At 43.0% G+C, this 71,405-nt stretch overlaps 4 protein-coding genes across 5 annotated transcripts in view; 1 reads left to right on the top strand and 3 right to left on the bottom strand.

The window, feature by feature from the left end:
* DTD1 (D-aminoacyl-tRNA deacylase 1) overlaps positions 1-11,937 on the bottom strand; it is a 161,785-nt gene extending 149,848 nt beyond the window's left edge. Inside the window, exons 1-3 of the mRNA XM_032419241.1 lie at positions 11,766-11,937; positions 5,145-5,235; positions 3,265-3,500 (exon numbers count right to left, since the gene is read on the bottom strand). Coding sequence (XP_032275132.1) covers positions 3,265-3,500; positions 5,145-5,235; positions 11,766-11,808 — 370 coding nt within the window. The 5' untranslated portion in view covers positions 11,809-11,937. The remainder of the gene's footprint in view (positions 1-3,264; positions 3,501-5,144; positions 5,236-11,765) is intronic.
* Positions 11,938-27,576: 15,639 nt separating this feature from the next.
* Positions 27,577-29,143, bottom strand: SMIM26 (small integral membrane protein 26). The gene is made up of 2 exons (XM_032419792.1): positions 28,966-29,143; positions 27,577-27,923 (listed from the first exon to the last, which is right to left on the bottom strand). The coding sequence occupies exons 1-2, from the start codon at positions 29,081-29,083 to the stop codon at positions 27,757-27,759; spliced, it is 285 nt and encodes a 94-aa protein (XP_032275683.1). The 5' UTR covers positions 29,084-29,143; the 3' UTR covers positions 27,577-27,756.
* A 4,736-nt stretch (positions 29,144-33,879) lies between these two features.
* On the bottom strand, positions 33,880-70,737 carry SEC23B (SEC23 homolog B, COPII coat complex component). 2 transcript variants are annotated; one of them, XM_032419644.1, is made up of 20 exons: positions 70,635-70,737; positions 68,392-68,615; positions 67,157-67,214; positions 63,507-63,593; positions 62,050-62,286; positions 61,860-61,945; positions 60,730-60,874; positions 60,142-60,300; positions 59,223-59,338; positions 55,693-55,816; positions 54,382-54,462; positions 50,955-51,044; positions 48,409-48,515; positions 46,849-47,002; positions 44,856-44,933; positions 41,793-41,954; positions 40,370-40,456; positions 37,979-38,134; positions 37,542-37,607; positions 33,880-34,313 (listed from the first exon to the last, which is right to left on the bottom strand). In XM_032419644.1, exons 2-20 carry the CDS (start codon positions 68,610-68,612, stop codon positions 34,224-34,226), a joined length of 2,304 nt encoding a protein of 767 aa, XP_032275535.1. In that variant the 5' UTR covers positions 68,613-68,615; positions 70,635-70,737; the 3' UTR covers positions 33,880-34,223. The 2 variants fall into 2 exon arrangements, with proteins under 2 accessions (XP_032275535.1, XP_032275536.1); XM_032419645.1 differs by having other exon boundaries at positions 68,392-68,626; positions 70,635-70,736.
* Positions 48,523-49,667, top strand: LOC116641733 (proteasome assembly chaperone 2-like). The gene has a single exon (XM_032419646.1). The coding sequence runs from the start codon at positions 48,647-48,649 to the stop codon at positions 49,535-49,537; it is 891 nt and encodes a 296-aa protein (XP_032275537.1). The 5' UTR covers positions 48,523-48,646; the 3' UTR covers positions 49,538-49,667.
* Positions 70,738-71,405: the final 668 nt, after the last annotated feature.

Below are 71,405 nucleotides of genomic sequence, written 5' to 3'. Positions count from 1 at the left end.
GCTCTCCTTCTTGGGATGGTGAACTGTGAAGACTGCAACCATCATGACCATCCTGCAGAAGGCCTGCCTGAGGACAAGGCTGACATGCACGGGGGGAAAGCAGGGCTCAGAGAATCCCAGAGAACAGTCACAGCGGTGATGACAGAGGGCACCTAGCCCAAGCTGAACCTGAACTCATCATACCTCCACATGCTTCAGTCATAAAGCAATAAGCTCTATTTCAATGAAGACAGTTGAGGTGGGCGGGGCCTAAGGGGAGGAGCTGCAGCTAGTGAGGAAAAGCCTGAAAGGTGAGGCGGGTAGGGAACAGAACAGGAAATAAAGGGGACAATCCTCCTGCTATTCAATCCTTAACAACAAGTTAAGAGAAATAAACTAAATGTAAATTTAAAATAAAGTTCTAGTCATTAAAGAGCAAAGGAGTGAAAATAAACACTAAATCTAATTAAGTCAATAGCCAAGACATGGAAGCAACCTAAGTGTCCACTGATAGACGAATACATAAAGAAGAGATGGTATATAGACACAGGAGAATACTATTCAGGAAGAAGAAGAAGGAGAGGGAGTGGGGAGGAGGGGGGGAGGGGAGGGGTAAGGCAGGGGAGGAGGAGGAAATCCTGCCATTTGCAAGAACATGGATGGACCTTAAGGGCTTTCAGTCAGAGAATGACAAATACTATACAATCTCACATACATGTAGAATCTAAAAAACCCATCTCATAGATTCAGAGCACAGATTGGTGGTTGCCAGAGGCAGGAGGTGGAAGGTGGGTGAAATGGGTGAAAGTGGCCAAAAGGTTCAAACCTCCAGTTGTAAGATAAATAAACTCTGGGATATAAGGTATGCCGAAGTGAACAAAATTAACAATATTGTATCACATATTTGAAAGTTGCTAGGAGAGTAGATCTTAAAAGTTCTCATCACAAGAAAAGTAAAACTGTAACTACATGAGGTGATGAACTAACGGAATGTAACACTGGTGATCATTTCACAATATACCCAGATATCAAATCATCATGTTGTACAACTAAAGCTAATAGGGTGTTACATGTCAATTGTATTATAAAACTAGAAAAAGGAAATTAAACTACTTTATTTAAGTCTTAAAATTGTCAAAGCAGCCCCGAGAATCCTAAAATAAAGAAAATGTATTTATTAGCAGTTGGTTTGTGTTCCATCATCCTTTCAGCTCTCAGAGGGCTTTTCATACTGGAGCTGGAAACCAAAAACTCAAAATTAAGCAAAACACAGCAAGCGTGTAAAACATGCTCTCTGCATCCTGTTCTACCAAAGACCATAAAAGAGATAAAAAGCTGAAAGAGCAAGACAGGCACTGTTGTTTCACTGAAGTGTTTCTGAAAGTCCAAAGGATTTGGAAATAAATTTTGATTAAAACTCTTCGCATAAATCACGTCAATTTTTATCAAAACGATCAGATGTATCATATCCCCACATACTTAAATTGTGGCCCCTTATAAAATTATAGTGTTTATAGTACATTGCTTCAGGCACTTCAGAGAATTATCTGGATAAAATACATATCATTTCAAAAAGTAAAAGGAACACAAAACACCTAATAATACACAAAACACTCCTCTTCAACGACTCAGATGAAAGCTGTTTTGTTTTCACTTGAGCATTCCTTAACAACCACTAGTGTTCTCCCACTTAAAGTGCCTTCATTTATGCTTTTATACAGGGCTTCAGTACATTCTAAAATACGTCTGAGATTACTCAGAAATGGGATGATTCTACAAATATCAAGCACAGAAGACAATGATGACAGCATTTAATCCTCAGCTCAGCAAACAGAAATAATTATTCAGAGGACCTGACTTAATTACTAATTTTGGGAAGAAACACGTTTGCAGCAAAGCCATGCTGAAGGATCCCAGTGGACACAGGGTGGGAAAAAATACTGGAGACGTCTATGACCAGAATTATGAATGGAGCTCTAAACTTGGATTATTTCCAGAAGAGGCAAATACATTCTACTCTATCAGGACCCAAGTAGAGAGTGGGATTCGATTTAAGGCAGGGGTATCCTAATCATGGCAAACGGACACTTCACACGGGTAAGAGGAAAGAAATGCTGAAGAGGGATAAGAATATCACTCTTCTAAACCTAAGTAAATCTGATGAGCTGACAATCCTCAATGTGGGGCTTTGCTACAGAGCTTCAAAATCAGGCAGTAACTTCTAACCCTTCAGGTTGAAAATAGGTCCAATAAATAAGGGATTAAGCATTGTTTCTTCCAGAGAAAGTCAAAGTATAGGAGATACTACAGAGTTAACTATTATTAACAAGTCTTAGAGGTCTACAAAAGAGTATGATGGTAGCAAAAGAAATTGCAGCCAGATACTGAGACATTCTACTAAGAACAGCCTCACAGTGAGATGTATTACCAAAGGAGGCTAAACATTCTAATAGCTTCAAAGAAAAAGGCAAAACATGATGGTTTTAAATGCAATCTGCCCCCCCCAGAAACATGAAAACAATATAAATGAATGTCCCCTTAAACAGACTCATAATTTCAGATTCATTAATCTCCCATAAACCAGGACCACTATTCCAAGGCATTTTCTAGACTAAACCTCAGTCAAACTAGGTTGGCATTCCCGCCAATAAGCAGTTAGGCAAAGACCTATGCCTTCACTGTCCAATATGACAACCATTAAGCACACAGGGTATTGGGTATTTGAAGTGTGCCTGGTCCAAATTGAGATGGGCTATATGTATAAACTACACACCAAGATTTAGAAGACTTTAGCACCAAAAAAGAATGAAAATTATCTCAATCAACTTTTTATACTGATGGTGAGGTGAAATCATACTATTTTGGATATATTTGGGTTAAATAAAATATACTTTTAAAATTAATTTCACTTGTTTCTTTTTACTTTTTTTTAATATGGCTACTAGAAATTGAAAAGGACATGTGGCTCACATTTGTGGCTTGCATTGTTTTCTCTGTCGGACATGATAAGCAAGCAAAATGAAACACCACTGTATCAAACACACGTCTGGGTTGCTAAACATTTCACAGGTGAACAGAAGAATGAAGAAGGGTAAACAGTATCAGGGGCCTTCAGAGGAATCTTACCACGGCAGAGAAGCAGCCACTACGTTGTTTTAAGGAAGTGATAAGCACAAACAACAAACTTCCTGGAAAAGGAGATGCTGTAATTGCAGATTTCTCTTTTCCCCCTTCTGGAAGTGTCCCGGAGACTCTCCTCTTGGGCGGGCTCACCCTCCTGCCTACCTTTGATGAGCTCCGGCCTGTATGTCTTCCGCAGCTGCTCCAGGAAGCTGTTGTAGAAGCTCTCTGCCTGCTCCGTGGGCATTGCCAGGTGGAAGTCAGGCTTGTTGCCCTTGAGGACGCACTGGAGGGTGAACTGGCTGATGCACAGCACCTCGTACTGTTTGTCCATCACACTCTTCGACCAGTGTTTCCCGCTCTCATCCTCAAACACGCGCAGGTTTAAAATCTTTCTGACCCTAAGAGGAAAACAGTGGTGAGAGCTACCTAAAGAATCATAAGCCCCTCAACACACTCCATACCTCCAAAATGTCACCAGCATCCTGTCAAATAAGGACATAATACTGACATAATATTATATGTATTACATATATATAAGGACAAAAGGAGCAAGTTATTTGGGCCCTGGGCAAGTTATGTGAGGTAGTCACAGGGCTGTTTTGGGATTCCTTTTTTTTTTTTTGGTCAGTCCCTCCAGCAGCTACCCACGGGAACCGGAGCTAAGAACAACCACTCACTACCTGCTCTTTCAAGTTAGTGGATATGTCAAGACATGGGTCCAATTCTAATTTTTTTATAGAAGAATTCAATCTTTACACTGGAATAAACGATACCCCCTTTTTACATCCTTTCTTGGAGCTACTCAAAATGAACCACTGGGCAAACACCATGAAGAAAACTCAAGGTTACTGCAAATATACAAAAAGGCTGGCGAAAGCCTCCCTGACAACTGTGTCACATGCCTCTTGAGCCCCAGGAGGGCCTTTCTTATAAATGTGGATGACAAAGAGCAGCCACTTTGGAGCGCCTGGGTGGCTCAGTCATTAAGCATCTGCCTTCAGCTCAGGTCATGATCCCAGGGTCCTGGGATCGAGCCCCACATCGAGCCCCGCATCGGGCTCCCTGCTCGGTGGGAAGCCTGCTTCTCCCTCTCCCACTCCCCCTGCTTGTGGTTCCCTCTCTCACTGCATCTCTCTCTGTCAAATAAATAAATAAAATCTTTAAAAAAAAAAAAAAGAAAGAAAGAAAGAAAGAAAGAAAGAAAGAGCAGTCACTTTGGCAAGGAAGAGAACCAGGGAACATTTATTCCTTAGCAGGAATTAAGTTCCAAGTCTGATTTCAACCTAATACAAAGGGACATTTGGGTGGAATTACACCAGGTATGGGCACCAACAGGCAGAATGAACAGATCCATATACACCTGAAGCAAATGTGCCATGTGGTGCTGGGGGTGGGAGGAGGGCAAACATGGGGACAGGGGAGGCGGCCTGTACTTAGAGAGCCAGTCAGGGAACAGCAATGACAAACTCCCCCATCTTAGTAAAAAGAGCACCAGCTTCCAAGTCAGCAAGCCTAGATTCTAACTTGAATTCAGGCTTTTTGCTACATACATGTTCATGATCTTAGGAAAGTAATTTAACTGTCTGAGCTCCAGATCCTATACATACAATGAACAACTGAGCATTTTTTAAGTGTATAAATGGTGCCCAGATCATACTGCTTAAATTGGAAAGAGAAATCATTCATATGAAAAGAAGTTAAGTTTTGCAATAAGAGAATGGTTCATGGATAAAGGAGCAAATAGGGACCGAGGCCATTGGGTTCCAGCTCTGCTCCTGACTTAGTGGGTGTCACCTGACAAACAAACTACTCTTCCTTGGTCTCCTCACCTGAAACATGGAGATAACCATATTACATCAATGGGACACAGATAAAAGTAACAGGGGCTCACTTCATAGGAACAAAATACTATCAAAGTTCCCAGTGTATGTATATATATAACTTAGGTAGGTAGGTAGGTAGGTAGGTAGGTAGAGATAAATAGAGATATAACCACTACATAGCCCATTCAAACAGCAATGACTCAGAAATCTGCCTCTTACATGTGCTCCAGGTCCTTCTGTGTATCTTCCAGAGAAATACCCAGCAACACACAGATGCCCCGTCCAATAGCACTTATTTGCTCTCCTCCAACTAGAAAGGAAACAAAAAGGAAAAAAGACTCAGAACCAAACAGGTGGCATGATGCACTTTTAAGTAACCAAAGGAATGTTTAAACATCACACATACTTCTTATAACTTCTTTTTTATCTAGAATGAATGAGTTCTTAAATGAATAACCATTAAGCCAAATTTTAGGGCCATATTTTCATCCGTGTTACCTTGGGTAAGACACCTGTAAAAACAGAACAGAGTTTTCCTCTCCAGAGAATCGAGCTCAGCTGTATTAATTCTCTGAAAAGAGATACCTGCTTTTCTCGGGAATCAGCAAATATGGTAACACAATATAGAGACAGCACAAAATAATAGACATTTATGTCAGAAAACTAAAGAAATAATTTTTCTACTTACTATGAAAAGATAAATACATTATACATAAAAACCACAGTTTAAAAGGTAAGCTTCAAGGTGCCTGAGTGGTGCAGTCAGTTGACATCCAACTTTTGGTTTCGGCTCAGGTCATGTTCTCCGGGTCGTGGCATCAAACCCTGTGTCGAGCTCCAGAGCTCGAGACTCTCTCTCCCTCTCCCTCTGCTCCTCCCCCCTTCTCTAAAATACATAAATAAATCTTTTTAAATTTTAAAAAAAATAATTAAATAAATACAAGTTAAGCTTCAAGTCAGCAAACTTCTATTATTTCCCAGTTTGGTACTAAACTTTGTATTCTAAACCAATGACCTCCAAATCCCTTTCATTCATGCACCTCATCCACAAAACAACAAACCTCTTAATATATATTCCAAACATCTGTGTACGTATTTATACTCAAATGTACGCTTTACTAACAAGAGGCAGTATCTCATGCTGGCACAGTTCTTAGGCCAAGATCCATCATTATGATGGTAAACCTAAATCCATATTTCAAATGTTAAATCTTTGTATCTTTCAAAATTTTTGGCCAACTTTTTGCCAAATCTCATTAGATTACTGATGTCTTGTTATTTTACCATCTATTAACCTAATGTTCCAATCCGGAGAAGGGTAGACTCTGCCATGTTCCTGTTTGCTTCTGCTGGATCATAGTATCTGTAAATATACCTGACAAGGCATCATAGACTGGAACGTGTTGCCATATCCTGCAAGCTAAGGAAAGAATGAGAAACCCCCCTCTTCTCCACCTATCTGACAAGGGACCACCTGACATGCAGACCCCAGGGGAGTATCAGCATCAACACATTCTGACCCAAATATCAGTAAAGCTTAATTTCTCTTCTTTTTATGCTAAGAAGTATTTTCTTCTGTGTTGCTTGGCTTATAATGGACTATGAGTGATTTACTGTCCTTTGAGCCAATGACTCAGAAGCTGAAAACAGAAATAATCTATCCTGAAATAAGCAATAAACAATTGGGGTGGTTCGCTTGTTTGGGTTGCTTTAGAAAAAGCTTCCGGCTTTATTTGTTCTTTAAAGAAGTCACTATCATTTTCTTATAATATCAATGTATTTTTTAAAATTTTCCCCATAGTATGTTTTAAAAGCTTAAATATAATGGTTATTGAGTTATAGCCACCATTAAATTAATGCATAAGCATTATAGAAAATTTGGAAAATATAAGAAACAGGAAGGAAAAAAAGAACACCCAAAGATAAGCACTTTAATATTTCAATGATTTCCTTTTGATATTTTCTCTATCCATGGGTTTACTTTGTATTTGTTTTCAACTACTGTAATAATATTGTATATAAATTTTTGTGTCCCATCTTTTTCTTAACAGTGCCTAAGGATTTTTTCATGTTATAAGCTTTTCCTAAACATCTTTTAATAGTTACATCCCATCAAGTGCAATAGTTGCAGTCCATCCAATGGACCGACTAACCATCCCATTTGGCTGGATATATTGTTTGTTTCAAAATTCTCACTTCATGTTCAATATCGCTCGGCATCAGGGAAATCCAAATCAAAACCTCAATGAGATACCACCTCACACCAGTCAGAATGGCTAAAATGAACAAGTCAGGAAATGACAGATGTTGGCGAGGATGCGGAGAAAGGGGAACCCTCCTACACTGTTGGTGGGAATGCAAGCTGGTGCAGCCACTCTGGAAAACAGTATGGAGGTTCCTCAAAAAGTTGAAAATAGAGCTACCATATGATCCAGCAATTGCACTACTGGGTATTTACCCCAAAGATACAAAAGTAGGGACCCGAAAGGCTACGTGCACCCCGATGCTTATAGCAGCAATGTCCACAATAGCCAAACTGTGGAAAGAGCCAAGATGTCCATCAACAGATGAATGGATAAAGAAGATGTGGTATATATATACAATGGAATATTATGTAGCCATCAAAAGGAATAAGATCTTGCCATTTGCAACGACGTGGATGGAACTGGAGGGTATTATGCTGAGCGAAATAAGTCAAAGAGAGAAAGACATGTATCATATGACCTCACTGATATGAGGAATTCTTAATCTCAGGAAACAAACTGAGGGTTGCTGGAGTGGGGGGTGGGGTGGGAGGGAGGGGGTGACTGGGTGATGGGACACTGGGGAGGGTATGTGTTTTGGTAAGCACTGTGAATTGTGCAAGACTGTTGAATCTCAGATCTGTACCTCTGAAACAAATAATGCAATATATGTTAAGAAAGAAAAAAAGAAGAAGAAGAATGTAGCAGGAGGGGAAGAATGAAGGGGGGGAAATCGGAGGGGGAGAAGAACCATGAGAGACGATGGACTCTGAAAAACAAACTGAGGGTTCTAGAGGGGAGGGGGTTGGGAGGATGGGTTAGCCTGGTGATGGGTATTGAGGAGGGCACGTTCTGCATGGAGCACTGGGTGTTATGCACAAACAATGAATCATGGAACACTATATCTAAAACTAATGATGTAATGTATGGGGATTAACATAACAATAAAAAAATTTAAAAAAAATTAAAAAAAAAAATTCTCACTTCAATAAATAACACTGTGGGGGAAATCTTTGTATACTAGACTTTAGACTTTACATTTTAGAGCAGTTTTAAGTTCACAGCAAAATTGAGCAAAGATACAGAGATTGAGGGTGTCTGGGTGGCTCAATCAGTTAAGTGTCCGACTCTAGATCTGGGCTCAGGTCATGATCTCAGGGTCATGAGATCAAGCCCTACATCAGGCTCTGAGCTGGGCATGGAGCCTGCTTAAGATTCTCTCTCTCCTTCTCCCTCTGCCCCACATCCCCTCTCAAAAATAAAAGAAAAAGATACTACACTCACTGTCCCCATACATGCATAGCTTCCCCATTGTCAACATCCCCCACCAGAGGGGTACATTTGTTACAACTGATGAACCTGCACTGACACATTATTATCACTCAAAGTCCACAGTTTACATTAGGGTTCACTCTTGGTGTTGTACATTCTATAGGTTTGGACAAATATACAGTAACATGTATCCACCATTACAGTACCATACAGAGCAGTTTCACTGCTCTAAGAATCCTCCCTGCTCTGCCTATTCATCCCTCTAAATCTTTTCCTACAATTAGTATTCTCTTCTTAGAACAGATTCCGAAAAGTAGAATCACTATTCAAAGTGATTCAAATCACTACCTGAAGAGTTTCATGCTTCTCTCTCTTCCTCAGCCACTCTCTCGTGCTCTCTCTCTCTCAAATAAATAAAATCTTTAAAAAAAAAAAGTTTTTTTATTTTTATTTTATTTTATTTTTTTTAAAGATTTTATTTATTTATTTGACAGAGAGAGACACAGCGAGAGAGGGAACACAAGCAGGGGGAGTGGGAGAGGGAGAAGCAGGCCTCCCGCAGAGCAGGGAGCCCAATGTGGGGCTTGATCCCAGGACCCTGGGATCATGACCCAAGCCGAAGGCAGACGCTTAACGACTGAGCCACCCAGGCGCCCCAAAAAAAGTTTTTTTAAAAAGGGGGGCGCCTGGGTGGCTCAGTCAGTTAAGTGTTTCCCTTCGGCTCAGGTCATGGTCCCAGAGGGGCTCCTTGCTCAGTGGGGAGCCTGCTTCTCCCTCTCCGAGCTCTGCCACTATTTCAAGCTCCCCCTTTCTCAAATAAATAAGTAAAATCTTTAAAAAAATTTTTGAAGAGTTTCAACATTTTTATAATGTATTACTGCCTTAATAAGAAAAAAATTATGCCCCAAAGCCTATCTATAACATATTTGGGAGTAGTTTTGTTTCCCCCCTCCAGGGACAAGTAGAAGAACTAGGAGATCCAAAGGGTTCTTTTATTATAGACAAATGGATTTCCAAGGGAAAAAACTTGAGAGTCACTAATTTAGACAACAGATCACAGGACTAGAAAAGACCTGAGATATTTGGTCAATTTACCATGTACACTGACCTCTTCTTCAAGAAGAATTCACAACCTCTCAAATTAACTCACTCAAGCCCATTTTAGATCCTCTTCCCAACATTCTATGATTCTATTCAGATTTTCACTGCTGAAGCTAAGTGATGGGACATGGGAGTTACCACACTTTGCCACCTGTGTAACCAAAGGAACATGTTTGAAATGTTCCATAATAAAGCTTTTAAAATTAGATTATCACAATAACCATGCTAAGGCATCAAAATGTGCTTGACCAATCTCATTAAGTGAGTCTACCACATAATTAGACATGACTCCTAATATTGTACTCTGTCCCAACCATAAAATCAGAAGTGACATTTTAGACCCCATAATAAAATGCCATTTGTGTACAGCCATGTTTCAGTGAAGCCAGTCACATTCTAAAGGAATCAGAAAATCTTTCCATTACAGTTCAACTAGAAGGCCTGGCTAACCTGAAGGTTCCTCTAGCACTGAGAGAGAATTCCATTTTATTTAAAACTTCCCACAATTAATACCCTTCTCTTTTTTTAAATACCCTTCTCTTTTTTTAAATACCCTTACCTTTTTTAATATGCAGGTTTGTTTGTTGTTTTTTTACCAAAAGCACCAATTTAAATCTTTTTATTTTTTATTTTTTTAAAGATTTTATTTATTAGCTGACAGAGAAAGACACAGCAAGAGAGGGAACACAAGCAGGAGGAGTGGGAGAGGGAAAAGCAGGCTTCCTGCGAGCAGGGAGCCCCATGCGGGGCTCAATCCCAGGACCCTGAGTCGAAGGCAGACGCTTAACAACTGAGCCACCCAGGCGCCCCCAAAAGCACCAATTTAAATAGCAAACTAAAATCACTCAAACTATTCAGCAAATCTCACAAAATACATGTTCTCAATATTCCAGATCAGCAGAATGAAGAGTGCAAGAGAAAATTAAAACTTAAATTCCTCAAAATTCACTCATTGTTCATGATGACCACACAGAGCAGAATGCAAGATTTTGCTCAAAAAAGCAAAAAATCTTTTCATCTATGTATTTACCCAGTTTTAGTTCATTTAAATATTAACTGAAAGGCTAAAAAACCTTTTTTTTTAAAAGCCGTGTAAATCCCAAAGCTATTGTGTTCCCTATTACTCCAGGACCATATCCAAAATCAGTTAACAGAACAGCTTAGAAATCATTAGGTAGCATTGAAAAGTAGACTCTCAGATCTAAATATATGGTTTTGCTGGGTGCGTTGTTTCTTTAGGGGATTTTGTTGCTTTGTTTTTAAATTCAGATTTTTGTGGACACAAGAACACATACTTGGTGTAGACTGGTTAAAGAAAAGGATATCTGGAATTACTTGGACTGAGACAATACTGTAAGTCTGAAGAAAAAAACCAGAAGACTTAGAAGACAATCTTAAAATTAGTCATTAAAAAAATTTTTAACATCTTTTTATCTTGGTTTGACTTTCGACTACCTTATATACATTAATCATCTGGATCTCTGATGTTTGAGCTAGACTACAGTGATCCAGCAATGACTAATGGCTGGGTGGCTTGGTCCACAAGAAACTGGTGGCAAAGAGAAATATTTCATCCAGAATTCTTTAGATTCTGACCCCATCCCTGCAGGGTTAGAGAAGTGAGAAAGAGAGGTGTCCTGGGGGCGGGGATCATTCTGTATCCAGCCTGGGTGCTGGTCACGTGGGTGTGCACAACTGTCAGAACTCATCCATATGAACAACTCTTCATATCTGTGCGTTTTATTGGCTAGTCAAGCTCCATAAAAATTGGGACATGTAGACAATAGGCAAGAATGGGAAATTTAAAACAGAACGTTGTAAGGGGGGAATCGGGGTCCTTGCTCCGGAAATGCTGCCTACGTGTTGTTTGTGCAACATTCCACAGAATGGGCCATGGGGATGCTCGGAGGTTCTGCCACCCGATATTCGGGGCCAGAAAAAAAAAAAGGATAATAAGGCGCGTTTATCGTGAACCCAAAGCAGAACCCTGCAGCCAGGGCCGCGCGGGAGCCCGCGGGGCACGTGGACTGCTCCGCGGCCGCGGCGGCGCCGGGAGCCAACCCGGGTACCTCGGGCTGCGGGGGCCGAGCTGGCCAGGGCCCGCAGCGGCCGTAGCGGCCCTGGGGACGGCCCGGCGGAACCCTCGCGGGGGCGGCCAGTGACTGCCGGGCGTGGGGTCAGGGGTGGCTCCTCCCGGGCCCGGCCCCGGCCCCGCCCGACTGACCTGTGACGCTGGCCCGGGTGACGCGCTGCACCACGGCTTTCATGGCGGCGGCTGGGGCGAGTAGGGCGGCGCCGCGCTCCTTCCGGCCTCGCGACTCTGCGGGCGGCTCGGCGGCCGGCGCCCTCTGCGGGTGACACCAGGAAGCGCGCCGAACCGCCCGGTCGGCCCCGGTTGGCGGTGACACGCCCACGTCGGCCACGCCCACCCAGAGGTCGGCCCCGCCCGCGTCGGTCACGCCCACCTGGTATAGGTCCCGCCCCTTCCTCGGTCTCGCCCCAGCCACAGGTGGGCCCAGCCCCCACCAGATCCAGAAACCCCTGCCCGGCCCCCGCCCCTACGCAGTTTCTGCACCCGCTGTTTCTCACATCCTCGACCTAGGAGCCAATCATCCCTAAATCCCGGCTTTGTCCTGAATCCTAATCCTGTGCTCCGCCTTTCACCCTTCCACCCCTCTGTCCTGATGCTCCCAAATTCCTTTTCCCTTGTCTTCCTGCTTCAGTGGCTTCTCAGAAACCAGACAGAACAGAATCTGCTGCCTAAAATAGCCATTTAACTACGGTATGTAAGTATTCATATGACTTAGCCATGCCATGGCAGTGCAGAGATCTATGAGCCTGTAATTCTAATTCCTCTAATACTAATACTTAGCAGCTCCCCCCACCCAGGGTTGTGTAAAAATCATTCGAAAGCCGCAAAGGACTGTACAAGTATTACCCTAACAAATTATTATCACTGATAAAAATAAGCCCCTTTCAGGAGCGCCTGGGTGGCTCAGTCGGTTAAGTGCCTGTCTTCTGCTACTGTCATGACCTCAAGGTCCTGGGATCTAGCCCCAAATCAGGCCCCCTGCTCAGTGGGGAGTCTGCTACTCCCTCTCCCTCTGCCTCCCCCTCCTCTCCCCTCCCCTCTGCTCAGGCTCTCTCTTGCTGTCTTGCTCTCTGTCTCAAATAAATCTTTAAATAAATAAATAAATAAAATAAAAATAAATAAATAAGCCCCTTTCAGTGTGCCTTTTTCTCAAAGCCCTCTAATAGTATTAGTGGGTGTGGTGTGATGACATTCAGAACATGTACCCCAAAATATGGCACCTTGGCATATTGAATACTGTAAACTAACGGAGCTTGAAAAAGCAGCAGGATCAGGAAAGTCACTCTGAACTTCCCTCCATCCTTCTTCCCTGAAACCAGTCAAAAATCCTTGTGTGAGAGGTGCCCTCCCTACACCCTGATCTGCAAAGACAAAGGGATGGCAAGAACAAAGAGGCCTTGCTAAGTTTCTCCCGGTTTACTATGCTTACCTCATACTCCTTGACCTATTACGTTCCTCCATGATGTCCACTCTTCATCAAAAATAGCATAAGAAGGGGCGCCTGGGTGGCTCAGTCGTTAAGCGTCTGCCTTCGGCTCAGGTCATGATCCCAAGGTCCTGGATTCGAGCCCCGCATCGCATTGGGCTCCCTGTTCCGTGGGAGGCCTGCTTCTCCCTCTCCCACTCTCCCTGCTTGTGTTCCCTCTCTCGCTGTGTCTCTCTCTGTCAAATAAATAAATAAAATCTTTAAACAAAAAAATAACATAAGAATATACAAGTCTGTTTCTTTGAGTTTTCATTTTCTTGTGAAGGCTTCCCTGTCCTGTAAAACTTAAATAAATCTGTGAACTTTTCTCCTGTTATTTTCTTTGTCAGCTTAATTGTCAGGCCCAACCAGAGACCCGAAGAGTGAGAAAAACTTAAAATTTGAAAATTTTTTACATTAAATCAGCATAGCTCAAACATTTTGATGTCAAGATCCCTTTACATTCTTAAAAATTATTGAACACCCCAAATAGCTTTTGTTTATCTAGGTTATATCTAAAGAGATTTACTGTATTAGAAATTACAACAGAGAAAAATCATTAAGCATTGATTATAATGCATTTAAAAACAACAATAATAAATTCATTATATGTTAACATTAGAGCAATGAGGTCATTACACACCATGGAACCTCTGGAAACCCCCATTGTACACTCCTGAAGGAGTAAGAGTGAAAAAGGCAAATATTGTCTATATATTATCATAGAAAGAGTTGGCAATCACACATCCTCTAAAGGGACACTTTGAGAACTGTTGGATTTGATAATGGCATTAAATCAATATTAATTTCCTGATTTGTATGTAAGAGAACATCCTTGTTTATAGAAAATACACACTGAGGTATTTAGAAGTAAAGGCACATCATATCTGCAATTTACTCTCAAATGCTTTGGAGAAAAATAATACATACAGAGAAAATAAAGAGAGTGATAGAGCAAATCAAGTAAAATGTTGACAATTTGGAAGGGAAGGATGCTTACTTTTCTGTAAGTTGGAAATTATTTCAAAATAAAAGGTTTTAGGGGCCCCTGGCTGCCTCAGTCAGAGGAGAGTGCAACTCTTGATCTCAGGGTTGTGAGTTCGAGCCCCACGTTGGGTGTAGGGATTACTTAAAAATAAAAATCGTAATTAATTAATTAAAGGTTTTAAAAACATACCAAAACACCCAAGTTATTTTTTTACATTTATTGACCTAAAAAAGATCAACACCAGAGGCAAAAGCAGGTCCCTCTTCCAGGGGCCTCCTCCCCTCTGCACGAGTTCTCCTTTGGCTTCTCAATGACTACTCTCCCCAGGGTTCCCTCCTTCCCCTGTCTTCCTCACTGCACTTGCACCCTGGCTTTCCTCTCCATTCTCATCTATTTTAAATTCCACCTTCATGCCCCCAACTCACATTTTCATTTCTGCTCCAGACATCTCCTGTGAGTTTGTGCTTCCAAATACCATCACATCTCCATTTCCATGAATCAGAGATGTCATAAAATGAATAGATTTTAAATGGAATTCAGGATTTCCACCCCTGTTGTGTAATAATTTGTCTGGTCTTTGTTCTGGATTTCTGGCACAGAGCTTCTAAAATCCTCAGAATCCCCCAAGTGATAGGAGTGTGTTTGTTCTTCGCACCCCTTGATCACACCTGACTTTATGAGGGGAGCTGGTCACCAGAAAGACCCATCATGTGAGTCATTGTGACAAACCTGAGGGAGTCACGGAAACTCCCAAATCCGTAGCCCGTTGGTCTGAAATACAGTGGCCTGGACCCCTAAAATGAATCTGGCATCTGAAGTAAGAGCAGCCTTGTTGGGGATGTGCCCTTAAACTTGCAGGGTCAGGGCTGTCTGGATGGTTTGTGCCAGGACGGAACTGCAATACACCGGTTGTTGTTAGAAGAACTCCCTAATCCCTCCATACTCCACCACCTGGGCCATCACTATCTAAACGAATGGCTCCAATGTTTACCAGAGTCCTAAGTGACTCGTAGTTACCCCCTTCCCCTCTCCCCAAGTATCTAGTCCATCACAAATCTTCTCACTTTCCAAAACATACCCCCAAGTGCCCTCTTCTCTCCACCACCATGTCATCCTTTTTTTTTTTTAAGATTTTATTTATTTATTTGACAAGAGAGAGACACAGCGAGAGAGGGAACACAAGCAGGGGGAGTGGGAGAGGGAGAAGCAGGCTTCCCGCAGAGCAAGGAGCCCAATGCGGGGCTCGATCCCAGGACCCCGGGATCATGACCTGAGCCGAAGGCAGACGCTTAACGACTGAGCCACCCAGGCGCCCCACCACCATGTCATCCTGTCACATGCTCCCTATCATCTCTCACTGGGATTTCTACCACAGCTCTCTCACTTATCTCCCTATTGCCGTATTGGTCCCCCTCCAACCCATTCTCCATAGAGAAATGAAAGTGATGTTCCTAATATATAAATTCTTCACTTTCCAGACTGTGGTCTTCTTCACATTTCTCAAATAAATCCATTTGTTCCTACCTCAGGACCTCAGCATCTGCTGGTCCTCCATCTGGAATAGTCTCCCCCCATTCTTTGTACATCTTGCTCCTCTCCTTCCTTTAAGTTTTCAGCTCAAATGCTTCCTCCTCAGACAGAACTTCTCTGACCACACAGACAAAAGCATCCCTGTTCCCCGTTATTTCCCATCACCATCCCATGGTTCTTCCCTCATATTCTGGCATCTTTCTTTCTTTCTTTCTTTCTTTCTTTCTTTCTTTCTTCTTTCTTTCTTTCTTTCTTTTTCTTTTTCTTTCTTTCTTTTTTTTTTTTTAATGTTATTTATTTACTTGAGAGAGAGAGAGCACCAGCAGGGAGAGGGGCAGAGGGAGAAGCAGAGTCCTGGGATGGAGACCTGAGCCAAAGGCAGACGCTTAACAGACTGAGCCACCCAGGTGCCCCCATCCTCCGGCAACTTTCAATTACTCTAGTGCCTGTTAGGCTGTGTTCTATTCATGTCGCTCATGCTTACCCTTGTATCCGAAGCATCTAACACAGTACCCAGAGCTCCGATAACATTGTTCAATGAATAAATGTGTGAACGTGGCTTCTTGCTTGTATCCTAGACTTATAGTATGGCTGTGGCTGTTCTAGTAAGTCTATCCAGACCCAATGTCCAGAGGTACAGGAGACCATCTCTTCCCGATCCTTCCTCTGAAGCTAGGACATCTTGCCCGGAAGCCCTTCGCACTTGGCTAGCCAGGATGAGATCACATGACCATGCTTAACCCAATCACTGGAAGGGAGATGGGACTTGACCCCCCCCCCCACATGATTGGCTGAGACAAAAGGTTCTTGCCTCCGGCCATACAGCCCTCCAGAGAGTTACAGGAGGTGTGTGTGAAGAGGGGGTCTGGAGCTGCCACAGTGTCTGGAGGTTGTTACTGGCATTTAATGACCAGAGAATTTGAAATGTTGAGGCTTTTGCAACACCTGGGGCAGCCGACAAACGGGATTGACCCATCACAGTGTCAGTAGTGCCCCTTTGAGAAACACTGACTTGGACCAACCAGGACCTGCCCTACGGATGGAGCCAGTCCCCCTTAAAGCACCGGATGGGGTATACTCACCGGTCTGTAATAAAGCAGGAATGGAAGTAGTGGATGTCGGGAAGGCAATCAGCAGTGTCTACCAAAAGGTCGTTTTCAGCTCAATGCCATGTTGAGCAAGTTTTATTGAAGAGGCTTCTGCCTGAATCTTTTCAGTTATCTCCATAAATTCCTGAAAGCAGGATTGCTGGATCAAAGGATACGCCATTTTCCATTTTGATACACATTGCTAAACTGCGCTGCTGAAGAAGTATATGAACACCAGGGTAAGACCTCTTTCAGGGGACAGGCAAGTTCCATGCGACAAATGACTCCCTGGGGTACCAAGAGCAAAGCGGCAGAGGACTACAGGAGGGGACTGGACTTAAAGCAGGAAGGTGTTCACACCTGATTCCCAGGACTACCTCAGACATATTTTACTCCTGGTAACTGTAGCATGGACACAGAGCACTTTCTCAGTGGAAAGTCATAACCCTGTCAGCAGACAGGGTAGATATGATGCTTCTTCATCAAAAGGAACTGAGGCTCAGGAAAGTAGAGGAAATTATTCTATCACGGAAAGTTAGATTAATTTTTTTAAATAAATTAATAGGAAGATGGGATTTGCTTAGAGTTACATCAGCTGTAACAGAGACCAAAGTAACAGTGGCTTGAACGTCTCAGAAATTGACTCTTTTTCTCATAAAACCCTGCACTGATATGGTCCTCCACAGGCCCAGAGAAGTCAATTCCTTTCTTTTTGTTGCTGTTTTTTTTTTTAAGATTTTATTTTTAAGTAATCTCTACACCCAACATGGAGCTCCAACTCACAACCCTGAGATTGAGAGTAGCACACGCTACTGACTAAGCCAGCCAAGCACCCCTTGTTTTTTTGTTCTACCATTCTTTGGGAGTCGTCTTCATCCAAATGGTGAAACGGTCGAGATGTCTCAGAGCCACCTCCCTGCTCCTCCAGTAGGAGGGGCCTCGGGAAGGGAAGCGCATGCCCAGGAGATGGCTCATCACTCACTCACACCCCAGGACAGATGTGGCCCACTTTCCTTTCAAAGAGGCCATAGACTTTGGCAGATACTCCTGTGGAACAAAAAGTCAACAGTCTCTGCCACAAATTCCAAATAGGAGTACTTTTCCGAAGACATTGTATTAATGAACAGTCCATTTCCAGCCATTTAAACAGAAGATATTATTGACCTGACAATAATAAATCTCAGACAAAGAAATAACTGCTCACCCCCGCACCTGTGAGCTGTGCATTGAGTAATCACTTTCACATTCCCTCCAGGGTAGTGACTATAGTGCGTTCTCTATACGTTCTCTGCCACTTGGGCGTATTTCCGGTTCCATCAGTACACAACTGTATAATTTTCTTCTCTGAAAATAGATTAAGTCCAGGAGGATCTCATGTTCATTTTAACGTATGCTGAATCTGTGATGGAAAAAATAGAAAAACATGGCAAGATAGTCCTCTGATAAATCAGCAGAACATGAATGAATAGGTGGATGAATAAAGGAAGAATGAGTGAAAAATGAACTGGTGAGCTTCTGCTTCTGAGTTAGCTGTGGTATGGGAGATGTCTTCTGTGTAATAGTAATATCTGGATATGACAGTTTTTAGCACTTGAAATACATTTAATACTGGGGCCCCTGGGTGGCTCAGTTGGTTGCGCGTCCAACTCTTGGTTTCGGCTCAGGTCCTGATCTCAGGGTTGTGAGATCGTGTTCCATGTGGAGTCTGCTTGGGATTCTCTCTCCCCTCTCCCTCTGCCCCTCCCCCTGCTCACGCTCTTAAATAAATTAATAAATAAATAAAATAAATTTAATACTAAAAATTCCTTTTGCATATGCAACCTTTCTATGATGACATGGGATGCTGCTGCGTCTCAAATCATCAACCACCATTCTACTAGACAGCAAATAGATACAGCCAATGGATAGAATATGTAGCCAAACTGCTACATTCACTGGACTAAATTCAACTGGACTCCTAAATTCACTGGACTTTTATTTTTAATAGGTCCCTGATGGTAGTTTTGCACTTGTTATCTGGCTCTCACAAAAGCATAAAACATTCTGGTAACTTGGGCTTTCTGGAATTCGGATTCTAGGAAAACAAAAAGTTTTCAGTGTTTCTTTCCAAAGCTTATCATCAATAGCTCCCTCTCTGTTTTATGAGAGAGGTTGACATAATGCCAATGGCTTAAGCTTTGGCACCAGAAAAACCTTGCTTTCTGTCCCAGCTCTGCCACTCTCTGTGTGACTTTAGGAAACATGGTTTAACTTCATTTAGCCTCTGTCTTTTTATCTGTAAAGTGGGGGAGAATATCTTCTTCGGATTGTGGCAAGGAGTAAACGTAATATAGCTCTCAGAAACTGATCTTGAGGGGAATCTGCAAATAAGCGTATCTTTACAATGACATATCCATCATCTCTGTCTGGGCCATATCTGTCATTTTGGAAATGATAGATCCTGTAATTCATCTTAAAAGTCTAATTCAGGCAGGTAAAGCAGAGCTCCCCTGAATGTTTAAAGCCCAACACTCTGCCTGCTAGAGCATGTGGGAGCACAGTGCCCCCAAAAAAGCATGTTTTTCCAACAGGTGGATTGCTAATGCTTAGGAGAACCTTAACTCTGTTGCTCCTTTGACTTCTGCCACTTGGGCGTATTTCCGGTTCCATCAGTACACAACTGTATAATTTTCTTCTCTGAAAATAGATTAAGTCCAGGAGGATCTCATGTTCATTTTAACGTATGCTGAATCTGTGATGGAAAAAATAGAAAAACATGGCAAGATAGTCCTCTGATAAATCAGCAGAAAGACACCCCTGCTCCTAAGCCAAGCATGACTGATCCCTTCCACGAAATCCACTCAAATTACCTCCTTACCTTGGACGTGACCCTCAACTCACCTATGGTGTTTGGTGAGGCAGCCGTGACTGGGCAGGCCTGGCGACGGAATCACTGAGTCTTCGCACCGCCAATGACGGAGTTCTGCCAGGATGCTGTAAAGGAAAATTATCCAAAACTTGCAGTATCAGCCGAAAGAAAGATAGCAAGTGCTTTTAATGTCATTTGGAGCACTGTGTTTAACAAGCTGTGATATTATGATTTGAAATAAGAAATATGTATTTGGTCTTCCTTTATTCCTGGTACAGAGTTCCTAAAATTCTTGAAATTACCTAAGTGATGAGAGTGATAAATATGTCTTTTGTCACATTAATGAGGTGACTTTTGGACCCCACCTGAGGATGAGGGCTAGTTGTCAGGAGAAACAATCATGTGATTAGAGGGTCGAAACTTTCAGACCCACCCCCAACCTCCGGGGAGGGGAGAGGGGCTGGAGATTGAGTTCCATTGCCAGTGACCCAGGATTTAATCAGTCATGCCTATGTAACGAAGCCTCCATAAAAACCCAAAAGGACAGTGTTCTAAAGCTTCCTGGTTGGTAAACACATGGAGATTGGAGAAAGGCGTGCTGGGAAGAACAGGGAAGGTCTGCGCCCTTCCCCCCACACGTTGCCCTGTTCATCTCTTCCATCTGTCTGCTCCTGAGTTACATACTGTCATCTAGTCAGTAAAATGTTTCTCTGAGTTCCAGGAGCTGCTCTAGCACATTAATTGAATCCAAGGAGGGGATCATGGGAACCTCTGATCTATAGTTGGTGGGTCAAAAGAACAGGTAACAACTGGGCTTGAGCCTGGTGTCTGAAGTCCAAGGAAGATGTTGTTGGAAAAGCCGATTGCCACAGGCAGAAGCACAGGTGAGGAGGACCTGGGCTGTGACTGGCATCTGGGGGGAGGTGACAGTCTTACAGGACTGAGCCCTTGACCTGTGGGATCTGATACCATCTCTGGGTAAATAGTGTCAGCATGGAGTTGAATCATAGGACCCCCAGTTGGTTCCCAAGAATTGCTTTGGTGTCTGGACCCCCCACCACACACACACACACACACACACACACACACACACACACACAATTGGAATTGGGTCCAAGAATTTTTTTACAGGCCCACTCAAATATTCCTTAATTATCTGGGGGAATGTACCTCTGTTTAACCCATCATTTACCTATGATTAAAACCCTGGGTTTTGTGAAGTTACACATCAACCTGTAGATTTTTGGCCAATAAGGATAAAAGTGATTCCTGTCTGGTAAACAAATAAACAAAACCCCAAAGTGTAGGTATTTACCCCTTGTAGAACATTAACCAGAAATCCTATTCTAACAATTCTTTCTCCGGTGCCTAAATTATCCTTGTTGCTTCATTCTCCTTGAACAAGCTTTATCATCCTACTAGTGTTTTCACTGATGAGTTGAACAAGTCTTTGATATTTGCTCATCTGATTTTGTATTAGATTCATGTTTTTAACTTTTTGAAAAGTATATACATTTTTTAAAAGATTTTATTTATTTATTTGAGAAAGAGAGAGAGAGCAGGGGGAGGAGCAGAGGGAGAGGGACAAGCAGAATCTGTGCCGAGCGCAGATCTCACCACCCCAAGATCATGACTCGAGCCAAAATTAAGAGTCAGAGCCCAACCGACTGAGCCACCCAGGTGCCCCTAAGATTTTAAGTAAGCTCTACACCCAAAGTGCAGCTTGAACTCACCCCCTGAGATCAAGAGTCATGTGCTCCACCATCTGAGCCACTCAGGCGCCCCTCAAAAAGTATATTTTGACAATCCTCAGCTTTATAATAGCCATCCTTCCATAGCTAGATGGACTTTGCGTGGGTAGTGTGGCCAGGACCACCCCCAGCTTCAGTGATTCCCTAGCAGAACTCCCAGGTGCCCACCCCCACTCCCTGCCCTTTACTCAGGAGATCTGAGGTTTCTGCTTAGAGATACTCATGGCGGCAGCCCGAGGACAGGGCACTGGACTACATGGAAATCTGTAATCTGTACCCCAAGGCTCTCCCCCATCCAGCTCCCAGAATTCCTGCAGCCAGGCATCTACCTGCAGGTGTGAGACTGGAGGAACTTCTGCTGGGGAAAATGACTTGCAGACACTGATGTTTCAATACTTCCCAATAAAAGTCAGGCTTGCTGCCCGGAGTGAACGTTTGTCATGGTATTTGCCTGCCCAGCATTTTGTGGATATCCTTCCTATATCTGGAGAACTTCCTCACCTTCAAAGTCCACACATCCCTAAGAAAGAAACTGGAAACTCCCTTTCCCAGCCTCCTTTGCAGCTAGGGCCCAGGCATGTGACCAAGACACCATCAGTTAAGTATCACTGCACAGAACAGATTCAGAGGTAAGTGATGAGAAGCAGGTGGGGTCTTCAGAAACCCCGCTGTTAGGTACCAGAGGCAGGGTCCTGGCAGGAGCGGGCCTGCCCCCAGCCCCATGTTCCCACCGTGCCTGTAGTCGGCAGCGAGCCAGCAGTACACTTGGGGTTCTGTCCCTGGCCATGCTGTCTCCAGCCAGGTTTCCCCAACTCTCCCTCCAATTCTGGGAGTTCTCCCATGTCCTTTCCAAAGTTCCTTTTCCACATGAACTGCTCCAGGTCTCTGGTATGCTGCTAAGAACACTGACTGCCAGACCATCCACCAGTAGAAAGCTGGGCATACCCTGATCATAATGCCTCCCCCCGAAGCTGCAAACAGTTCTTAAATCCAGACCTGTCCAGGAAGAAAGCGTTTTAGACAAGCACTTCCAACTTGACAGAGAGCAAATCAAACAGCAAAAAGGAATTTCTGGCACAGTGCAAAAGAGAGTAAAACAGACGAGAATACCTTCGGCAATGAGAAAATAATATTCATCAGCAAATGGGATGCCATTAAAAAAAGAATTGAGAGGGGCGCCTGGGTGGCTCAGTCGGTTGAGCGTCCGGTTCTTGATTTCGGCTCAGGTCATGATCTCAGGGTCGTGAGACTGAGCCCCGCATTGGGCTCAGAGCTGGGTGTGGAGTCTGCTTGATATTCTCTCTCTCTCTCTCTCCCTCTTCCTCTGCCTCTCCCCCACCCCCATTCAAGCTCTCTCTCTCTCTCAAAAAAAAAAAAAAAGAACCGAGAACAAGAAAGAGCTCTTGACAGCTGGAGGTGTAGCCAATATAAAAAATTCAATTAAAAGGTTGGATTATGGAAGACACGTATTCGCTTGTTTTACTGTCTGCTTCCCTGGCTAGAAGGTAAAACACCCTTAGTCACTGTTTATATAGTGCACAACACACACAGCAGCGCCTGGCACAGAGTAGGGGCTCAGCACATATTTGTTGACTGTATAAATGAATGCCTCTCTCCGAAGAAAGTAGAGCAAAAATGAGATGAAGAGTAGTAAAGAAAAATTATAAAATAATGAAAAAGGTCTGGAATGTCTATTAGGAATTTCAGACAAAGAGAACAACAACAACAAAACAGAAGGGGAAGAGAAGAACCATGAGAGACAATGGACTCTGAAAAACAAACTGAGGGTTTTAGAGGGGAGGGGGTTGGGAGGATGGGTTAGCCTGGTGATGGGTATTGAGGAGGGCACGTTCTGCATGGAGCACTGGGTGTTATGCACAAACAATGAATCATGGAACACTATATCTAAAACTAATGATGTAATGTATGGGGATTAACATAACAATAAAAAAATTTAAAGAATTAAAAAAAAAAAAAAAAAAAAACAGAAGGGGAAGAAATTGCTAAAAAAATAAGAAAATCCCCCGAACTGAGTAAGAGTCCCTAGAAATTCAGAGTCCACTAAGTGATCAGCCAAATGAATAAAAAAGAGCCACACAGAGGGGCCTGGGTGGCTCAGTTGGTTCAGCGTCCGCCTCTTGGTTTTGGCTCAGGTCCTGATCTGATGGGTCATGGGATCCAGCCCTGTGTCAGGCTCCAAGCTCAGCAGGTGTCTGGTTGGATTTTCTCTCCTTCTGCCCCTTCCCCCACTTACGTTCTCTCTCTCTAAAATGAGTAAATAAATCTCTAAAAAAAAAGAGCCACACGAGATGCATCACTGAGATTTCAGAGCACTAAAGAGAGGGTCCCAAGACTCCAGGGAGGAAAAAAATAGGTCACAGTCAAAGGATTGGGACTTCTCACCTACAATATTGGGATTGCTAGAATACAGTGGATCCATGCTTTCAAAATTCTGAGGAAAAAAATGTTATCATTTATCTATATCCAGGCCAACTAGTAATCAAGTGTGAGAATAGAATAAAAATATTTTCAGGTATGAAAAAGTCTCCAAAAAATTATACACTTCTTCACAAAATTATGGAGACATGGAACCAAGAAAACAGGGGATCCAACATAAGATGTAAAAGATGACAAACGTGTGTGTGAAGCAGAACTAAGGAGCAATCAGTCCAGAGTATAGCAGGACAGAGAGCTCCAAGATTAAAAAAAAAAAAAAAAAAGAGCCATTAAAGTACTGGAAAAGTTTGTGTGGAAATTATACTGAGAGGTTGAAGGGTGTGGAATGAAGTGGAAATAAGCCTAAAGGAGACTAAGCAAATGGGAAAAAAAAGGATGAAGTTAACTCCAGGAAGAAAAGTTATATAAGAAACTTAATTACGGCTTATTCCTTGGTTTAGCAACAAACTATATTTGCATAGCTAAAACAAGGTAAATATGAATGATTCAACTAAAAACTGCAATTCCTTTTATTGGGAAGACAGCTAGAAAGAAAGTGTTGAGGGGGGTTGAATCCTCATTAACAAACCCCATATAGGATTGATAAATCAAAGATATTAGTAAAACTCATGCCAGAAAAAATAGCTAGTAGTTGAAAGTGGTTACTTTTATTTTTTAGTTTTTGGTTGTCAAATGAACCTTTATTGAAATATTTTCCTTTGTAGTTCTTGACTAGCCGGGCATTCCACTGCACCACTGTTGATGTCACCTATGATATCATGAGGGTGGCGGCCATCCACACTGCAGCCCACAGACTGGGCAGTCCCCAAGATCTCTTTAATGTTCCAGAGAACTCTCTAGCTACAGATCGGTGCCACATCTGTTGGGCAACGTTGACAATCTCATCAAAAGTGCTATTTCCACCGTGCTTAATGTTTTTCTGCTTCTGTCTGTCGGCGGTTCCTTGAGGGCTTTGATAATCAGGGCAGAGGCAGAAGGTACCACTTCAATCTGGGCCTGTCTGTTCTGAATGGTCAGTTTCACTGTAATCCTCAGACCCTTCCAATCACTGGCTTGGAGTCATCACCAATCTTTTTTGGAGACAGACCCAGGGGGCCTATCCTGGGGGCCAGGGCAGACGTGGCACCGACTTCCCCACCCTTGCACCTCAGGTACATGACTTTGATCACATTGGGGGTCGAACTAAGGTGGCGTGGTGGAGGTGGCTGGTGTTGGGTGAACCCGGGTTCGGGATGACGGAACACAGATGCACCCTGGCCTCCTCCAAGCTGAAAGCCAAAGGTGTTACTTAAAAAAAAATAGAATAGGGGTTAGAGAGGCAAAGCAGGCAACTTTATTTCCTTTTTTTTTTTTTTTAAAGATTTTATTTATTTATTTGACAGAGAGAGAGAGACAGCGAGAGCAGGAACACAAGCAGGGGGAGTGGGAGAGAGAGGAGCAGGCTTCCCGCCGAGGAGGGAGCCCGATGTGGGGCTCGATCCCAGGACCCCGGGATCATGACCGGAGCCAAAGGCAGACACTTAACGACTGAGCCACCCAGGCGCCCCTCATTTTTTTTTAGCATTTTTGGTTTTTAAGAATTATAAGCATTTGTTGCTTTGATAAAAATTAATTTCAAAGAAGTCATGCTGGCTAATACTGTGGAAACCAATTGGAGGGGACGACAGTGAAGATGAGGAGATGGTTAGGAGTCGCAGCTGCACAGCAAAGAGGGAGTGGAGGAGGGTTTCAAAGGTACAAAGGACAGGGCATGGTGACTGGAAAAGCGAGCGGGGAAGGAAACCTAGAACGGTGGGTTTCTGATTCGAACAACGGAGTGTTCTCTGAGAGAGGGAGGGGAGAGCGGGCTGTGGGTGAGGGCGGCGATTTCAGCTGTGGGGTTGGACGTAGCTAGGGGACATCCAAGTGGCAATGCTAGGTGGATATGGATCTCTAGTTCAGGGGAGTTTGGTCGGAGCTGGTGTGAGAGAGATGTGAGGGTAGATCCAGCTAACACACCCAGACAAGTCCCAGGGAAATCTAAGCCAACGTCCCCTTGGGCAGCACTAGTTTATGGATCCTGGGTAAACCTCCTGCCGGCTGAGGGAAGGTAGAAGCATTCATCCTGGGTGTCATCTCTTGGTAGCTCTCACCTGCCAAAGGCCCCAAGTCCTCGTTCTTGTGTTTCTCTGCGTTGGGAAGGTCTCCCATAACGGTTATACTGCTGTTCCTGTCTCTCCGTGCTTCGGATTCACTCCCTTCTCTCACCTTCCCTGCCCACCATATGCTGCTTCTTGCTCATCTGTTTGATGCCAATCACGGTGGTCCACTAGGGCACCTACCCTACTGGCACTGACCCTTTCTTGACCTCCGGTATCCCTTGGGAAGGGGCTCTCTGCTGCTGGCATCTGAAGCTGTTACCTGCTATCCTGGAATCTTTCCTCACTTAGGGTGACTGCACCAAAACACTGGTAGAACGGACATCAAGGAGAAATCAAGGCAAAGGTTTGAAGGTACCAGATAGTTCTGTAGCAGGAAATTAGAAACGATGGATTCCTGTCCTACCAGTCATCCCTAATCCTCATAGGGTCCCGAATAGCTACAAACAAGAAACATTACTCAAATGAGAAACAAATGCCACTTTTTTTTTTTTTTTTGAGTGGGGGAGGAGCAGGGGGAGAATCCCAAGCGGGCTCCACGCCTAGCACACAGAAGGGGCTTGATCTCAAGACATCATGACCTGAGCAGAAATCAAAGTCAGATGCTCAACCAACTGAGCCACCCAGGTACCCCGCGAATGCCCTTCTTAATAACTCAGGCGTACTCAGTAATCCACAGGGCAGGGCTCTGACAGAAAGTGACTGAGTCTCACAAGAGTGGAAGCCGAACACTGGGTTGGGAAGGGGCTGATCAGACTTTGTCACTGTGGCTGGGAAGCGAGGTCTCCTAGGCCTGGCTCTATTACTACAGAAAGGGGGTTTGGGGGAAGTGTAGTGAGAGAGGCAACAAGGCCGACAAGAGCCCAAGCAGGCTCAGGGAGCGGCTGGCTGGCTGCCTTCACGAGCCGGGTGCCAGGCTCTCCTAAGACCTCAACATACTCGGCTTTGGGTGCCTGGGTGGCTTGGTTGGTTGGGTGACTGCCTTCGCCTCAGGTCATGATCCTGGAGCCCTGGGATCGAGTCCCATATTGGGCTCCCAGCTCAGTGGGGAGCCTGCTTCTCCCTCTGACCCTCTCCCCTCTCATGCTGTTTTTTTTTTCTCTCTCTCTCTCTCTCAAATAAATAAATAAATAAAATCTTTAAAAAAAAAACATACTCGGCTTGAATTCTGAGCTGTCCATACACATTTTTAATAAACACCCCTTTCTGATTTAAGCTCACTTGTGTGGGTTTGTTACTTGCAGCCGTAAGAGACACTGGAGACCAGAGACCAGTGCAGCACTCTAGGGCGTGACCCATGTTGTCCTGACTTTGTATCCCCCATGTCTGGAATACTGGTAGCCACAGCGGGGGTTTAATCCACGCCTGCTGAAGGAATGACGGGTTCCGGTACAGGTCCTATTAAAAAGGTCAAGTCTATTTAATTCAGGAATTATAAAATCTAATTTATAACGTACTTACCAAGTACCCAATAGTACCCAAAGGGCTGCTATAAATCCCAGGCTGAACGTGGGAGATCAGCTGAATGAAACCTTCAAGGGACTGCTAAAGTCCTGTCTGCCGGCAACACGAGAGAAATATAAAGTTACATGAAACATTCTCAGAAAACTGAACTTACAGAAGCTCAATGTGAAATTTCACTTCAACCTTTCACTCATGTAAGTATTGAGGGACACCTCTGAAATATGCAAGTTGACTTTTCCTCAAGGAAATATTTATTGCATACTACGAGTGATTATATTTTACAGCAAAATTAAATTAAATGGATACACTCTCCATAAACATAAATTGGAAATCAAGGCATCCATGAAATGTATATGCTGAACCAAAGTCCCAGTTTTCAGCATTCAGCAGCTAATCATGGTTCCCGTCCAGGGCCACCAGTCCATGATTTCAGAAAGTTGAGGATCTTGTCAGAGACTGGAACCAAATCTTCTTTATATGTGACAATTGTTTCGAAGTAAAATCCTTTTGGGGGCTCAAGCATTTCATTTCTTGAGACATCCTTTTGCTCTACTTCATCACCTTTAGAAAAAAAATGGAACACCTGAATTATTAACTTTTAATTTTTTTTTAAGATTTTGTTTATTTGACAGAGAGACACACAGCGAGAGAGGGAACACAACAGGGAGAGTGGGAAAGGGAGAGGCGGGCTTCCAGCTGAGTAGTGAGCCCCATACGGGACTCCCAGGACCCTGAGATCATGACCTGAGCTGAAGGCAGACGCTTAACGACTGGGCCACCCAGGCGCCCCTTAACTTTTAATTTAAGACAGCAGTCCTTAAAATTATTAGTCAAGTCTTGGAAATAAAATAAATTAAGGTAGGAATCACCCCCACCCCCGTCAGATTCCTGACACTATTTTCTCTCTGCGAAAAATAATAAATATGACATGACCACTACAGACCCTGAAATGTGTTTAAATGCTCAATCCTGGACACGTGTACTTTCAGGCCGCTGATAAGCTTTATCACCAAATGTAATTTTCAGCACGGTTTTTACAGAACAGCTTTCCTGAGGTAACACTTAACAGATCATACAATCAACTCCTTTGAAATGTACCACCGAATGGCTTTTAGTATATTCAGATCTGTGCAACCGCAGTTTTAGGATATTTTCCGCCTTTAGCAAGTCCCGCCCCATCAACTCCGCCCCTTCAGCCCCAGGCAACTAGAATCGGACAGGTGTCTACGGATTTCCAGCACATTTCTGAAGGCTCGGGGATTTCCTTTTCCGCCCAGTAATTGGGAAGATTTTAATACCGCTCGGCTGGCGGAAGTGCTGAAACTGCTCGCCAACTGCGACGGGGGCTCATGTAACCGAGGCATCACCTCTTTAAATAAATCACCGTCCAGGGTCTCTGACCTTCCCTCTGGAATCTTGTACAGATTTTTCAAATACACAAGAAGTAGGTGGGAAGATTGAAAAGGTAGTGCCAGGCAGATTCCATTATAGCGCATTGCTCTCAACAATGGTTTTGCAGAATAAACCCGGTATTTGCGGCAGAGCGAAGCCGCTTTTATGACCCCGTCAGGACGCCCCACCGAAGGCTGCCGGAGGGTCGTACCTGGTGGCTTGCGTTTTTTCCGGCCTAAATAAAACATGGAGCCCAGCGTGGTCCAGGCGCCCACCGCGTAGACCACGGACATACGCCGGTACCAAGACGTGGCCTGGTCCGCGCGCATTGTGCAGCTCCGGGAGGGATTCGACCCGGGAAGGCCCAGGGCGGAGGCGGGCCTTCCGGCCGGCGCGTCACAACAACAGCCACCTCCAATGGAGAGCCGATCCCGGGAGGCCGCTTCCTGCCCTGGCCCCGAAGCATCCTGGGGCGTGTAGTCCCGAAAGTCGCGCCGGGAAATTGGACCCTAAGGTGGGGGCTTAGGGGGCTTCCGGGCTGCGCCGCTGAGGGACGGCCTCGCATACTACGTGACACCAAATGACGATTTCTCTGAAAAAACTTCTCGCATGGAAAATTGTAACACCTGCCTTACACAGGATTCAGATGGTATTTGTAAAGATTAAGTCCACTCCTCCTGCAGCTCTCAAATACGCGAGAATGCCTGTCTCCCCCCGCAGCTCTTCCCCATTTTCCCTTCTGGAACCCAGTCCGGGTGAGCCTTGGGTTCCCCCTGGTCAAAGGTAATCTCTCCACTGGGGTGTGGGTCCTATTCTTTACTGCCTCCTCGGGATTACACTCTAACTCTACCCACATCTCAAAAGCAGAACATCTCCTTTGACTCTGCCCACCTTCAACTTGTCTCTTAACCATACGCTTCTAAATTCAAAGCATAATCTACCCCCACTCCAACAGACCAAACAACTTGAGAGCAAAAGTGATGTGCTTGGCACAGCATGGACGTTCAGTAAATTGCCATATCCAGTAACTACTTTTCAACCATAATCAAATTTGATTTCTAAAGCATTTGCCACCATTGACCACACCTGCTCCTTTCATGGCTTCAAATACATAATTTTCTTCGGTATCTCCCACCCTTTAGAAATGGACAATAAGTGCAGGGACATCATTAGTCATCACAGAAAAGCAAATTAAAACCACAAGACACCATTACACACCTATTAGAATGACTAAAATTTGTATTAAGAATACCAAGAGTTATAAGGATTTGGAGCAATCAGACCTCTTACTAGTGGGAACATAACCTCTTTGCAATACTGGCAGTTTCTTAAAAAGTTGAACATACACCTACCATATTACTCAGATATTCCATTCCTAGTAATTTGTCCAAAAGAGATGAAAACATATCCACACAGACATGTAAATGGATGTTCACAGAGCTTTAGTCATAAGAGCCCAAAATGGGAAACAACCCAAATCGATATCATCTGGTGAAAGGATAAACGAAATGTGGTATACCACTCTGCAATAAAAAAGAATTACTGATATATGCAGCTACATGGTGAATCTCAAATGGATTATGCTAAGTGAAAGAAGCCAGAAACAAATGAAACTAGACAAAATTCTAGGAACAAACCAACCTGCAGTGGGACAAAGCTGACCAGTACTTGCCTCCTAAGGAAACCATTGGGGGGATAGAAATGTTCTGTATGGTGGTGGTGGTTTCATAGGTGTACACATCTGTCAAAACTCATTGAACTGGGGGCCGCTGAGTGGCTCAGTCGGCTAAGTGTCTGCCTTGGGCTCAGATCATGATCCCAGGGTCCTGGGTTTGAGTCCTGCGTCAGGCTCCCCGCTGTGGGGAGTCTGCTTCTCCCTTTGCCCCTCCTCCCCACTTGTGTGTGCTCTCTCTCTCTCTCACACACACACACACACAAATAAAATCTTTAAAAAAAAAAGCAACTCTTTGAACTATATACTTTAAATGGGAGCAGTTCATTGTATATAAGTTATACCTGAATAAAGTTGTTAAAAACAAAACAAAAACATCAGTGTTCTGTTGCAAGATTGCTTCTCTTCTCATTCTGAGCAACTTTGCTCATATTATTTACTTTATTTGTTAATGACTGAAATCGGCTCCAAATGCTCCTGAAAGCAAATCCATATTAATTACTCCCAACCTGCTGGGCATTCTGTTATCTCTCACAAGCTCCCTAAACTCAAAATGTCCAGGATTGAATTTATCAATGCTAGAAAAGAAAGAGCAAAGAACTCCTTCCTTCTTTTTCTGTAATTCAGAGAATGATTGACATATCACCCAAACCGGAGACCTGATTTCAGACTCTTGCCTAACACCCCACCTCTGTCTAAACACCTGCCTCTGTTCAGGCCTCACCTGGATTCCAGCTTCCTCGCATCCATCCTGCCACTCTCCTGTTTTTAAAATCCCTAACTGGTCATTTCCCCTGCCTAAGAGGTCAGAGGCTTTCCTTGTCTTCAAGATGGATTTAAGAGTCTTCATTGGGCACACTGGGCTCCATGCTTTCCACCTCAGGATGGCTGCTTTCCATACACTACTCCCCATCTCCATGTTCTCTCTGGAAACAGCCACCAGTACCCAGAGGTAGAACCTGCATGGCAATGTCTTCTATATTAGGTCACCCAGTGGTGCCACCTCACCTCAGCACCTAAACCCATTGTCACTGAAGAGAACACCAGTGCAAGGTGCGTCTATCACATTCTACCTTCTGTTAATTTGAAATGGAAAGGCCCAAGGTGGAACAGTTTCATCCTTAATCTCTATACAGTTTTCTGTGCTCTTCTATATGATGTATCTCAATTAAAAATTATATCGGGCACCTGGGGGCTCAGTCGGTTAAGCATCTCTTGATCTCAGTTCAGGTCTTGATCTCAGGGTTATGAGTTCAAATTCTGTGTTGGGCTCCATGCTGGGCATGAAGCCTACTTAAAAAAAAAAAAATCTGGGGTACCTGGGTGGCTCAGTCTGTTGAGCGTCTTGCCTTCGGTTCAGGTCACGATCTCAGGGTCCTCGGATCGAGCCCTGTGTCGGGCTCCCTGCTCAGTGGGTAGTCTGCTTCTTCCTCTACCTCTGCTCCTCCCCCCTGCTCCTTCTCTCTCAAATATTTTTTTTTTAAATCCAAAAAGTAAGAAAAATATCCTATGGAAAATGTACACAAAATAAAAGCCCTTGGCATTTAAAATGTGTTAAACACCTTAAGATAGGAAAGGCCCCCAGAACGCACACCAAAGGCAAAAGGCTGTAATACAAACTCAAAATATAAAGAAGAATCAATCCAGATGGCCCAACATCCAATGGATAGGAGTTTCCAGCTTTGTTTTTCTAGAGGACTCAGTACCTTCTAATAAATTATATAATTTACTTCTAATTTTTTTTTTTTTTATTGTTGGCCTTCCCTAACTAGAACATAAGCTCCACCAGGGTAGAAATTTTATTGGCTACATTCCCAGTGTCTGTAAGATACTCCGTACATAGCAAATTGTCAAATGAATGAAAAAATAGCTCCAAAGTTCTGAGAGAAAGTTGTTTGGGGCCTAGAATTTTATACCCAGCAAAGCTGTCAAGTATGAAGACAGAATAGATTCAGTGAGTTATCTCCCATGTAATTTAAGATAGCAGATGACTTATGGGATAAAAGGAATTGTAGAACCCAGGCCTCCAAACAAAAGAAATTCCTGGATGACTTGTCATAGCAATCGGCCTGTGATTAAAGGGGAGATCAGTGATCTATAAAAGAATGGACTTCAGGGTGCCTGGGTGGCTCAGTTGGTTGGGTGACTGCCTTCAGCTCAGGTCATGATCTGGGAGTCCTAGGATTGAGTCCGCATCAGGCTCCCTGCTCAGCGGGTAGTCTGCTTCTCCCTCTGACCCTCCATGCTCTCATGCTCTCTCTCTCAAATGGATAAATAAAATCTTTATAAAAAAAAAATAAAGAATGGACTTCATTCAGTAGAATAAGAAATTCAAATTTCTGGGGGCGCCTGGGTGGCTCAGTCGTTAAGTGTCTGCCTTTGGCTCAGGTCATGATCCCAGGGTCCTGGGATCGAGCCCCGCATCGAGCTCCCTGCTTAGCGGGAAGCCTGCTTCTCCCTCTCCCACTCACCCTGCTTGTGTTCCCTCTCTCGCTGTGTCTCTGTCAAATAAATAAAATCTTAAAAAAAAAAAATTCAAATTTCTGAATAAATAGAAAACAAAATCTTCTCCCCCTGCCAAAAAAAAAATAGAAACTCTAGGAAAAACAACAACAAATACATGAAGTTATGATGCAAAAAAGAAGCAAACCAACCTGTGGAGTGCTAGAATATAAGAACGTAAGTGACTGATTTTGTCACTGGGAATGTTTTCCTTCAAGTGGTGTAGGGACTGAGACAGCAAACCCTTGGAGAAAAATGTAATACTACCTGACTCAAACACGGACAATGTTTACATTATCACAACTGTGTAAATGATCTTTATTAGTTTTTCAACTTTCAGAATGAACTTTGAAACAGAAGACATAACTGTGGTTATAGGTTGGAATGTAAATTTTACCAACCTTGATAATATAAAAATAAAGGTATAGAAAGGTCCTCATTCTGGAAAATGGGAATTGAGAGACACATTGCCTAACACTGATACATCAACAAATAACTTGAAAGGAAAGGTTAAAACCAGTCACCTCTAAAGAGTAGTTCTAGGCTCAAGGAGTGAACTGTTATTATAAAGCTCTTTAGGATACGCTGTTTTGTTTTGTTTCTTAAAACCATGCATATATTACTTTGATTAAAAAACAGTACCTGTTTATTTTACTTGATGCCCGAGATAAATGTATTATCACTCTGTTACAGCCACTGATGCCCATCAGCCACTCTTTATGGCTACCTGGACTGTGCTGTTTACATGTGAGTTAGGGACAGTGCACGCCAGACAGCTCTGCCTTGATGATAAAGTTTCACATATTTCAAGCTTTCCCTCGGTTAACATTAAGACAGAAAATGAGGATTAAGTTCAGGAAATATCTCTCAGGGGAGTCACTAAAAACACACACATACACACACAGAGACTTCAGGAAATCAAATTTGTATTAGCATTATTTTAGCCGGTGCTTTCTTTATCCCGATTTATTTCCTTTCTGATCATTATGATTTTCACCTAAGTAAGTTGCCAAAATACATTACCTCTGATTTTATATAACTGTAAAGTTAGGATATAAAAAGCATATAAACATCTACAAGTACCAAAACATTTATGACCTTACAACTTCATGATGCAGGAAAAGGGGCACAATAAGGAATACAAATAAATTATAATCTAAAGAGTTACATACAATGCTTCCTTTGATTATTTATTAAAACCCACAAGTAAAGTGAAAGGAATGTTTTTAAGCCGTTATCAGCAATTGTGAACACAATCCGATGTGTTCTTCAATGTTCTGCTCACATCTTCCAGCTTAACAAGCACTGGAGACAGCCAGCTTCTTCAAATGATCCATGAACACCTGCAGGCTAACATCATCAGTTAGGATGGGTGCTCCTGTTTCCTGAAATTTAATGGTAAAGATTTATTGGCAGGTATCTGAAAAGCTGGTTAGAATTCATGAATTATTAAGGACGCTTCCACCACCTTGGAACATTCACAGTGTTACCCCCTCTGCTAGGTAGGAGGACTCTCGCCACTGCCACCCTCTGCCTAGCTAACTATTCTATCAACTGAAGCATAATTTCCCCACAAAACCCTTCTCCAAACCACTGAGGTCAGGCCATCCCTGCCACTACAGACAGTTCGGGCATATGCCCTTCTACTTTAATCCTCTCCATAGTTCTGATGACTCGCTCAGAGTCTGGCTGCCCATCAAGCATGAGCTCCTGGAGGCCACACACCGTGCCTCACCTTCCCCATCACTCTGCCAGCACCTAACCCAATGTTCTTCATGCCATGCTTACAACAGAAGCTTGTAGGGTGGCATATTTACTAATGAGTGGATCAGGATCTCCACTGAAAAGATGGATATCTGTACTATCAGAAAATGTTCACGATTTATGTAATGTGAAGGGAAAAGAACTGAATAGAAACCTTGATTTCTAGTAAGATCCCAAATTTGTAAAAAATAAGTAAAAATATACATAATATACACATTTTATATTACCTACAAAGAAGCTGGAAATACTTAACTCTAGATAGTGGCATTATAAGTAATGTTAATTTTCTTTCTTAATCTTTTCTTTAACATATTCAAATTTTCCAAAATGATACCGTACTACTATTAGGAAAATATAAGCATAATTAAAATTTTATAAGAAGATGCCTTCTGGGAAGAAGGAGTACCTGTGCTTTTCCCTATTCCTTCCACTAAACACAACTAGAAACCCTGGGCATTTTATATAAAAAAAAATAAGAAGACTATGAAAGGTGGAGAGAAGAGAGCAGACAAACCAGGGCCCTGAGTCCCAAGGAACAACACAGTGGTGAGTGCCTTGGGTTTCCTTTTTGCCTCATATATCCCAGACCTGGAGCTGAAAAGGCTGGTAAACAATCACTGGACACAGACAAAAACAGAGAGAAAGCCAACTTTCTCTAGCTAAAGGACCAGCGTAGCCTAGCAACACAACAAATGTTAGATAATAACTCCAGTCAAAGATGACAGAAAAAACTGTGGCCCCACCCACACCAGCAAAGGCTGAGTGAGCACCGTAGACTGCCACCCTCACAAGACAGTAACAAGGGACCCCAACACCCCTACCAGGATGCTCTCAGAGAAGGCCAAGTATGGCACTGGGAACTTCCTCCCCAATGGCCAGGGGGACGTCTCCCTAATTGCCATGGTACCAGTAGAGACCATTCGGGGAGCCTGCACTTCAACCCAGACCTGGCAGTAGTAAGATGTCCTCCGTGCCCCCTGCATTGGGTATCAGAGGCGGCCTAGTGGAGAGTCAGCACTTTCACTACCATCCAACACCAACAAGGCCATCTCCATGGTGGGATTAGTGGAGACTAGGTGGGGAGCTGGAACACCCATCCCCACTCAACAGTAACAATAACAATGAATTGTCCCCCACCCAGGTGTCGTGTCAAGAGGCCAATGGAAAACCTGGTTTGCTATCTGGCAGTAATGAAACAATGTCTTCCCCCACTTCTCTCCCAAAGTAGCATGACTAAAAGCCAGCTAAAACAGCCAATTTCAATAGATCCAGAGTCTCATAACAAATATGAAAATGTTCACATTTCAATCAAAAATCACTTGTCATACCAACAGCCAAGATCTCAAAGTGAATGAAAAACAGACAGTCAGCAGGTGTTAACACCAAATTGACAACAGTGTTAGAATTATCTCACAAAGACTTCAAAGCAGCTTCAATGAGCAATTACTTGAACATACTTGAAACAAATGAGAAAACAGCCTGAAAGAAGGTCTCAGGAAAGAAGCAGACATAAAGAAAAACCAAAGTAAAGTTTTAAAACTAAAAATACAGAAACAAATAAAAAGCTCGATGTGTGAGTTCATTAAAGAAAAGGAACAGAGACAATAATCAGTGAACTGGAAGATAAAATAATAGAAATTACCCAACTGAAAAATAGAAAACAGGTGGGAAAAAATGAACAGGGTACCAGGGACCTGTGGAACCACAAAAGACTTGACAGGCATGTCACTGGAGTCCTAGAGAGAAAGGAAAAGGAGGATGGGCTGAAAAACTATTCAAAGAATAATGGCTGATAACTACCCAATTTTGGCAAGAGAGATAAATACACAGAATCAAGAAGTCAAGCAAATTCTCAATAGGATATATCCAAAGAAATCCACACCAAACACATGGTATTTAGACCTGGAGCTGAAAAGGCTGGTAAACAATCACTGGACACAGACAAAAACAAAGAAACAATCTTGAAAGCAGCCAGAGAAAAATGACATCTTACCTACAGGGGAAAAACAATAATGACAATGAATTTCTCATCAGAAACCACAGAAGCCAAGAGAAGTGGCAAAATATTTTTCAGATGCCTAAAGAAAAGGACTGCCACCAGAATCATAGAAGTGAAGAACACGGCAGCAGTCGCCAGGTGTTAAGGAAGAGGTGGAGGCTGGAGGGAAGTGAGAGTGACTATACAAGGGCAAATGAGAGATCCCTGTGGTGATGGAAACGTGTATCTGGACCTTATCTATGTCAGTATCCTGACTGTGATACTGCATTATGGTTGTGCAAGATATTCCCACTGGGGGACGCAGGTGAAGAGCACAGAGAATCTCTCCATATTACTTCTAACAACTGCTTGTAAATTTACAACTACCTCAAAAGAAAGTTTAATTTTCAAAAATGTTATAAGAGAAGAGGGAAAGGAAAGACTTGAGAGAGACATAAATGTTGGGAATAATTAGATAAAGAAGGAGACAGAGGCTGAAAAGTGAGGAGGAGACAGAGCCAGTGGTGAGCAGGAGATGTTTTTGCCCCACACCCTTGGGAAAGAGAGCAGTGGGGTTGGGGGGCAAGGGGATGTCTGGGGAGATGTTGCTGTGTCTATGAAGAGAGCCAAATGCAGGTCACGCCACAGAGTTCTGTCCTCTGGTCCGAATCTGTCATATTAGGCTGTGTACTGCAGAAGGGGATCCACACGAGGCACCCCCTCCCGTCTCAGCTATGGTACTGAAAGGTTTTTCTCCCCTCCAGCAAAATACCTGAGTTATTCTGTCTCTAAAGCCAAAACAGATCCATTTGGTAACTAGTTTTTCAAAAAGGAGCCTAGCCTCCTCCCCAGATACCTGACAATTTCTTACCTGTCCCCAGGCGTACAGGTTATTGTGTGTCTGAGATGGGTTCACTTTGGACAAAAGGAATCGAGCCTTTAAAAACACAAGAGATTTAAAGATTATAAGTGACATTAATATTGGTGTAGTAGGAAAAAAGTTTTTACCACATTTCCTTTTGTTAAATTAGCTTTTTTTTTTTAACACCACAAAGGCACCCATTTCATTAGTGTAAGCCAATGACTCTCCATTTATTAGGGTTCCTGAAGCATGAAGTGTTTTATTTTGGCAATCCTCTACTTTCTACATTAATGTATTATTACCACTCATTTAAGAAGTCATATTTGGAAGTTTGCCTGAATGTCAATTTATGTCACCACATAAAATATTAACCATGCTGTTTGGATATATAGCCATTTACATCATGAAACCACCAGAACACGAGAGCTGGAATACAGCTCACTCACCTGGCTGCCTCCGTGCTCCGTGTTAATGTAACGTGGCATGGGGAAGCGCGCTTGCAGAATCTCTTGGGCATCATCCAGTGGTGCTTGCAGGAGGTGCTTGAAGTTTTCATACTCAGGCATGTCCTGGTACCCAGCTTTACGCCACTGGGCTATGGTCTGCACCAAGACAAACCAACAACCAAAACCATTGTGGAAACACAGAAACAATAGTCTTCTCTGACACTCCTGACATTCTAACACTCCCACTACCACCCAGAACTTGTTTCCAGGGAAGAAGTCATGTCAAGAATGACAAGTTGCAGTGGGTAGCAAGGGGAGCTGGGTAGGACAAGTGTGAGTAAGCAAAGAGATGCAGCTAGGACACCCCCACCTACACAGTTCTCCCAGAAACGTCAGAGCCATCAGTCACACCTCTTCCCTTTCTACCTGTACATACCAACCAGCTAAAAACACCCAGGGAACAGCTGTCCCAAGGAGCCACCTGGCCTTTCCATCTCCACTGCCATCACTGGGTCCAGCCGCCCATGTCCTTCCAGCTGGTAGGGAAAGGGATTTGTTGGCTTCCTACATGGAATCCATCCCCTCTTTCTCTGCCCTAGGGGCACACCTCTACGCCTAACTCCAGTGCCTAGTGTCACCCAGACTCATCCCCAACTCCCCTGGGCTCTGAGTTAGGATACTCTTGGTGGGGGAGAGAAAAGCTGCAAGAATCAATGCATGGGTGTTCATTAGGCAAGTAGAAGGCAATATACTACAGCATAGAAGGTAAAGCCAATCTCCCCACCTCAGCTGACACTGTGTCTCCCCCTCTTTTATCCCTATTGGCAACAGCTCTAGAAAATGCCTTGTGCACACAGGAAGTCAAGAAATATTCGCTGACTGATTAATATAACTTTATAAATAACCTGACGTGCTTTCACGTGTTATTTAGGGGACACTAAAAAAGAAAACAGTGGAGGGGGAAATGGAGTAAGAGGATGTAACAAGTGATCGATGGGTTTTAAAAACAGAACTGTTAGTCTGATACCAGAAGAAGATTCTCTTTAGGTGCTTCCCTCTGCAGCCTGCTCTCCCTTTTTCAGAGTTTCCAGTAACATTTTTCAGGTCTTAATTTCTGACTGACTGGTGGCATAGAGGAAATGCCCATAAGCTCATTTGGGTCCAAGAGTTCATCGGAACACCCACAACCAGCATATATGGGGCTTTTGGAGAGTGAGAACCATGTCACTGTCTTTGTCTTTAGAAACCATCACTTGCATGCACACAGATGGTACTCAATAAATGTGTGAATGAACAGGATGGGGGTTGTGGTCAGAAAGTCTTTAAGGGCTGAGCTGAAGGCATAGAAACCTACATCATGATTATTGCTCCTATAGGAACCAGTGGGAACAGCAGTTGGTCACCCAATGGGCAAGCGCCTAGCAGAGTGGGTGTTAATATGCTGAAAAAAGTTAAAAACTGTAAAACGCATATTAATATCAGAAAACGAATTCATCCTAAGTTATTAAGGGAATTCTGAAATACAATGTATACCTTTGCAGAACATTTGAAATCACATCTAACATATAGATAGACTAGGAAGTCAAGTCAATCACCAAAGCAATTTATTGAAGGTAAAGAATGGACAACAGAAGGAAAAGAATTTATCAATGAACATAATGCTCAGTTAAAGGATTTTCTTCAGAGGAGCCATTCCCTTTCTTAGGAAACCCCTCTGAGGAAGAAAGGGACTCCCCCCTGAAAGCCATCCACAGTCATCCTAGGGATCCACAGACCAGGGTAAGGGTCAGGGTGCCATGTTATTTCATCAGAGAAAAATTTTAGTTCCAAATTTATTGTTTTGGGTGGTTTTTTTTTAAAGATTTTATTTATTTATTTGTCAGAGAGAGAGAGAGAGAAAGGAGAGAGAGCACAAACAGGGGGAGCAGGCAGAGGGAGAAGCAGGCTCCCTGCTGAGCAAGGAGCCCGATGCGGGACTCGATCCCAGGACCCTGGGATCATGACCTGAGCCGAAGGCAGATGCTTAACCGACTGAGCCACCCAGGAGTCCCCAAACTTACTGTTTACTAATAACTCTACTGTAACTCCAAAAGGACAGCAGTGTGTGTCAAGGGTCGAATGAGGGAAAGTACAGTGACCCTGTCTTACAATTCGAAAAGCAGTAAGTTAGAGTGATTTAAAAGGACCACCTGAGATTTACTTACAGCAAATATAATTAAAATTACTAAATATACAAATACCCCAGGGACCTGAAAAAAAGATTTTACCGCTATACTCATTCTAATAAACAGCAGGTCTTCCAAGCCCAAATTATTCCAAATGTCACAAAAACCTAAATTAAGAAAAAGAAAGCCAAAACAATAGTAAGGAAAGAAATTAGTATTTTCTTACCTCACCAAGATAAATGACAATTTGGAAGAAAGTATCCATCAGCAAAATTCTGTCAGCTAGAATGCTGCTGCTGTCCAAGAGTACTGGCTGAAGAAGAAGAGAGAGAGATGGCGTTGGTCTTCCCCCTATGCCCCCGATGGCGACTGCTCCACCCCCCACCTGGGTGGTCTACACAACAGCTAGGAGGCTGCGTACGAATGGCACCTGGCACAACGGCTCTCTCCATCTTTAAGGAAACTCCTGCTTTCTGCTCCCTGACCCAGAAGTTCTAAGTATCAACTCTGTATTAGAAAGAGGCTCCAAATAATCCCTCATCAACTGGGAAGAGAGATTAAGGACATCTTTTGCTCCAGGAACCAGAGATAATTCTAAACATTCTCAGTTTTGTGTTAGAAATGTATTTTATCTATTGGAGACACATCCTCTCAAATCTATTGCTGTAGTTGACTGAAAACAGCGATGCCTGTATGAAAAAGAAAAGCTCGTAATAGGAGTTTTAAAAGTTTATTACAAAATCCATTTATAATAATTTCTATTTCAATAATAAAAGTAATGTACTCATTAAGGAAAATTTGAAAATTTGTCCCCAAGTCCAACAAATATTCATCATTTATTTTCACTTAGTTTTTAATTCTTGTATGCTAAAAAATACACAATTTAGGAAAGTTTCTATTTTGATTTTTTTCATGTAATTTTATTTTTTTTAGTAATATCTATACCCAGTGAGGGGCTTGAACTCACAACTCAGAGATTAAGAGTCCCATGCTCGCCTGACTGAGCTAGCCAAGTACTGCCCCCTTTCTAGAATAATTAAATTCAATGCTTGTATCTTTTTTCTTCTTCTTTTTTTTTAATTTTTATTTTTAAGTAATCTCTAAGCCCAATGTGGGGCTCGAACTCATGACCCTAGGATAAAGGGTCGCCTGCTCTACCAACTGAGCCAGCCAGGTACCCCTTCATATAACATTTAGTATTTTATCACATTACATAAACTTTGTAAATATTTCTCAGATTACTTATTTTCCTACTATTAAACACTTGGATTGTTTTCTAATCTTCTATTATAATAGTTCATTTTCCTATTTCTTTGAACAAAGCTTTTCCTATATGTAAGAGGATTTCCTTCAGGCACAAGACATGGAATTACTGGGCCAAAGTAACTGGAAAAAAAAAAGTATCTACATATTTTTATAAGTTTTTTTAATATATAATCCTGCCTTCCACAGATAATAGCTTTCTTTATACGTCCTGTGACTTTCTCCTATGTGTATTTTTTAATACTCAGAATTAATGTTAAACTACTATAAAGACTCAAAGTTTTCTTTTTTTTACAGCTTTGCTCTAAAAGTAAACTTGCTAGAAAAAAAAAACAACCTGTATTACGTGATTCCAATTCTGACAAAAGCATTCACGTAAACCTCACCTCTGGCGGCCCGTGGAATGAATAGGAGTACAGAATGGGCTGGATCATGATGAGGGACTGGGTTAGATCCTGTCGGGCAAAATGGTGTCTGTAATATGACGACTCGTCAGGACTGTTGTTAAACACTTGGAGAAATGGAGATCTTCTAAGATGGAACATGAACTGCATTTACAAAGAAAAAAAAAGAGACAAATGCATACAGCTGTAACTTTCTTAGACACCCAGACAGCGAGCTTGCCTTAGGTCTCTGAAAGAGAAGCTAGACTTTCAGACAAAGGCCTATGAGTTCCTGTAAGCAGAAAGTACAATGGTAGTACCAAGGCCTGGAGGAAGGGGGAAACGGGAAGCTGCTGTTTAATAAGTACAGTTTCAGTTTTGCGGGATAAAAAAGTTCTGGAGATCTGCTGCATAACAATGTGAATATACTGAAAACTACTGAACCGCACACTGAAAAATGGTTAAGAAGATGTTTTTCACCACAATTATAAACATTATTTTTAAGAAAGGGGGAGGGGCCCTGTGGGTGTGTCAAAGCTTCCACAGGTAAGGGGAAAGGCAAAGAAGCATTTATTTCTGGAGTCACTGGGCCAGGCTGCAGACAGAATGTCTGCTCTAGAGAGGCCACAGTGCCGTGAGGAAAAGGCCCACTCTGGGTAGCCACAATAAAAAGCTGTGAGCACGATACCAGAAAGTACTAGTAGGATGGGGTGGGGATGGAGGGGCAGCAGGAAGCTTCCCAAGCCACTGGGGTCTGAAAGATGTTCATGAAGAGGCCAGAGGGAGGGGACTCCAGCTGCAGTTACAGATGAGAGGCACTCAGGCTGGTGCACTGGCATCAGGGGTGGAGGGAAGACAGGGATAAGAGAGGAGCCTGGAGAGGTATGTTCTTTACCCTGAGATCAGAAGAGGCATGGCAGACTTTTAGCTCTCTCTAAAGAGGAGCCAATACTTAATAATAAATAAAAATAGAAACAAAAATAAAATAAAATGAGGCACCTGGGTTGCTCAGTTGGTTAAGAGTCCAACTCGTTTCATTTTTTTTTTTTTTTAAGATTTTATTTATTTGACAGAGAGAGAGCACGCATGCAAAGGCAGGGGCAGCAGCAGAGGGAGAGGGAGAGGCAGGCTCCCCACTGAGCAGGGAGCCTGTGCGGGGCTCGATCCCAGGACCCTGGGACCATGACCTGAGCCAAAGGCAGATGCTTAACTGACTGAGCCACCCAGGCGCCCCAAGGGTCCAACTCTTGATCTCAGCTTAGGTCTTGATCTCAAGGTCATGAGTTCAAGCCCCACGTTGGGATAAAGAGGCGCCAGAACATGAAAATGAGCTGCCTTGAGAAGTATAAAGCTTCCTGAGACTCCAAATATTGAACCATTGGTTCCTACATAATAATCATGGCTGATAATCAATACATCCTGTGTGCAAGGCGCAAAGGACTTGAAAGAATGATTTAATTCTTCTAATATACCCACGAAGCAGGTTCTCTTACCACCTGTAGTTTATGGGTGAGCAAACTGCGGGGTAGGCAACTTGCCCAAGGCCACTCACACTGAGGGGCAGAACCGCTTTATTCTAGGCATCTGGCTCCAGAGACTGGGCGCTTGACCTCTAACCTAGATGCCTCGACGAAAGGAATCTTACAAACCACCCCATTCGGTGGTTTTCCAACTGTGCTCTTCGGTCTTAGCGGGTCCGCTGGGCCCAAGATGGGGGGCGGTGGAAGGTGCCCTGGCAGCAGCGGTGGTAAGGGTGGGCACAACCAGAGCAGCTGCAAGTCTGTCTGCTTATGTGCTGGCTTCTGAGGGGGTCCTCTCCAAGAAAGGGCTCCACAACCTCAAAGAGACTGCAAACCACTTCTCCAGACCCACTCCTTCCTTGTAAAGAGGACACCAACATCCATGGGGCTTCAGAGCCTCCTCCAGGGTCAGCTGCGCTCAGACTCTGGCAGGCCTGGGGTGCCCTCCACAACACCGGACAGCCTCCACTGCCCCAGCACAGGCCACAGGTGCGGGCGTCAGGGACCACAGAGCCCTGCCCTGGGCCAGGGGTCAGGTGAAGGGACCTCTAAGGCCCCCTTTCAACCCTGAGAGTTCAAGCTATACAAGTTCATGACTGAAATCTGTGTCCACTTTCCAAATTGAGTAATCAAAAGAATACTTCCTACTAGGATATGTGAGTGTTCACAAATTTATTTAAAAATGAAAGTGTGCTGCTCTCTACTTATTCCTCATTAAGGCATCTCCGAGGGAAGGGAAAAGAGTTGGCTCTGCTTCCGGTTCCGGGAAAGCTGCGCCCGTGAAGGGGCCACCTGAGAGTCGTGGGCCCCGCTGTGGAGCTGACCCACACCAAGTGCCTGACGGGCGCCTGGGCCTGTGGGCAACACTCTCCGCCTCGGCTTGCCATCCTCACAACCACCCACCGAGCCCGGCTCTAGCTTCCTCATTTACAGATGAGGAAGGACGTCAGGAGAGGTAAATACACAGATTCCTGACAGCGGTTTCATGCCGTGTCCACTCCTCTCCCCCCTTTCACTGTCCAACGGCTCCCGAATGCCTGGTTCACGCACGATGTGATCATTTACAGGAGCTGCTTACTGCTGATTCCCAGGTACGATCAGCACCGTCACTACATACATATCATTAAATATCTGTCATGATCTGTGGCCTCATTTTGTTATATTCACCTTCACGGGTGCTTCATTTTCTTGAGTGGCTGCTGAGGTAGCTGCCTACCCAGAACCTCTACAAATGAAGAGATTCTGCTGTGGTCTTCAGCAACAACCCTGTTTTGCTGGGGTTGCTGGGGAGCCGCTCTCTTCTCCTCCCTGCGTGTCATTTGTCTTCTGTAGGGCTGAGGCACTGTCTCGCACACAGACACAGTATCTGTCCTGAACTGAACAACCTTCATCACCTATAGATGGAGCCTCAAAACCCACCAAGTCTTCACTTTAGCCTGAGAGCGGAGAGTTTTATTTCTATAACAATTTATTTTTCTTTAGTTATTTAAAAAATACAGTGCTCGCTTCAGTAGCACATATACTAAAAAAAATACATATTACTTACCTGAGGATACAGAGAGAAGGAATCTGATAACCTAAAAGACGTGGGGTCTTCTTTGTTATACTGTCCAAACTTCTGACACTGTTGAAAGAAAAGCAAAAAAGAAAAGTCAAGTCAGTGTCACCTGGAAAACGCCTTGCAGTAGGAGAGCTACATTCCAGTCTCAACTCTGACTGATTGAGGGTCCCAGACCAACGCTTCTCCAGCATAGCCGGACAGACCCATCACCCAGGGCGCTGCTAAACACAGATTCTGATTCCGCAGATCTGGAGAGATCCTGCATTTCTACCCAGCTCCCAGGAGATGCTGCCGGAGGACTGCTCTGACCAGTCAGTGGCTCGAGGAGCTGTCTTAGGTGCCTCTTCCGTAGGAAAAGCTCCTAAGTCTGCAACACTACAGCTCAATTTTCTTCCTTTTTTCAAAGACAAGTTTCTGAACAACATTTTCTCTTCCGCTTTTATTTCCTCTTTGTTTCACACATCTCCTCTGGCCACTAGACAACTGGACCCTCCGCCACTGAAAGAAAGCCCATCTCTGACAGTTACCCTCTCTTACCAAGTCCAATGACCTGGTATGGCTCTCACCTTCCTGGACTCCCCAGGTCAAGTGGCTCCCCCAAAGTCTGTGAAATTCTCCTCCAGCCGCTAACATAGCACCTTCCTATTTCTCCTCTCCAACGGATCCTTCTCTGTCTTGAGATGCCCTTCATCTCCCTACGTCCCAACAGTGGGTTCCTCGGAGGCTAGGTCTTGGCCCCCTGATCCCATCCTCACTGCTTCGGCTACAAGTAACAGGAAAGCCAGACTGATGTCAACCATATCCACCCCCCCACCCTGCCCCTGTCCAGTGCTGCCTCTAACCTGAGCTCCTGTAGGGACTTCCAACCAACTACAGGATAGCTTCCCTCGGACGTACTTTCACAAGTTCATGAGTAAAGTAAGTTGAACTATTTATCACATTAAAAAAAAAATTATGCCTCTCTCCACCCTTTCCCATCTTCCAGCTCTTTTACCTCTCCATCATCCTTGCAGTCACCCACACTCAAAACTTAAGTTAATGTTAATTTTTTGGTTTTTGATTCCACCTAGTTTGAACAAGCTTTATCAACTCTTCTTTCAGCATACATCCTGATTCCAAACTTTCCCTCCCCTTCGACGGTCCTACCACCACCCTGGTCTCAGCTCTCGAGCCTCCAGAATCCTCCACTGTTCTCCCTATCAGTAGCCTTTCACCCTCCAGTCTATCTCATTTGGTAATGGTAAATGTAAACATAAGCATCATGCTGATGGCACGCCCCTGAGTAAGAATCACACCTAAGCAGTGACTTAACTTTAAAATCAAGGCATTCCAATAGAATTGTTGAATCACTATAGTGCACCTGAAGCTAAAATTACATTGTGTGTTAACCATACTTCAATAATAAAAATTAAAATAAATTCATAAATAAAATGAAGCTTTCTACAATTAAGCCACACCTTCATTACTTTCCACTAATCTGTGCTCCCATGGTCTCTTCAGCATAAGCTGAAATGCACAGCCACGTCCCACAAGCTTGTTCATGCTTTCCCTGTTTAAATGACTACGTGGTTTCTCTCTCCTGATTAGACCCAGAATCACACACGTCTCTACACTCACTGGGCAATGGACCCCTATTGCTAAAAAAAAAATCTCTTAAACCTGGAAGGAAAATATAGAACCACAGACCCACAGGGACTCATCTAAATCAACCCTTACTGTACACAGATTTGCATCCTTCTCTAAATGTCCTGTGCATGTTGTTTCTTTCTAATGCTAATGTAAGCCCTCGCGGGGGGAAAATGCATGTGTAACACTTGTCTTATGTCACTCCCAGGATGTCCAATGTTAGGCATAAAGTAAGCAACACAAAGTGCTTGTTGGCTGACTGTATGAAGTGACAGGTGTATGTGCCAGAGTTCCCTTCTCAAATACGCAGCAGAGATTATGCCTGAAGCTGGTGCCACAGTTGCCAACTCACCAGTCGGATGAGCTGTCGGTCCAGCCACCGGAGCACATCGGGCCCCTCCTCTGACTCTGCGCGGAACACTCCCAGCCGAGCCATCAAGACTGCTGCGGCCTCCTGGTCAAATGCTGCTTCTATGTGCCTGAGCTGGCTCTGCGCATCTGCCCAACTGACAATTCCAGAATCAGTGCCACGCTTACATTCGGGAGAGACCAGAAAACCAGCTTTCCGTTAAGATAAAGAAACCTAAGTCCTGCTCCTTCATCTAAGGCAACATAGATTCAAACTGCAATTGTCAATAAGGAATCACAGGAGTTTTACATACATTTTCATTTACCCTCATGTGATCTCTGAAGGCTTTAAGAACAAAGGAAAAATTACAGAGAACTTCCCAATGTTCTACAAGATAGCACAAGAGTAGATACCCAAAAGGTACCCAAGTCTTCAGTTCCTTCCTCTAGGTCAATCTTGCAAAAATCTGTATGTTTACAAATTCACAAAATGACTTTCTACATCATATCCATGGTAGAAAGAACGAGCACATATACAAAAATTTTTTAGACAGATAAAGACACTATGGACAAAACTGAAAGACGACAGACAGACCAGGAACAGATATGAACAACAATAATCACATCCAGAATACATAAAAAGTCCCTGCAAATCAATGAACAAGAAAAAGAAAGAGGTTTTACAAAATGGGCAAAGGCTATCACAGAAGAAATATACATGGCCAATAAACATGAAAAGAGTTCAACCCATTAATAAACAGAAAAATACATTAAAAGTGGCAAACTGCTCTATATTGGCATGTTAAAGATCGATAATATTATTAATGAGAAAACGGACACTCTCCTTACACTATTGGGGAGAATACAAATTCACTTCTTAGAAGAGTAGTCTCGCGGGATACAAAATTCTACTTCTATGAAGCGGCAGGAAAGAAATACTCAATGCACACAAAGACCTGAACACATGAATGCAGCACTGCTGGAAAGAAGGTAGGATGTGAAATTCCTTTAAGAGAGGAGGGACACATCCCATCCAAACCATGCAACGCGGTGCGGCCACTACAGGGGAGGAGCAGCTGGTACGTACTGACGTGGAAGATGTCCCTGACACGTACGGAGAAAAGCTTACAAACATGCCACACAAGAAGCCACACATGCACATTATACACACTATGGTACAGAGCTCCATGGAAATGGGCCCGTGAAGCTACCCGTGCAGTAAGAGCATTTCACCTCTGGGGAGAGTGGGTAAAGACACCGATTCTTTCTACATTTATGAGCTGTTTGAATCTTTTACAAGGAGGATGTATTTATGGGTTACTTATCTGATAATAACGAAAATTAATATTTTACAAAAAGAGGATTCTTCCAGGCAAGTGCCTGCAGGCCTAACTAGGTTGGCCAGCAAAGCCTCTTCCTCCTCCTCCTTCTCTGATCAAATGAGCCAGTCAGGATTGGTGAGAACCATTCAATGGAATTACAAAGATAAACTAACAGGTGCTAAATTATCTCTTCAAAGGAAAAACATCCGGGGCTCAACAGGAAGGAAACCGGGACTGCTTACTTTCTGGCAATGGTGGTCACGCGGATGCGTCTCTGGGTGCTGGAGTGTTGATACTGCGTGACAAACTGGACGGCACCTCTGCCTCCTTGGGGGACCGGGGCGCTGTGCTGCAGGCAACAGGCCACACACCTGGTTACTGTTACAGGCACGACTCAAACACAAACGGTCACAGAGCCCATTGTGCTCTTCCTAAAACGACTGACACAGTGGTGACAGCGCGGTTCTTGACGCATTATAAATGGTACACTTAAAATCTGGGCATTTCACTGTACATAACTTTCACCTCAAAAAAAAAAAAAAGGAGACCCCGTTCTCCCACTTCTGTGCGACCATGTTCGTTCCCTGTGGAGAGTCGGCCCCCGACCTCACGGGCTACACTTTCCTAATGCCAGCAGTATCTGTTGGAAATATTGGCCAGCTTGCAATGGATTTGATTATTTCTACACTAAATATGTGTAAGATTGGTTACTTCTATGATTGTCTTGTGCCGATGGTTGGAAACAATCCATATGCAACTGCAGAAGAAAATTCAACAGAACTCAGTATAAATGCTGAAATATATTCATTGCCTTCAAAGAAGCTAGTGGCTCTTCGGTTAAGATCCATTTTTATTAAGTATAAATCAAAGCCATTCTGTGAAAAACTGCTTTCCTGGGTGAAAAGTACTAACTGTGCCAAAGTTATTGTTCTTTCAAGCAGTCATTCATATCACCGTAATGATCTACAGCTTCGCAGTACTCCCTTCAGATACCTACTCACACCTTTTGTGCAAAAAAGTGTTCAAACTAAAATAATGAGCCTTAACTGGGAAGAAATGGAAAAAAGCCCATGCATTCCTGAAATAGATGATTCTGAGTTTTGTATTCGTATTCCTGGAGGAGGTATCACAAAAACACTCTATGATGAAGGCTGTTCTAAAGAAATCCCAATGGTGGTTCTGCTGAAATTTGTTTCAGAAGGAGACAATATCCCAGATGCATTAGGTCTTGTTGAGTATCTTAACGAATGGCTTCAGATAATCAAACCATGTTTACAGTGTGATGACCCCACAGCATCTGCCTTGAAGTGGAAAAGGCCAAGTTCGTGGAGATCGCTCTTTGGTAGTGGTCTTCCCCCTGCGCTTTTTTGATCTTTTTTCAGTTTTATACCTTATGTCCCAAGACACTTATTACCAACACAACTGTTAAACAACTATATAAAAAGTTATATTATCTGCGAATGTATTAGAAAATAAATCTTTACTTTTCACAAAAAAATCTCAAAGAAAATGGATTAACAAAAAGTTCTTTTGCCATGCTTTTCACTGTATTCAACAAATGTAAATTTTGTACAATAAAATAGTTCCTAAGTAAAAAAAAAAAAGGAACCATATTCAGATTAATACTAAATTCAAGTAAATGATATGCATGCTAAAGTGTTTAAAGATGAAAGACACTGATGAGTGTAATTTGTTTTAAAATGCATCAAACATGGGGCGCCTGGGTGGCTCAGTCGCTAAGCGTCTGCCTTCGGCTCTGGTCATGATCCCAGGGTCCTGGGATCAAGCCCCGCATCAGGCTGCCTGCTCAGCGGGAGGCCTGCTTCTCCCTCTCCCACTCCCCTGCTTGTGTTCTCTCTCTTGCTGTGTCTCTCTCTGTCAAATAAATAAAATCTTAAAAAAAATAAAAATAAAAAAATAAAATAAAATGCATCAAAAATAAGGGGCACCTGGGTGGCTCAATCGGTTAAGCATCTGACTCCTGATTTCAGCTCAGGTCATGATCTCAGGGTCATGAGATCGAGCCCCATGTGGGGCTCTGCGCTGGGCATGGAGCCTGCTTGGGATTCTCTCTCTCCCTTTCCCTCTGCCCCTCCCTCACACCCCCTCTCTTTCAAAAAAAAAAAAGGCAGCAAAAAGATTAATTGATGGATAAATAGATATGTGGCAAAGCAAAGTAAATACAGTAAAACGTTAACTACAGAATCTGAGTGGAAGATGTACAACCATTCACTGTAAAATTCTTTTCACTTTTCTGTAAATTAGAATTTTTTAAGGGGCGCCTGGGTGGCTCAGTCGTTAAGCATCTATCTGCCTTTGGCTCAGGTCATGATCCCAGGGTCCTGGGATCGAGCCCCACATCAGGCTCCCTGCTCGGCGGGAAGACTGCTTCTCCCTCTCCCACTCCCCCTGCTTGTGTTCCCTCTCTCGCTATGTCTCTCTGTCAAATAAATAAAATCTTTAAAAAAAAAAAAAAGAATTTTTTAAAATAGAATACTGGGGAAAAAACTGACACACTCAAAAATTCACAAACATTACGATGGCTGGTAAAAGCCATTCCCCTTCTGATGAGCTTATCAGTCCAACAATTTAAGCTGTGAAAGCAATACGCTGTCTGACTCTGACCAAACCCTAAAAGGAGAAAAAAGATCATGCTGGACTGGTATCAGGCAAACACAAGGCCAAAGTAGCATCAGTATGCACAGAAAGAAGCCAGAGGCCACCGGTCTGTAATAAATCAGAAAACACAACACTGAGACATGAAGACTCATGAAGAAATCCAACTCACCTGATTGACTACTTCAAAGTAGATGCCAAGCGTAGATGTGGGATCCAGGCCACAGATTTTCCACTGACTCGTGCCACCAACACCAAGTTCCTAGGGGTGAGAAGAGGAATTAAAACAAAAAAAAACAAAGAAGCTATTCCTGTGGTTAACCACTGATGAAAAGTACTGACTCTGAGAATGGTAGGCTACTTAGAAGATCTCATTCCAAATGAACATTTAAATTTAATTTAAAAAAGTACAATTACAAGCCAGAATAAAATTTAAGATGTATTACAGGACTCTAAAAGTAAGCTTTTTTCTTTTTAGATTTATTTATTTATTTGAGAGAGAGCGCGTGTGAGAGTGAGTCAGGGGAGGGGCAGAGGGAGAGAGAGAATCTCAAGCAGAGTCCCCACCAAGCACGGAGCCTGACTCAGGGCTTGATCCCATGACCCTGAGATCATGACCTGAGCCGAAATCAAGAGTCAGTAGCTCAACCAACCGAGCCTCCCAGGTTCCCCACCAACTCAATTTTTAATATATGAAACTTCTTAAAGTTTCCAGTCAAGGGGCTCGGTGTATGCCATCACAAAATATGCCACTCTGACAAGGATTATTTTAAGCTGAAGGTAATTTAAAAACAGCAGACATAAGAAACCTAACTCCCTGCCCTCCTCCTACCAAGGGCAGGATGATTCTCAATCACCAAAGACAACTCTAGATGCTTATCAGCCCAGAGATGGTACAAGAAAAATCTACACAACAAACCTGCTAAGACCAACCCTTCTCTTCCATTAGCTCGCGCATCTACCTGCTTTTCCACCATGTGCCACCCCTAGAAGCTCAAAGTGCCTTTCCTGTGTCTTGTCACTTTTCTACAAATTTACTCTTCTTTTGTTAAGATGCCACATAATTCCAAGTTCTAACCACCCCTCTGAGTTACTCCTGAGTATGCACATGTTTATGCACAATGCATGAGTTAATTTTTTCTCTTGTGAAACCCTGTCTTTTGTCAGTCTCGTTTGCAGGGCCCAGCCAATGAAATCAAGATGGGTAGAGGAAAAAGAAAAATCTTCCTCTTCTATAAGCACCAATGCCTGAGCAGGCCACAAACCCTCCAGAGCCCCAAAAGTACATTTTCTCACTAACACACAAATTCCTTACGTAAGCATTTACCCCGCCTTTACCAGAGTAACTATGAAGATAAAATCAGAAAATCACTATTTAATAATCTCCAATGAAACAATGATTCAAATAAGGATAATCAATGGATGCTTAAACCATTAGGTGAAAGGCTATTGGCAAACAAGATATTCATATTTTGCTGCAATCTCGTTCAACAGATTTCTTGCTAATGGCAAAAAGGAAATGTGCCCTTATAACAGAAAGACGTGGGGCAGTCATCACCTTCTCCATGCAGTCTAACTCAGCATCACTAACACATGATCAGACAGAAGTGCCTCTTGAAGAAACATACGAGGTGTAAGATCACTCAGGAACTGTGGTGGACAAAAAGGTCTAACCTGAATCTAATTGCTAATCTAACTTTCACTTTACAGAAAACACAGGGAGGATAGAAACCAGCTCACCACCACCACTAGGAAATGATCAGATACACTGAGAATGTGTGATACTCTATTGCAGAAGACACAGACGCCTGGCACAAATCACTGTCATCAAACAAAAAAGCAAAAAACCCTGCAGAACAGGAAGACCATTCCAGATTTTAAAAGACTAAGGATATATAATGCTAGATGCAATACTAGTTAGAGGATGGGAAAAATAGCTACAAAGGATATTTGGGGAGAAATTAGGGAAAGAATATGACTAGACACTGATGATATGAGCAAACTACTGTTTTCTTAGGTTTGATAAAATGTCACAGTAGGAGAACATCCTTAATTTTAGAAGATGCACACTGAAAGACTAAGTGTCGTGACCTCTGCAGCTTGTTGTTCCAAGGTTCTGTGAAGTACAACAAAGTGAACATGGCAGACAGATAATGACCAGATAGACAAAGCAAATACTGCAAAGAAAGAGGACATCCAGTATGACTAAATGTTAGTAAGTGTGGACTCTAAATGGTGCATATACAGAACTCCTTACGCTCTTCTTTAAACTTCTCTGGATGCTGAATTGTATTTCCCCCCTCTTTGCATCCTCCAGGCCCCCTCCCAAAATCTCATGGCTGATCCCTACCTGATCTTAAAACAGCTAATTGGCTTGTACTGATTCATAAAATTACCTTCTTAGGCAGAATTTAAATGTATGGAACATATTTTGGAACAGAGCAGCCTTCTGAAGCCCCACCAGGAGTTAGGGGTACAAGTCCCTTAGTACACTAGGGTAATGGGTAACTCCTCAGATGGGCTTTGGGGCAGCCACCTGCCTTGCCCAAGGGATTACAGGAATATTCTCTCAAATCACTTTGCCTCTGGCAACTTCAACAAAAGGTTAACCAAAGTAGTCACTAAGTGAATGCTCACTGCTGATGAAGACAAAGTGAGAACATGAAAGATGAAATCTGGCGTAAGCCTCCATTGTGCCAGGGGCTCTTTTGGGGCTCTTCTGAGCATTTTACCTGAACTTACTCCTTTACCCTCCCAACAGTGCTGTCAAGTGAGGTACTATTACTATCCCCATTTCCCAGATAAAGACGTTGAATCCCACAGTGAGTCAATACCTTGTAAGGGACACAAAATTGGCAGGGGTAGATCTGTGCCCCTGTATCCACATCTGGCTCTACAGACCACTGTCTCGTTGAAGAGGACAACGAGGGAAGGACGGGATTGGGACAACCCCCGCCCAGAACCCCCCTGGACAGGACTCACTGGACCCAATGGCTTGTCTCCTGGCAGCTAAAGTATAAGCAGAGGAAGTGAGCCACCAGCAAAGCTACCTCACCACTTAGTGTAACTTAACTTCTTCACATATTCTCAACATCTGTTACCCAAAGAACATAGCTATCTACATGTACAACAGTGTCATTTGAGCCCAACCAACTCAAAATGGTCTCTGAGAAGTGAGACAAAGGTATCATCTCTAAGGGCAACAAGCACAGAGGTTTACTCTTGAAGGCTCTTGCTGAATGCCTGCCTTGCTAAATAGAATATGTTGTGGCTCACTGGCACAGAAACCCAGACAAGGACAGTGGGTCAGGGGAACCTAGGCTCTAGCTCCTCCCTATCAGCTCTGACCCAGAGAACATGATATTAGACCCCTCTGAGCCTCTCCCTGACCCTTTAGATAGACTGATGGACAGACAGATATGACACCACCTCTCAGAGTTGTGGTCGTCAGTAAGAGCTGGCCCTTCTCCCCTCACCATAGACACATCCCAACAGATGACGTGATGTAAGATAAGATCACCCTGCTCTGACATTTCTAATGGGTTATAATGGGTTAAATCCTGGGGCACAGGAGGTGAGGATGATGGAGTTTTCCTTACGTTTTCTGACACACATGGTCCTTTCACATTCAGAGACACACAAGGACCGATGGCTCCTGCAACTTTCAGTTCCCGAGAGGTCTAAAATGGAAATACACAAGAATATAAAGTTAAAATTCACTGAAAACCACCTCTCGCAGAAGACACAATTAAAATTTACAGATAAAATATGGCAGCAGCATCATTCCACCGAGAAGAAATCCTACATGGATCATGCTCTTAACAACTTTTCCATGCCCATGATGATCTGATGCAAACTTTAATAAGATCTTCCTTTAAACTGCATTAACTTTGTTCCAAAAATGATGCAATATTTTCAACTCTCACCTTTGAAAATTTTTTTTAAACAAAGGATATGCCTTACTTTTTTTTTAAAGTTTATTTAAGTAATCTCTACACCCAACGTGGAGCTCAAAACTCACAACCCCGAGATTAAGAGTCTCATGCTTTTCTGACTGACCCAGCCAGGCACCCCCTCACCTTTGAAATAATTATACACATAGAAGATAACAATTCTACCAACTATACTACATTTTTTTCCCTACAATCCCATGTACTTAGTTGTAATTATTTATAATTTCTCATCAGTGAATATATTGTTATGTTGTTTTAAAAATACTTAATTCATGAACTCCAACATAACAAAGCCAATATACTTAGATTTTAAAATCTCAATTCATTAAAGTCTATTCCTCTTCAACTTAAAAAAAAAAAAAACCTCAAACATTTGAGAAGATTGTTTAAAGTTTAATCTAAATGACTTAATGATTATCTCCAATTCTCAAAGTAATAATCCTAATCCCATTATGTAACAGCTCCTTCTAATGTTTTCTCAATGACTCAGAATCAAGTGTGCAGGGCTTTCAGTCCCTACAAGAAAAAACAAGACCCAAACTCACAGTGCTGCACTAATTTTCAGGTACTCTGGCTAGTCTGCAGGCAGGTGCTAAATATAAACACGGTTCTATGAATATGGTGGCCCATACTAACGGTGGCAGGGGCACTCGACACCATGCAGCTGCCTCTTTGCTCAGCCCACCACCAATTCTTAGGCCCGATGTCCTAGAGCAGGACAGAGAAGAGCCTGCAGGGGAATCAGACAGCACTTTGTTTAGAACGTTAATTAATATACAGGTCATTTTCAAGAAGCAAAGGGACAGAATCAATATACATTCTTCAACTATTTTGCTGGGAACCTTTTAATTTACCTTTAGATGCCCGTGTCCAGCAAGGTGAGTCTGACTACTAAGTCTGACTACTAAGTAAGTAAGAGCAGTAATCTTCCATTAAAGTATCAGAAAGCTATCGTACCTTCACTTCCAAAGTAGCACCAAATGCCATGCGGAAATCTCCATTGAAATCTTTACTAAAAATTCTTTGGAACGTCTGCTTGAAGAGAGAAGTGTTGAAAGAGTCTCCCATCACCATGTGGCCTCTAGGAAAGAAAGAAGCAAGTGAACATTTAAGATGACCAAAAGCCATTTGGATGCTTCCCAAGTGTTCACAAACAGTAATTTAAAGAAGGAAAAAAAAACCACGCCCATGAAGATGCTACTGAAACAGCAAGTTCAATGTGTACTTAAACAAAAGACACTATTTTCAAGACATCAAAGATAGGACTCCTTAGAAGAGTTCTAAATCTTTACCACAGTGGTGGTTACACAAATCAATAGATGATACAGTCTCATACGATGCATACCTACATGTTAAAAAAATGAGTGCCAGTACAAACTGGTGAAATTCAAGTAGGGTCTGTAATATAGTTCATCATATCATACCAATGTCAGTTCCTGGCTGTGACGCTGCACTACTTTTCTGTAAGATGCTACCGCTGGGAGCTGCTACATGGAAGAGTATGGGCAGACCTCTCTGTACTATTTTTGCAATTTCTTGTGAATCCGTAATTATTAAAAAAAAAAAAAAGAAAGAAAGAAAACAAAAGAACCCTTCACTGATAAACCCACAGGTTTAATGGGTTGTATCTATTGAGAAAATGTGTCCAGCTCTCCTCACTCTTCTCTGGTAGGGGAAATACCCAAGCCTGCGGGAAATCCTTTTCAGGTTAATTCACTGCCTCAAAACATTGAATCTTTGGCTGTATGTGAATTATCTCTTCTAGTGTATGAATAACTATATTCATGCCTTTTTGAAGTTAGAGGAAAATACTGTTCAAAATTTCAGCAGTTCATGTATTGGGGCAGATAAACACAGCATGATGCAAGTTATGCATCCAGCCATCGATCATCAAACAGGATTTCATAACGAGGCAGAACACGAGATCATCTGGCCCAGCGATCTCAGAGTGCCTGACCCCTCCAGGGACAGAGATGACTCTTTGGCCCTAAATGTCGACCCTTTCTGCCCCTTCCTTACTCATGGGTTCCATGGTTCCCCGGAAAAAAAAGGCTACATCTCCCAGCCTGCCTTGCACGTAGCCATATAACTCAGCTTTGTTTGTTGGAAATGGCCTTTGTGATTTGTGGGGGGCATTCTCATGGGAAGGCGCTTGTCTTTGACTCTTCCTCCTTCCTGCTGCTCAAACACAGCGAGAGCCCAGTTACCATCTTGAACTGCAGGTAAAACATAAAGGTGGTGGAGCAGCATAGGAAGGGCCTCAGCCCCAATGAAGATGAAACCAACATCCCAGCCCTGGCTGCCTACCTCTGTTGCACTCACACAAACCTAATCCTGACTCACAACAACCCTCTACAACATACCATGCCAGGTTATCACCCAGATTAGATTTGAACTCCTCCTGTATCAGGAACGCATGCCCTCCAGAGGCAGTCCATTCCAGGCATGAACAGTGCTGAGGGTTAATAGGTCTTTCTTCATACTGGGTGAAATTCTATTTCCCAGCAGCTCCCCTTTGGTCGTACATGCAACCAACAAATCTGATGCCCTCTCCACAGGAGAGGTCTTCGATTGTTGAATATAGATCTCACGCCCCATCTGTCTTCAGTGGTATCTTTTCTAGATCCTTCAATCATTCTCCTTATGACACAGTTTCAAATACTCTCCAGCACTCTTACCACTTGCCTTTGAACACCCCCCGTTCCTCTACATATCCCTTTGAAACTGAAATGCTCAGAATGGAAGATGATATAATCTGGGTGTGCCTGGCACCAAGGAAACCAAGACTATGATCTTCTCTGAAGATAATCAATTCCTGTAACACAGCCTACAATCACCTTGTCTTTTCTGGAAGTCATCCCAACATTGAGCCACAACTTAAAACCTCTGAGACTTTTTAATGTCATTGCTAATACATTTCCCCGACACCATACTAGTGCAACAGATTATGTGACCTAAATACCAAGTTATTCTGGAGTCAAAGACCTCCCTGAGAACCTGATAGAAGTGATGGTCCCTTTCCACACGAGAGATGCGCGTGCGCGCACACACATACACACTCTGGCGTATAAACTCGGGGATGTTCACAAACACAGTGAGGCTTTTCCCTGGATGCTCTAAGACAAGAGCTCCTGGAGGATACTGGCAGGAAATCTTATTAAATGTGGCTCACCGGTATAGCTCTGTCAGTGTCATTTGGGCCTCGGGCACCTAACACATCTGCTGCTCTCTGGGACTGGTTCAAGTGACTACCTACCACATGCCCTTTGTTACTCAGTAAGGACCAGCAGTGTCACCCGGAAGCTTGTTAGAAATGCATCTCAGGAACATCTTAGGAATCTCAGGAACACCCCACAGCTCTATGCCAGTACTTCTCAAACTGTTCTGTGCAAGTCACCTGGCATCTTATTCAAATTCAGGTTTTGACACAAAAGGTCTAGGGTACGGCTCAAGATGCTACATTCCTTACAAGCTCTCATGCAAGGCTGATGCTGCCTGCGTTCAACCACACTTTGGACACTAAAGGTCCACCCCAGTGGTTCTCAAACTCTGCTTCACGTTAGAAACACCCAGGGAAGGATAACAAATGTTGACACTGGGTCACACCCTATGCTAACTACGTGAGAATCACTGAGGGACAAGACTCAGAGCAAAAGTAGTTTTTACAGCTCCCCGGCAGGGCTCCACACTGAGCATGGAGCCTACTTAAACAAGCAAACAAACAAAAAATGTTAAAAATATAAGTAAAAAAATAAATAAACAATAAAGCTCCCGGGGAGAGTCTGGTGTGCAGCCTCCTTCAGACCAGTGGTACACACCAGTTCTCACACTCACGTGTACCAGAATGCCCTGGACAGCGTGGGAAAGCTGACTACTGGGCTGCATCCTCAGAGTCTGATTCAGCAAGTCTGGGGCGAGGCCCAAGGAAGTACATTTCTCATCCATCCCCGGGAACCCTGAAGGTTGCTGGCGAGGCCCCACTGTGCTTTGAGAACTACAGGTCTCTGCTGTGGCCTGTCTGCGTGACACGGACTTAGGCGCTAAGCACACCCTGCCGCGCACCCTCCACGCTGAGCATGTGCTCCAAGTTGGGCAAGACTTACGGTTACTAAGTCAGGTGACGGGTCTCCTAATTGCTCTGGCATTCAGACCCTATACCCCCCTCCCTCACAAGGAAGTGGCTTGCTGAAGGCCACATACTCCACACGTGCTCACTTTCTTGCCCTGTTACAGATTCTGTGACAACTCTAAGGAAGAAGTAGAGTTACTCTGATATGATTCATTCAAATTGAACCTTGCAACCTCCTGCTAATCACTGCTTCTTTCTCCAAGAGGCCCATATACCCTCCCTGCTACAGACACGACAGCCTGGAGCCTTCTGAAAACTTATCTAAATCAGCCTTGCACATTCCTATGCTTCCATCACTCACTTCTCTTTCCTTAAAATACACACGCTCCATTTTCCCAGGTGTTTGCTATCAACATACCCGGTAAGATTTGCACAACACTTCATCTCCAGAAGTCCAGTCTGATCAAGGGCACAAGCATAAATATCAATGCAATGACCATTTGTAGCAGTTCGGTTAGCAAGCATTTCATAGTGCTGTGAATGGATAAAAATTACCTTTAGGAAACAATATTATTCACGAGGTATGTCTCACTATACCAAAGGGATGTAACCAAACATAAGAATATGGAGATACAGGAAACAAACTGAGGGTTGCTGGAGTGGGGGGTGGGGTGGGAGGGATGGGGTGGCTGGGTGATGGACACTGGGGAGGGTATGTGCTATGGTGAGCACTGTGAATTGTGCAAGACTGTTGAATCACAGATCAGTACCTCTGAAACAAATAATGCAATATATGTTAAGGAAAAAAAAAAGAAGAAGATAGCAGGAGGGGAAAAATGAAGGGGGGAAATCGGAAGGGGAGACGAACCATGAGAGACGATGGACTCTGAGAAACAAACTGAGGGTTCTAGAGGGGAGGGGGTGGGAGGATTGGTTAGCCTGGTGATGGGTATTAAAGAGGGCACGTTCTGCATGGAGCACTGGGTGTTATGCACAAACAATGAATCATGGAGCACTACATCAAAAACTAATGATGTAATATATGGTGATTAACATAACAATAAAAAATTTTTTAAAAAAGAATATGGAGATAGTTTTCTTTATAACACCCAATAAACTTGCTCAAAACACTTTTAGCAGTTTTAAGCCCACCCACTCTAAGTAAGAACTCAGAGCTGGGGCACCAATTTAACAGCAGCTGGGATCTGGAAGGTCACCTGAGCAAGAACAATTTGCTGACCACAAAGCATGGCCTCAGCAAGGTAGCTGTCACTCCAGAGCAGCCCAAACCCAGCACTGGGTAACCAGAATTACAGCCTATGTCCAGGAGCACCTACCTTGGTTGCCTTTTTCATGAAACGTGCATTATCTTTCTCAATATCATGCCAGGAACGAATAGGAACCTTTAATTCATCTCCGACCACCATGCCAGGCCCTTGGGTGGGGGGACCCCCGGTAAACAACATAATCCTGGCTCCCGTGTTTGGAAAAGTACCCTAGAACAGTAAATGGCAGCATTTTAGAAACATACAGCCCACCCTGAGTATGCTTCCGTTTCCCTAAAAAAAATTCCATACAGTTCTCTTCAGCTTGCTGAATACTGATGATAGTAAGAAATAACACAGATGACAATGCAGAGAAGCAGCCTTAGTTCTTCCAACCTGGTGGCTTCATAGACTTTATTAATTCACTGTGAGCACTTGCCATTGCCCTAATGGCCTTGTGTTTCTCATGAAAACTTCTGGTATTTTCAAAACATTATGGGGCTCCTTCATTGTGGATAATAATAATAACTGAAGTGCTTTATGATAAATTAACACAGTCAGTTGATTTAGGTCACAACTCATTTTCAAACAAGACTAGCAAATACAACTTGTGGGAATAAACTTGCATGGTTTGAGGCACCCCGGTAAGTTGTGAGTTACCTCCAACAGGCCAACAGCAATGGACAAAGCAACACCAGTGGATCGCAAAGGTCTCTTCCCCTGAGTCACGGGCCATGGGTCCCTCTGCAGCTCCCCAAGGAGATCAGTGAGGTTCATGTCAATCTTGTGAATGGGCTGCAGAAATCTGCATGATTTTCAATGGACACATCAATCCTGGTTTAATAAAGTACTCTGGTCTTTAGCCCTAGGTGACACAGTTACAGCTCTTCAAAATAATTACTCAGAGTAGTAAAAACTTGGAATTTTTTTCTTCAAAGCAATTTTATTCAAGAATATAATTTAAAGCTGAACATATGGCAATTTATGTAGATAGCACGGAAAAAAAGCTGAATTTAAATAGGAACAAATCAGTTTGATTAAATTTAAGCAGCAGAGAAATCCTAAAGACAGGTCTAATGTGAATTCAATCCATGTAAAATTCCTGTACGTGGACCACCTTCATCATTCTTTTTTTTTTTTAAGATGTATTTATTTTGGAGAGAGAGAGGAAGAGAAAGCAGGAGGGAGGGGCAGAAGGAGAGGGGGAGTGAGGGAGTTGGCGGGGGGAGAGAGAGAAATATCCAGCACACTCCTCACTGAACATGGGGCCCAACTTGGGGCTCAATCTCACGACCCTAAGATTATGACCTGAGCTGAAATCAAGAGTCAGATGCTGAAACAACTGTGCCACCCAAGCACCCCCACCTTCATCATTCTAAAGAGAGACCAGGTTTGCTTGAGAACATCCCACAGAAGCTTTCAGTTTTCCTAGTTTTACTTCAGACTCAAAAAGGACAACAGCCATATGTAAGAGGAGGGGAAGGCTTGAATATGGTGGTCTCAAAACATTTGTGATGTACGATACTAACAGGAAAGACATTCTCAGCAAATCTAACCACACAAATGTGTGCATACATATGTATGTGTACATCCGCAACTTAGTTATGAGCTTCAAATATATACCAAATTGTTACATAGATCATGAAACGTTAAACATTCTTAGGCTTAATCATTTCTTTTTTTCTCTAAAAATAAGAAAATAAAAGTTCTAACATTTTCCTTCCCTCACTCCAGTGGGTTGGCCCGCATGCCCACTACTGTGTGTGCAACATTCTATGTTGGTAGCTCACCTGCCTGAAACAAAAGGCTGCTCCTGTGGTTGACCAGGTCTTGCTTGCTGCATGGGCATGGCAGGCTTGGTGAGGCCCAGCATATCCTAAAAAACCCAAAAAGACTCATTTCCCATAACACTAGAGTGAATGACCAACTCATGTTTAAGAAATCTCCTTGCTCCTGCTTAGGTATGAGCAAAGCACAAACCTGTATTTGCTTCGCGGTTAAATCCTTTGTCCCTCGGAAGACATAACTTTTGGAAATTCCTTCACAGCTGAGTTCGTGAACCTGCACCATCCTCCCAAATGTGATCAAACCCACCAGAGCATCTGGAGGAAGGAGACTCAGGGACATTTGCAGGGATTCTTTGAGTGCTTGAAGGTCATCTTCTTCCAGACACGTGTCAACCACATAGAGGAAGATCAGAGGGGACTGAGCACCTCGCTTTATGCAAAGAAATACAGCATGATGATCAGTATACAAATAGACCAAACCAGCTCTTTTAAAAGTAAATCAGGTATGTAAATAACAAGTCTTCATCTATAATTACCTACAGGGAATAAGGACATCTAACTTCTACTCACCTCATTAAATGACAGGTTACATTAAAACAAATTAAATGTAAAAACTGTTTGTATCCAACAATTTATTCTACATTTTTGAATGCCTTCCATGTGCCAGTCACTGTCCCAGGTCCTGAGATACATCAGTGAGCCAAAAGAACAAAGATACCTGCCTGCCTCAAGTTGCTGACTTTCTGGAATGGAGAAGATAAGGAGATGCCAGGAGTAGAGGTAGGGGGCAGGTTCCAGTATTACTTAAGAGATCAGGGCAGCCTCATTAAGAAAGTAATATGAAAGCAAAAACCCAGAGGAGAGGGAGGGAGCAATACAGTCATAGGGGAAAGAGAATTCCAGCCTGAGGAAGAGCCAGAGGAAAGGCCCACAGGCAAGAGCATTCCTGGCATGCCCAAGTAAAGTCATGAGGCCCATGTGGCTGAACGAAACACTAATACAAGTTGAGGTCCAAGTGATAACACCGGGCCAGTCCACGCAGGGCTTTGAAGACTATCTCTTACTCTGGGTGAAAGAGAGCCATTTTCACCATTGGAGGTTTCTGAACACAGAAGTAACATGATACGTTTTTAAAGAGTTACTCCGGCTTCTGGGTTAAGGATAAAATGTAAGAGGGAAAAGGTTAAATTATGGAGAAGGGTTAAGAGATGGCCCAGTAATTTAAATGAGAGGCGCTGGCTGGCCCAGGACAAAAGCCGTGGGGGGAAAGAAGTGGTTGGACTGTGGATAGATTCTGAAAATAGACCCAATGGAATTTCCTAGTGGACTGGATATGGAATGCACGAGAAAGAGAAGTCAAGGATGAACCTAAGGTTTTTAAGCTTGACTACAAGATGGAGTACCATCACAAAGCTGGAGAAGGCTGTGGGGGACAGATGCTGAACTCAACCAGTGATCCCTTTTCTAGCCGCCTATCAAGACTGCAAATAATGCCAGTAAGTGCACACGCACCAGGACCAAGTCTTCAGGATCCTGCTGCCTTTGCAGCTTTAAATTGCCCAGGAATGGATGGGACACTGAAGACAAAGACAATTTCAAGAGAAACTCAATATTTAACACTGCTCATTAAATGCACAACAAAGAAGTTACCTGTATCACGTACTCAATTGTAGAAAACTGGGGCATCAATTCAGCAGGCTGATTCACCTCAGATATACCTGTGTAAGCAGGAGGAAACTGAAGGGAAGAAAACAAAGCAATCTTTCATTAGGACTGAAAGATATTTATGTTATACCTTCTATTTTCCATTTATAAAAATAGGCAAAAGGGCACCTGGGTGGCTCAGTCGTTAAGCGTCTGCCTTCGGCTCAGGTCATGATCCCAGGGTCCTGGGATTGAGTCCTACATCGGGCTCCCTGCTCAGCGGGAAGCCTGCTTCTCCCTCTCCCACTCCCCCTGCTTGTGTTTCCTCTCTCACTGTCTCTCTCTCTGTCAAATAAATAAATAAAATCTTAAAAAAAAAAAAAAATAGGCAATGACCAGGTATTAATTCTGTAAAATATAGAACATGTAACTAAAATATAAAAATCAAAATTTTGGGGCACCTGGATGGCTCAGTTGGTGGAACATGCAACTCTTGATCTCAGGGTTGAGTTCGAGCCCCATGTTGGGTATAGAGATTACATAAAAATAAAATATTAAAAAAAAAAAAGAAAGAAAAGAAATACAGACTCAATTCTCATCCTAACTCCTAAATCAGAGCCTGCATTAAAAAAATAAATATATATATCAAAATATCAAAATTTTAAATCAATAACCCTGCCTTATATTTATATCCCATTGTAACTTTTTTTAATGTATTAGGGCATGTTGTAACTTCTAGATGATTAAAAAATGCACTGTTATAAACCACTTCTTAAGTGCTGCCCCGCAAATTAAGGGCTCAGGTTTTAGCTATTTCATCAATAGTTTACGTGGAAGTCTAACACTTTTATTTGGGTTTATTATTTTAGCTGTCATCAATAAAGTAATGCATGTATATTGTAGAAAAACCAGCAAGTACAAGAAAATACAAGGAATAAGAAAAGGGGCGCATAGCTGGCTCATTCAGAAGAGCGTGTGACTCTTGATCTCAGGGTTGTGAGCTCGAGCCCCATGCTGGGTGTAGAGATTGCTGAAAAAATAAACTTTAAAAAAAAAAAAAAAAAAAAAAGGGCGCCTGGGTGGCTCAGTTGGTTAAGCGACTGCCTTCGGCTCAGGTCATGATCCTGGAGTCCCTGGATCGAGTCCCGCATCGGGCTCCCTGCTCTGCAGGGAGTCTGCTTCTCCCTCTGACCCTCCCCCCTCTCATGTGCTCTCTCTCATTCTCTCTCTCTCAAATAAATAAATAAAATCTTTAAAAAAAAAAAAAGGGGGGTGCGTGGGTGGCTCACTTGGTTAAGCATCTGCCTTCAGCTCAGGTCATGATCCCCTGGTCCTGGGATCGTGTCCCAAGTTGTCAGGCTGCCTGCTTCTGCATGGAGCATGCTTCTGCCCCTCCCACCCCCCCACCCCTGCACTCACACACGGCCTATCTCTCAAATAAATAAATAAAATAAAAGAGGAAGAAAAAAACCCTCATGTTCCTACCAACTAGAGATAGTTACTGTCAACATGTAGGCGTATTTCCTTTCAGACTTTTTCTACTTAAGCACAGCTGAGCTCATCTCGTATATATCATTTTGCAACCTGCTCTTTATGCTTAACATATTATCACAGGCATTTTCTTTTGTCTTTAAAATTTTCTGCAAACATCTGAAATTCATAGCTTATAGATTGATTTTTCCCCAATTTTTTTTATTGTGGTAAAATACATATAAATTTACCATAATAATCTTTGCTCAGTGTACAGTTTGGTGGTCTTAAATATTCATAATGTACAACCATCACCACCATCCATCTCCAGAATTCTTTTCATCTTGCAAAACTGAAACTCTGAACCTGTAAACAACATCTCCCCATTATCTTCTCCCTTGAATGACCTGATATTAATCCCTTATTAGATTTATGATTTGCAAATATTTTTGCCCATTCTGTGGACTGCCCTTTAGATCTGCTGACATTGTCTTTTGATGCCTTAGAATTTTCACAATAAATTATACTAAGGGGCACCCAGCTGCCTCAGTCAAGAGGGCATGTGACTCTTGGTCTCGGGGTTCTAAATTCAAGCCCCACATTGGGTGTAGAGATTTCTTAAAAATAAGATCTTAAAAAAAAATTTATATTAGACACAGACTTCAATTCTGAATGTAATAGAGTGTAGACAGGTCTTTAAGATTTGCATATACTGGGGCACCTGGGCGGCTCAGTCAGTTAAACGTCAGCCTTTGGCTCAGGTCATGATCCTGGAGTCCCTGAATCGAGCCCTGCATTGGGTTCCCTGCTCAGTGGGGAGTCTGCTTCTGCCTCCCACCCCACCCCCTGCTCCTGCCCTCTCGCTCTCTCTAATAAAATTAAAAAAAAAAAAAAAAAAGATTTGCATATATTTCTGAAATCTCTTCTGGAGGTAAATTTTGAATGGTATCTGCTTATACTTTCCAGGCCTATACTTGGTACATTGACTGGTCTATTCATCACTGGACTTACCGTGTGACATATCTGAGAATGAGACTGTTAATTGTAATTATAATCAAATATAAGAATAAATAAATGATGTTATTAATATCTTAAGTTATACTAGAGGGTGCCTGGGTGGCTCAGTTGGTTGAGGGTCTGCCTTTGGCTCAGGTCATGTCTCAGGGTCCTGGGATCAAGCCTCTTGTCAGGCTTCCTGCTCAGCGGGGTGTCTGCTTCTCCCTCTCCCTCTGACCCTCCTCCCCGCTTGTGCTCGTGTGCTCTCTCTGTCTCAAATAAATAAATAAAATCTTAAAAAAAAAAAAGATCTACTAAAGCACTGTATACTATGTTGGGAACAATTAATTTTTTTCTAACAGCTTTATTGAGGTGTATTTTATATGCCTTAAAATTCACATTTAAAATGTATAATTTGATGATTTTTAGTAAATGTACAGAGTTGTGCAAAGATCACCACAATCCAGTTTTAGAATTACAGGCAGAGTTCATTTTAAACAAAAGTGTCTCTCATCATTTTTGAGCTCCTTCTAAGTTTAGTAGTTTTAAAATTTTTAAATCAAAAGAGGCTCAACACTGGTACTTGGACCCTAAAATTTACAAAGATCAAAAAATGAAAATTCAATAATGTACACTATCTAATTAGAATAAACAAGTCAAACGAAATATAGACAACATATCTGGGCTTTTTAGTTTTTTGGGTTTTTTTTAAAGATTTTATCTATCTATTTGACAGAGAGAGACACAGCGAGAGAGGGAACACAGCAGGGGGAGTGGGAGAGAGAGAAGCAGGCCTCCCGCGGAGCAGGGAGCCCAATGCGGGGCTCGATTCCAGGACTCTGGGATCATGACCTGAGCCGAAGGCAGATGCCTAACGACTGAGCCACCCAGGCACCCCTAGACAACAGATCTGTTTTCTTATGGTAAAATATTCACTGCTAACAGAGCACATAAAAAAAGGGAATTCAATGGCCCTCTACACTAAATGATAAAAACCCACATAATGAAACTGAGGTCACCATTCAACAGAGAAATCACAAATGTTCAAATATGCTTAACAAAAGCTATCACCTTGAGTTCAGCAGAAACTGATGACTGTCAGGGCAGACACAAATTCAACCTCACTTTATTTTTTTTAGAATAGTTCCACCAAAATGAAACACAGAAAAACACTTAAAAAATTCACATACCTGATTTCTTTGGAAACAGAAATTACAGGCCCAAAGTTTCGCTCGATAATCAACCTGACTGTGAGAAAGATAAATATAGCAGCTAGGTACCATTTTCATTTTTAATGTAGAAAGCATTCAAATGTAATCCTCAAGTTCAGTAAATCACATAGATATGTTTCTGTGTGTGTGCATGAATGGATGGAGGTATGCAAAATGCCCACTGCAGTTAAAGAGTTCTGGCTGTTAAATACACCAAAAATTTCCTTCCTACAGCGGCCATGAAGAATTAGTAAATCTTTTTTTCCTCTTTTCTAATTTCCTTGATAATATTTAAAATTTCATGATTTTATATAAATTATAGGTTATTTCCCTTTTACTCTATTATCTTAATATAATCTGTGTGAGTTTTCTAACATCTTTATTGTTCAGATATGTGAAACTACCAAATTTCAATACTAAAAGCACATTTCATGCACAGGAAAAACCTGGCTGACTTTCACCTCACCTAGCTCACTTGAAAAAGTTGGGAGGCATGCTTCTGGGTGGATACACTTCCTAGAACTGGTTAAAGATACACTTCAGTTGCTTCTTTGTCCCCTTTCTACATTTAGAAAACAAGCAATGGCTATCTCTTCACAAGAAGAGCAGCAGCATTGTACTTATGGTTACATTAAGTAATAGCAAGGGCAATGCAGTAAAAAATGTTCCCTCATATAAAAATATTACCTTTTAAAGAGTATTTCTGATACTCTTCACCTCTTTAAAAAATTATTTTAAATAATGCCCACATTTAAGAGAAATATCATAGGTCACTATCTCAGGTACAAAAAATTACACTTAACAATCATTAAGAGTTGTGATTTCTTCTGCGTATCACTTCCTGCCATACAGCATCACCATACCAGGTAAGTATGAAAAAACTGTTTAAAGCTTTTCATTTTTGGAAAATGCTTTAAAAGGCACCCATATAATCTACAGTTAAGCCAAAAGCAAACTGAAATTAGCAAAAAAAAAGAAAAAAAGGGAATTTCAAATCATTTCCCTTTGCTTCCGCTTCATTCCCATAAGTTCCAATTTTATCTGGAGTATTAGGCCGGGAAGACTTTACAAGCATTTATCACATAAGAATCTCACCATGCACTTCTCTACTCAAATTTGATGACCTGCCCAAATTGAATCACTTTTATGGGAACCACATAAAAGTCATAATTACTGTATTCTTCTTTTTCACTAGTTTTAAAAAGAATTCATACCAAAGTGGATTGAGAATGGCTTTGCAAGTTGTCCGGCTACAAAGCACAGGTTCATACTGTACAGGAGGCAGGTCTGGACGTTCTTTCAAAGGAGTAAGGAGACAAGCCAGGGGAACAACCATTCTCGTAGCCTCAAGACGGCTGGAAGGCCACACGTTCCAACTAAAGCGCACACCATCCCGTTCTTCATTCTGCTGAATGAACTCCAGATATGTTGCCATAGTCTAAAAAGAAACTGAAGATAAAGCTGTAATTTTATGTGAAATTCTCAACTAAACTTCAAAAAAGAAGATAGTCGATAGTCGTCTAACGCAATGTTTTTTAAACACTTAGTCCGGAAGAACCAGTCACTGTAGGATGACATCTCCCTTCCCTTTGATCCCCAAAAGCCAATTAACTTCACAGTTATCTTTGACTATTGTTCCTTTCTCAACTCTCTTTACCACTTAAAGAAATAAATAAAAGGTGTGGGGAGTTTACCATTATTTGATCATTTTTAAGCTGCAAGTAGCTGAATACTAATGTAAACCTTCTCATAGATCACTCTGTGTGATCTATGAGAAGGGAATTCTAATTCCCCTTGCCCAAGAGTAAGTCTCAAACCCTGTTTCAGCATCCAGCTACGTTCCCCCTTGATCCACTTCCTTCTGTGCTTTATTAAAGCAAACACCGTATTAAATTTTACATTCTAAGTGATTTCATTTTTGTGCCCTTTCCCCTCCTCTCTGTTAACTGTGAAGACAAAAACTGTATGTTGACGTGTGAATCCAATTCATAATCCACCACCAGTTCTGAGCCAAAGTATTTTTACTTGGGATCACCAAAATTACAACGATAGGTTTGCTATCATGCTGAATGAATCTTTCACCAGGACTTCTCTCCTCACCATGGTTGCTTATGCTCATGCCTCAAAAGATTCTGGTTAATAAAATAACCGTTTAGACTAAGCTTTTCAAACCCCCACAGTGCCAACTCCACTGAATGTTTCATACATCCTGTTTACATCCTAAAATCTAGGCTAAGGCTAACACACATTTCAGTCACTAGGGCTCAAGGGAACAAGCCCCTCAAGAAAAATGGAAAAACAGGCAAATTAAAGAATCTACATTATTAGTAGCCTCTAGTGCTCACTTTATGCAGTGTTGAATAACTGTCTCTATGTTATTATGAGAAGTGCCATACATACTGTAAATAATGTGAACTAAGGAAATGGTTTTTATATGACTAGAAAAGCAAATGAATCAATTAGTTTACTACACACAACCCAGACCACAAAAATTCCAAATGTTTGCTCCAACTGAAACTCTAAAGCATGTATTTGTTCTTTCCAGCAAAGGCAGGAAACTGAAGCACCCTTACACAGGACCCACTTCTGCAGCTACCTGAGTGGCAAAGGGATAACTCAGGTGGGAATAAAAGCATGTTCTAATATCACAATTCTCAGGAAGTGCCTCTAAACGTTTCATTAAATAACTTCCCCATTCAAAACAATTCATTATTAAAAGGTACTGGCTCCATCCAATGTCCCCAGGCAGTTACATATTAAAACCTGCTCTTCCCACTGCCTCCTCCCCTCACCTCTTTTAGAGCACGGATTCTTAACTCTGGGCACAAAACCAACGGGGGACTTCAGAGGGTCAAAAAATCTTCTGAAATTGTATGCAAAATTGTGTGCATGAGTTAATGTGCATTTTTCTAGTGCGGTCGATTTACGGCTCACACCATATCCTCAAAGATTTTCTGAAGAGGTTAATAGCTGAATAAATGAGTGAATGAAAGAACTTTAAAGATTTTGTAGCAGTATCTGCCAAAAGAAAAAAAGACACACATACACACACACACGAAAAACTGAACCGCTCATCCCATCAAAGCATAACTTTTCAGGACACAGTAGCCAAGTTTAAGCAAAGTTTAATGGTTGAAGGGTAGTCGGAAAACCCGGGTCCTAGTTCCAGCTGCCACGAAGCAGAAGTCATTTCACCCACATTTCGGTTTTCTTAACTGAAAAAAAGTTGAATCCTTCCGCACCCCGAGATTCTGGGGGTTCCCGAGCCAGAAGCCGGCCGGCCGCACAGCAAGACGAGGAACGCGTCACTCTCAGCAGACCCCTGGGTCATTGAGTCCCTCACTTCCTCTGCCCGCCGAGCCGCCGAGAGAAGGCTTCGTTCCAGGAGCACCCACTCGGTCCTTACACAGACTTTTGTCCGTGCCCTCGACCCCCCATCACCTGCTCTCCCACTCACCTGGCAGGAGCCGTTCACCTGGCCTTGTCCGCACCCACAGCTGCTACAGCCCCGCTCCGGCTCCCACCGCCAGGTCCAGCTCAGCTCTCAGCCGACTGGTCAGCGCCCCTGTGTGTCACTCCACGGCGCCGTCCGCTGGCCAATCAAAGAGGGCCTCTCCGGCGGAGGAGCGGAAGCAAGACTTTCAGTGAAGCCGCGCCGCCATCTTGGAATGGGGCAAGACAGTCCTGCCTTGGTCCACAAAACCAAAACTCCTCAGATCCTAAGTTCCTCCACGTTCACCTCTAGACGTTTGTCTTTCAGAAAACTCCAGTGTCTGCCGGATTGCTTCCTAGGTGCAGCCTGCACGCCTCAGGGATTCGCCCTGATCCAACATAACTTCCGTTCACCTTAGTAGGAAGTCCCTTTCATCGCCTTAGTTACCGGGAAGCGAGAATGATGACGTGTGGGACCGGAAAAAGGAGGGGCACCGTGCGGAGGAAACTGAAGCTGGCCGGGAAAAGGTATCAGGGCGGGAAGGGGCGGGGCGGAGGGACAGTGCGGCCACTAGCGCTAGATTAGGGAATTTCGACAGGTAGAGAAATGCTTCCTTAAATTACTACCAGGTTTCCTCCTTTCGTTCGTTGTGTTGGATTCGCGTTCTCTGCAGGGACTGGCAGTAGTGCACAGTTACTCTCTGCGTGTCTGTCCCTGTCATCCACCTACGAGAAGGTGAATAATTGAGAGCTGTCATATTCAAGCATCCTAGGAGACTAATAAAACTCCTAACTT

This window comes from Phoca vitulina, unplaced genomic scaffold (assembly GCF_004348235.1).
Source record: "Phoca vitulina isolate PV1807 unplaced genomic scaffold, GSC_HSeal_1.0 scaffold22, whole genome shotgun sequence".
In the NCBI taxonomy this organism is placed as follows: domain Eukaryota; kingdom Metazoa; phylum Chordata; class Mammalia; order Carnivora; family Phocidae; genus Phoca; species Phoca vitulina.
This window is presented reverse-complemented; position numbering and strand designations above follow the sequence as displayed.

Bases quoted from the DNA above. Each gene is read 5' to 3' on its own strand.
- SMIM26 (XM_032419792.1), bottom strand. From the start codon at position 29,083: ATGCGCGCGGACCAGGCCACGTCTTGGTACCGGCGTATGTCCGTGGTC. The intron at 27,924-28,965 runs GTACGACCCTCC...TTTTTTCTAAAG, and splicing joins GAAAAAACGCAAGCCACCAG to GTGATGAAGTAGAGCAAAAG.
- LOC116641733 (XM_032419646.1), top strand. From the start codon at position 48,647: ATGGTACACTTAAAATCTGGGCATTTCACTGTACATAACTTTCACCTC.
- SEC23B (XM_032419644.1), bottom strand. From the start codon at position 68,612: ATGGCAACATATCTGGAGTTCATTCAGCAGAATGAAGAACGGGATGGT. The intron at 48,516-50,954 runs GTGAGTTGGATT...TGTTGCCTGCAG, and splicing joins ACTTTGAAGTAGTCAATCAG to CACAGCGCCCCGGTCCCCCA. The intron at 47,003-48,408 runs GTAAGCAGTCCC...TGGAATTGTCAG, and splicing joins GTGACCACCATTGCCAGAAA to TTGGGCAGATGCGCAGAGCC.